At 44.1% G+C, this 57433-nt stretch overlaps 3 protein-coding genes across 3 annotated transcripts; all 3 read right to left on the minus strand.

The window, feature by feature from the left end:
• Positions 1–6232: 6232 nt before the first annotated feature.
• Positions 6233–23360, minus strand: LOC311125961 (major histocompatibility complex class I-related gene protein-like; the record flags this gene model as incomplete). The annotated part of the gene is made up of 3 exons (XM_084199985.1): positions 6233–7028; positions 11050–11267; positions 23303–23360. 3 exons carry the CDS (start codon positions 23358–23360, stop codon positions 6240–6242), a joined length of 1065 nt encoding a protein of 354 aa, XP_084056111.1. The 3' UTR covers positions 6233–6239.
• A 2905-nt stretch (positions 23361–26265) lies between these two features.
• LOC311125965 (major histocompatibility complex class I-related gene protein-like) lies at positions 26266–33716 on the minus strand (the record flags this gene model as incomplete). The annotated part of the gene is made up of 2 exons (XM_084199988.1): positions 26266–28805; positions 33712–33716. 2 exons carry the CDS (start codon positions 33714–33716, stop codon positions 27785–27787), a joined length of 1026 nt encoding a protein of 341 aa, XP_084056114.1. The 3' UTR covers positions 26266–27784.
• Positions 33717–39394: 5678 nt separating this feature from the next.
• On the minus strand, positions 39395–39577 carry LOC311125962 (cortexin domain-containing 1 protein-like; the record flags this gene model as incomplete). The annotated part of the gene is made up of 1 exon (XM_084199986.1): positions 39395–39577. One exon carries the CDS (start codon positions 39575–39577, stop codon positions 39395–39397), a length of 183 nt encoding a protein of 60 aa, XP_084056112.1.
• Positions 39578–57433: the final 17856 nt, after the last annotated feature.

The raw sequence follows: 57433 nt of genomic DNA on the forward strand, positions 1-57433 counted from the left end.
AGTTGGCAGGATTGAAACAAACCTAACCTTCATTTATAATGTGATGCAGTCACGACCACAAGTCTAACAAAACTCAGTTTTGGTAGAGACTGACTTTATGACCAAAATTATCCTATTTAAACTTTGTAGTCAATTTTGACAGTAGAATAAATGTTTCTGACTTATATCGATGCCACATAGGCCATTTTCTAAATTAGAAGTTTTTTAGGGGCAGTTGCTCTTTAAAGTTACTGTATACTGACACAACCAGGGCAACTCAACTGTAAAGAACATTTCAAGTGTCCACATAACAGCACAACATAACTCCAAACATGACAGATAAGAATCTACATAGCCCATAGGCTATATGAGAATAAAGAGACATGAGACAAACAAATTGACCTGTAGAATGGATGAAGTTATAAGACCTCGTCAGTTCTACCAGCTAATGTGAGATTTATAGATTACATAACAATTGAAGACACATAATTTAAGGGCCTCTGTATTTTCAATGTTTTGTTCACCTACAATCTAACCACAAAGCTGGCCATCTTTTCCCCTCTCTTTCTGGCTGCCCTCCCCCTTCCCTTCTAAGTTCAAGTTTGTTTATTTGTCATATACACATGATATACATGGAGTACACAGTGCAATGAAATGCTTACTTGCAGGTTAACCTTTCGACAATGCAACAACAATAGAAAAAGTAAGTAGCTAAATGAATAAAAATAGTCATCAAAATAAAAGCATAATGAAATAATTTCACCCTTTAAAGCTGCAATATGTGACTTTTTGGGCGACCAGACCAAATTCAGAACATACAAAAAACATGGATAGCATACGATCATAGATACAACTTGGCTACATACAGTCGTGGTCAAAAGTTTTGAGAATGACACAAGTATTGGTCTTCACAAAGTTCGCTGCTTCAGTGTTATGATATATTTTTGTCAGATGTTACTATGGTATACTGAAGTATAATTACAAGCATTCCATGAGTGTCAAAGGCTTTTATTGACAATTACATTAAGTTTATGCAACAAGTCAATATTTGCAGTGTTGACCCTTCTTTTTCAAGACCTCTGCAATCCGCCCTGGCATGCTGTCAATTAACTTCTGGGCCACATCCTGACTGATGGCAGCCCATTCTTGCATAATCAATGCTTGGAGTTTGTCAGAATTTGTGGGTTTTTGTTTGTCCACCCGCCTCTTGAGGATCGACCACAAGTTCTCAATGGGATTAAGGTCTGGGGAGTTTCCTGGCCATGGACCCAAAATGTTGATGTTTTGTTCCCCGAGCCACTTAGTTATCACTTTTGCCTTATTGCAAGGTGCTCCATCATGCTGGAAAAGGCATTGGTCGTCACCAAACTGTTCTTGGATGGTTGGGAGAAGTTGCTCTCGGAGGATGTGTTGGTACCATTCTTTATTCATGGCTGTGTTCTTAGGCAAAAATGTGAGTGAGCCCACTCCCTTGGCTGAGAAGCAACCCCACACATGAATGGTCTCAGGATGCTTTACTGTTGGCATGACACAGGACTGATGGTAGCGCTCACCTTGTCTTCTCCGGACAAGCTTTTTTCCGGATGCCCCAAACAATCGGAAAGGGGATTCATCAGAGAAAATTACTTTACCCCAGTCCTCAGCAGTCCAATCCCTGTACCTTTTGCAGAATATCAGTCTGTCCCGGATGTTTTTCCTGGAGAGAAGTGGCTTCTTTGCTGCCCTTCTTGACACCAGGCCATCCTCCAAAAGTCTTCGCTGTCACGCCCTGGCTCTGGGGACACTGTTATGTTGAGCCAGGGTGTGTAATTCTATGTTTGTATTTCTATGTTGGCCTGAGTGACTCCCAATCAGAGGCAACGAGTGTCAGCTGGTTGTCTCTGATTGGGAGCCATATTTAACTGTCTGTCTTTCACTTTGTGTTTGTGGTTTCTTGTTCCGTGTTGGTTGGTGTATGTAACCAGGGACGTCACGGTTTCGTTTTGTTGTTTTGATCGTGTGATCATTTATTAAATAAAGAAGATGTTTGCCTTCAACGCTGCGCCTTGGTCCTCCTCCGTAGACGAGCGTGACAGAAGAAACCACCAAGATGTGACCAAGCAGCGTGTCCAGGAGCCATCGCCAGGGAGATCTCTAACAGATCTCCTTCGCCTCCTCGACTGGGTCAAGCCGGATGAGGAGGAGAGGGGCTTGACATTGTGGCAGAAGGGCGAACGGCTGGCGAGGGACATGGAGACCTTGGCCACGGGTAGGAGTGAAGCCCATAATTTTTTTAGGGGGAGGCTAACGCCGTGGACGACGGGCCAGCAGGTGACCGCGGCAGAGCGGCCCAGCGGATTGGCAGAGGAGGCCGCCGGGTTACGGGGGCCACTGGTCAAAGAGGGGGTGGAAGATGTAGAGGCACGACGAGAGGTACTGGCGTGTGTTGCCAGTCCGGTCCGGCCTGTTCCTGATCCCCACGTAGGGCCAGTGGTGTGTGTTCCCAGTACGGTCCGGCCTGTTCCTGCCACTCGCACCAAGTCTACGGTGCGCATCGCCAGCTCGGCCCGGCCCATTCCTGCTCCCCTCACCAAGTCAGTGGTGCGTTTCGTCAGCCCTGTCCGGCCCGTTCCTGCTCTCCGCACCAAGTCTGTGGTGCGCGTCGCCAGCCCAGTCCGGCCCATTCCTGCTCCCCGCACCAAGTCTGTGGTGCGTTTCGTCAGCCCTGTCCGGCCCGTTCCTGCTCTCCGCACCAAGTCTGTGGTGCGCGTCGCCAGCCCAGTCCGGCCCATTCCTGCTCCCCGCACCAAGTCTGTGGTGCGTTTCGTCAGCCCTGTCCGGCCCGTTCCTGCTCCCCGCACCAAGTCAGTGGTGCGCGTCGTCAGCCCGGCACGGCCCGTTCCTGCTCCCCACACCAAGTCAGTGGTGAGCTTCGTCAGCCCGGTCCGGCCCGCTCCTGCTCCCCACACCAAGCCAGTGGTGTGCGTCGTCAGTCCGGCACGGCCCGTGTCTGTTCCACCGGTGGCGGGTCCGGCACCGGTCAGGTGCTGCGTCACGCCGGAGCTAGAGCAATCCACTCCACCAGTGTTCAGTTCAGCTCTGGTCAGCAGGGCCAGATCGGACCAGGGGTACTTTGGGGGGTTAGAGAAGGAGTGGGGATCATGCCCGGAGCCGGATCCGCCGCCTAGGCGGAGTGCCCACCCGGTCCCTCCCCTGTGGTATTTAGTTGGCGCGGTCGGAGTCCGCGCCTTTAGGGGGGGGTACTGTCACGCCCTGGCTCTGGGGACACTGTTATGTTGAGCCAGGGTGTGTAATTCTATGTTTGTATTTCTATGTTGGCCTGAGTGACTCCCAATCAGAGGCAACGAGTGTCAGCTGGTTGTCTCTGATTGGGAGCCATATTTAACTGTCTGTCTTTCACTTTGTGTTTGTGGTTTCTTGTTCCGTGTTGGTTGGTGTATGTAACCAGGGACGTCACGGTTTCGTTTTGTTGTTTTGATCGTGTGATCATTTATTAAATAAAGAAGATGTTTGCCTTCAACGCTGCGCCTTGGTTCTCCTCCGTAGACGAGCGTGACATTCGCCTCACTGTGCGTGCAGATGCACTCACACCTGCCTGCTGCCATTCCTGAGCAAGCTCTGCACTGGTGGTGCCCCAATTCCGCAGCTGAATCAACTTTAGGAGATGGTCCTGGCGCTTGCTGGACTTTCCTGGGCGCCCTGACGCCTTCTTCACAACAATTGAACCTCTCTCCTTGAAGTTCTTGATGATCCGATAAATGGTTGATTTAGGTGCAATCTTACTAGCAGCAATATCCTTGCCTGTGAAGCCTTTTTTGTGCAAAGCAATGATGACAGCATGTGTTTCCTTGCAGGTAACCATGGTTAACAGAGGAAGAACAATGATTTCAAGCACCACCCTCCTTTTAAAGCTTCCAGTCTGTTATTCTAACTCAATCAGCATGACAGAGTGATCTCCAGCCCTGTCCACGTCAACACTCTCACCTGTGTTAACGAGAGAATCACTGACATGAAATGCAGTGGAAATGTTTTTGGGGGATTAAGTTCATTTTCATGGCAAAGAGGGACTTTGCAATTAATTGCAATTAATCTGATCACTCTTCATGACATTCTGGAGTATATGCAAATTGCCAACATCAAAACTGATCTTTAAATTAAAGATCCAGGCAGCCTCTCGTTTTAACAATAAGTTGTCGAGGTCACCCCCTCTCCTAGGGAGGGTGACATGTTCGATGCCGATATAAAGTAGGGACGAAATCGAGTGGTTCGCTTCCAAAAAGTGGGCAGCGACTGGGTATGTCGAGTTTTTGCACCTAATGGTGCTACGATGCTCCGAGATTCATACTTTTAATTCGCGCTTTGTTTTACCCACATAATGTTTACCACAAGGACAAGTTATAAGATAAATAACTGCCTTAGTGGAGCACGTAATAACACCTTTGATTGGGATCTGTTTCCCTGTTTGGGGGTGTTTGAAGGATCTACATTTGTAAGTGCCATTGCATTGAGCGCAGCCGTTACACTTGTAGTTTCCATCCGGTAGAGGCGCAAATAGATGTTGTGCAGGGATATTTATGGGTGGTAAATCCGAGTTTACCAATTGATCTCTGAGGTTTCTGCCCCGCGAGAATACAACCAAGGGAGGGTCCGAAAACACATTACCAATACTGTCATCGGATCTTAGAATGCGCCAATGTGTGTGAACGATTCCCTTAATTTGTTCAGAGCACTTTGAATAGCGTGTAGTTAGAACGCAAGAAAGCTTATTTTTGCGAGACTGTCCCTGAAAGAGGTCAAGTCTCGATTTGTTTTGAATTTTCTCAATGGCAGTATTAATCTGACCATTTTTGTACCCCCTCTTTTTCCTACCTTTAGGATTTTGAATGGGAAAACACTGGAGTGTGCAGATATGGGGAACTTAATTGACTGAAGCCAGTGATTATAGCTGCATCCCAAATGGCACCCTTTATCTATGTAGGGCACTACTTTTGACCAGGGCTCGTAGTGCACTATGTAGGGATAGGGTGCCATTTGGAGCATAGGCTTTGTACAACTGCCCTTTATGTCAGTAATGAAATGTAAATAAGATATTGATGTTTGTTTTATATTTAAAATAGCAGCAAGACAGCAGGTTTAGGAATATCGCCAGTGGTTCTAGGATTTAGCTCAAAGGGCTAACACAGTATCGTGGTGCGCAGGAGACCTAGGTTTGAACCTAGCTGGTTTCATTAGGAAGCAGGTAACATGGAAGGATACTTATTTCTAAATGTGGAATGGAGACATTGGCTTTGCAGCCTTTTGATATACCATTCACTGTTCAATACAAAATAACAGTTAATTAAACTAGATCTTATATTCAAAAGCTATGTTTTATGTTGTGGTCCAGCCTTGAAGTGGAAATGTAGGCCTGAATATTTGACTGGGGAAAAGTAACACTAAACAAATAATGTTTAGAACAAGCGGTGTGCTACTGTAAAATAGAAAAGGACATTCATGGCACTGACTACAATCGAACAGATTCATTCTCTACTAAAGGCATTCTATGATAAAACTGTTTAATTGTTTATAATGCATACAACATTCATTTTAGTTGAATACTCATGCCAGTCTTAAACTGGAGTGAAATAGAGTGTCCGATTTCTCTCCCTTCCACAGTGATAAACAAGTTCCTGAGAGAAATTAAGGTATACTTGACATTGCTTTAATGAATGTCCTAATTAAAATGAATAAATGCATTGATCGAATAGGCTACATTTTATTGTCCGTAATAAAGGGTATTATTGTGCAGGTAGGATGAACATACATTACATACAATACAAAACAGAGACACTGTAAAGTAATTTCAATAATAAACAGACCTCATACACATGATCACATGATTCTCCTACTGGTTAAGATACTGGCTATCAGCTAATACAGCACATATATAGAGTGCATTGTACAATGAATGAATAGTCATGATTAGAAATTACATTACAGAAATAACTACCAGATTACCTTTTTTAATGCTCAGGTTGCCAAACCAGCCTATAAAATATATGAATTCAGATCTGTACTAATAATGCGCAGATATTTGTTATTGTCAACAGTCTCCCCAAACTGATCATTTACAGTCCTTTGTTGAGGGGAAGGGAAGATTGACCAACAATAACAGAATCTTTTGCACATTTTGTGTCTGCCCTCATAGGTGCTCTGGCAGTTATATTTTCATTGTGAATTGAGCTGAATTGACAAAGCTGCATCAGTGTCCCAAAAACATATTAGGTCTCAGAATCTGAAGAAATGTTAATTTCCTCTGGCACGTTTGCATCAAAGTTGGCAAGTTTAGACATGGAGGCAGTGCATCTCCACCTCCTTTTGACACAACTGAAAATGCCCAATAGAGTAACAATCAGCAGCATCACCAGTAGAGCTGAGAGGATGGATAGGTCTACTCTCTCTGCCCCAGACTCCCAACTGACATCCAGCTTGTTGTCCAGACTGAGGTGAGAGGCAGTACAGGTGTAGTTGTGTCTCTTCTTTAGCTCCTCAGTACTGACCTCCAGACTCTTCCTCAGCTGGTAGGTCCCATCTCCACTAGGCAGCACCTCCCCCCCTGCCAGCTCCTGTTCTGCCACTGGCTGGCCGTCTCTCAGCAGGGTCAGGTTGATGTGGCGGGGGTAGAAACCAAACGCCAGGCAGCTCACCTGGAGTCCTCCAGAAACCCCTTTCTTTATCAACCTGAGTCTGGGAGGCACTTTACGCATCACAAAGTGTTTGTCTCTTTTCAGGAATCTCTTAAGTGATTTGATGCAAATGGGAAAGTAAACATTCTCCCAAAGTGTACTTTTGTATACGTGTATCATCCCATCCCATCCTGGTAGTAGTTTATCAGCATTATATGTTGAATGTGTTATGTTGTAATATACCCCATAATCTTCATAAATGCCATTGAAAATGTTCTTAAATATGGCCACGGCCGGTTCACCATTGTCAAACATCTCACAGCCAGTCCATCTTTGCTGAACTTGAACACCTTCCGTGAGATTAAAGTGGTGATTTAGTTTGAGTTTGAGTTTATTTATTTTTTACAGAGACAGTGCACATTAATCAACGTTTCAGTAAAAGTGCCGGTTTTAGCCAGCCGGCTAATTTTCAACCGCAGTCCCTGGGCAGGTTATTAAAAACAATTACAATATAGACAATAACAACACATAGAACAAGACATAGCATACAGACATAGCAACATAGGACAAGCAAGACGTAGCGTACAGACAGAGCAACATATAACAAAAAGCAGCAAAACAAAATTCATAAAAGCAACAAAGTGTTTCCACACCTCACAAGTTACAGACAACAGACATGGAAAGCGGCAACACACAGCTAGGGACCATGTTCACAAATCTGATTGACCTTTAGCCATGTCTTCAAGCATTTTGTGAAAGTGTGATATGTGATGCAGTTGTGTGTGTCTGATGGCAGTGTATTCCAGACATGGGAAGCTCTCACAGAAAAAGCAGATTTACTAAAGGTGCTTTTCCTTAGGGGAACTACACAGTCACCTCTCATGGCAGACCTTGTGGATCTGCTGCCATATGTTTGGGTTTTCTGTTTAACAAAAATACTGAGTGGAGGGGGAGCCAAGCCATTTAGGATCTTGAATACAAGACATGCATCGGTGTATTGCACAAGATTTTCCCAACTCAGGAGCTCATGCTTTCTGAGGATGTGACAGTGATGATGGCTATTGGGCTTCCTATCAAGCACTTTGAGAGCCTGTTTGTAGACAGACTGAATAGGTCTTACTGTTGTACAGCAAGCTTGGGCCCAACTAGTCAAGCAGTATGTTAAGTGGGGGAGTATCATAGATTTGAAGTACAGTTTTGCTACCTCTGTAGTCAAACAATTTCGTATAAATCGGAAATTAGCTAGGTTGAATTTGGTTATTTGAATTACCTTTTTCACATGCTTTTTAAAAGAGAGGTTGGAATCAAGTATGATGCCAAGGTACTTAAAATCAGATACCCCCTGGAGCTTCTCCCCTGACACATAGACTTCTGGCTCAGTAGCATCTGTTGCCCTCTTTGTGAAGAACATGCAAACAGTTTTTTTCACATTGAGATGCAAACACGAGTCACTGAGCCATTTTGTAACCTGGACCATTACAGTAGTGAGTTCTTGTGCAGCTTGTTGTTTGCTCTTTGCATGCACATATATCACTGTATCATCTGCATACATTTGAACTTCAGACCCAGTACAGACAGAAGGCAGATCATTAATGTACAGGCTGAACAGGAGGGGCCCCAGTATTGACCCTTGGGGCACACCCACATCATAGCTAAGAGTGGGCGACAGCTCATTGCTCACTCTGACACACTGAGTTCTGCCTTCAAGGTATGATTTCATCCATCTCAAGGCATCGGGGGAAAAGTTGAACTTGGACAATTTTGTGATGAGAATCTCATGGTTAACAGTATCAAAAGCCTTCCTTAGGTCCAGAAACACAGCCCCAACAACGCCCCCTTTGTCCATCTTGGACTTCACATTTTCCAGAAAAAAGCAGTTGGCCATTTCTGTGGAGTGTTTCGCTCTGAAGCCAAACTGCATGGAATGTAATGTGAAGGGGCTGTTGTTGAGGTGGGCAATCAGTTGTTCTGCTACACACTTTTCAACAACCTTTGACACCACAGGTAGTATACTAATGGGCCTGTAGTTACTCACGTCAGCAGGGTCGCCAGATTTAAAGATGGCCGTTATTATGGCCGACTTCCATACCCTTGGAAACACCCCGAGACCAATAGATGTGTTGGTGACCTTAGTAATGGGGCCAATGAGTGACTCTTTGTAGTTTTTAAGAAAGGTAGAGTCCATCCCAAACACATCTTTGGCTTTAGAGTTCTTTAGTGAGCTAATCACCTTGTCTACCTTTGACTCAGAAACCTCCCTTATGATGAAGACAGGTTGAGCATCATTTACTAGCACTGAGCCCAAGAAACCAGTGGAGGGGTTCTGTGTCAGTACCCTGACAGAGTCAATAAAGTAGGAATTGAAGGCTATTGCTATTTCGACTGCATCCTGTGTTAGATTGTTATTCACCATGATTTCTAGTCTTTTTGCAGTGTTACTATGGTCTTTCCCTGTTAACTTTTTTAGATTCTCCCAGATCAGTTTAGAATTTCCATTTGCTTCACCAATTATGTTAATAAAAAAGTTTGCCTTGGCCTGTCTGATTTCTTTCATCACCTTATTTCTCAACATGGTAAACCTACGTCTGTCATGCTCTAATTTGGATCTTAGGGCTATTTTTAGATAATAATCTCGTTCTTTCATCAATTTCCAGATTTCTCCATTTAGCCAAGGAAGAGTGCTCTTTTGGCCAGGTTTGGATTTGATTTTCTTTAGGAAACCGTTTAATGTAGTCTGGATTGTGGATAGAAAAACTTGACTATCAGCTTCCACGTCTGCATAGGACAAGAGATCATTCCAGTTAATTCCCTTAATTGCATTTTCAAAATAGCTTAATTCACTCTTAGGTATTCTTAGTTGATCAGGCTTTCTAACAGTAGAGAGGTTAAACCTGCTCTTAGACAGCTTTCTGGCTATAAGTGTCAGATTATGATCAGATAGCCCAGTAACCATATTGAATGATTTAGTCACTCTCTCTGGTTTATTACTGAACACCAAATCAATCTGTGTTTTAGAGCAACAAGTCACCCTAGTTGGCCCTTTAACTAGCTGTGTAAGGTCAAAGGTATTAGTGATCCGTTTGAGGGTTTTCCTACAACACTTGTCTTCATAATTAATGTTAAAATCTCCCATTAAGATGACCTCTTTCCCAAAATCACATTCCCTAAGCATGTTATTAAACTGATCAAAAAACACACTTTTGGTGGAAGGTGGCCTATACATTCCAATGAGGGTAAAAGACATTTGGGGAGACAGTGTAATGTTCAGGCCAATACATTCTAGTTCATTATCACATGACCACTCAATTTGTTTACATCGGTTATGTTCTTTAATATAAATCATCACACCCCCTCCTCTTCCTTCAGTCCTGTCTCTCCTGAAAACATTGTAGCCAGGCACAATCAAAGCAGCAGATGGAGAGTTTCTATGGAGCCATGTCTCTGAGAGGCAGAGAAAGTCAAGGTTGGAGTCTGTGAGTAGATGTTGAATTTGATCACTTTTTGGAATGACACTACGAATGTTCAAGTGCCCCCCTAGTAGTCCCTTGGGCTTAGCTCGTGGGTCCCAGATGACTCGAGAGTGATTGACACATTGAAAAAAGTTAAATTTTCTGTGTTTTCTGACGGCTGGGTTTAGGCCGTTTTGTTTCGTTTTGATTAGGGGCAGTTCGGTAGCGCAATTAACAATCCCTCCCGCCTGCATTGGATGCTGGAAACTAATTAAAACAGCCCGCACACCAGAAGCAGAGTCAGGGACCGCACACAGCGACCCCGGTATGCCCGAAGAGTCAAAATCCATCCCGGAGCCGGGTGAGCCGAGAGAAACCACAGGACCATAGCACTCACCCACCTCCACAGCGGCGACGATCAGTGGACGAGGCCATCCACCACCCTCCACTCCGGTGCGTATCGCTGGCTCGGTGATGTTGGGCCCAGGATTGAGTTGCACATCCCCGGAGAGCAGGAGGGTAGTGAACAGGTAGTTTAACAGTTTCCGATAAATGTTGGACTTGTGTTTGTTGCGCCTAAGCGGTTCAGTAGAATAAGGAGCGAGGTAGACTTGGCCATTATTCAGAACATTATGGTATGCTGTGTACTGTCCGCTCCCGTGGAACGGTGAACCAATGTGTTTGTGTTTGGTGTTAATATTCTCCGGTAGTAGACTGATTGTGTCATCCCAGCAAGGACGCACTGAGATTATCAGTAGAGCAGCTACATAACTGACAATCATGGCAGAGTACTGGAGATAAAACACATAATTGCGCTTTAACTCTTTGCATGAGTTACTTAGCTGGGGTCGGCGTACACCTGATGGTTTAGATAAAATTACAGCATTCGAATGAGAAGCGGCACCTGCCGCACCACCCTGTCTTCCGTCCGCCATTTTGTCATTTTGTAGTTCAACTGATCTGTGTTTCATCCCCTGGTATATATCTTCAAATATAAAAGCTGCGTCCTGAGCTTCATCATCCTCGGTTTTGTCTTTGAATACAGTCTGTTTATCGTTGGAGTCATAGTAAGCCACTTGAACATCATCCAACATCACCACAACCATAAACTCAGGGAAAGGCGTTTCTCCGGTGATGTATGTTGCAAGTGCCCACAGAGAATGTGATCCTGGACCTGGGAGAGGAGTGATATTATACACAATTATGGACATTTTACATTTTATAACATAAAATGGAAATATAGATTTGCCAAATTGTTTAACCTGAGCATAACCCACTAATTAGCCTAATCTGTTATTTTTAAATTTTGTTGTGATGGAGGACTGAATGGGCTCATTGCTTCGAGTTGAAAAAATAAAAGCCCCACTCGTGGTCTTCTTAAATTAAACTAGTTTATGACCGTATGGAGCACAATACCTCAGGGGAGCTTAGAAGGGAGGAACTCAAACTTTTGATGAAGAAAAGATGAAAAGTTGAAAAGATGAAACTGCTTTTGTGACCTATTGAATTGATAAATGAGAGAGATATATGTTGACTGATTAAAATAAATAAAATAAAATGACGGATTAAAATAAAATACAAATGTTATTGAGCTATCTATATTTATTCCTGAGTTAATTCTTAGAGCGAATGTGACTGGAGTAATATTGAATGGTTGAAGTGACTCAGTGATTGCATAAACTGCTAAAATCTTTTTCTGTTTCTATGCTCTTTTGTCATATGAGAGGCGATAGGACGAGAGGAGAGAGAGAGGAGGGGCTGGCGTGTACGTCACGTGACAGAGGATCGAGTCAAAAGGTTTTGAGGCTGGTTCTGTTTACAAAATTTTCCCCTACAGGATATTTGATGTTATGACAATTTCACAGAGGCTTGGCAAAGACTGATCATTTGAATAAAATTTGCATTTTGGAGTCTCTGTGCATCACTTGGCTTGATTAGGGTTGTGTTGGAAATCAAGTACTGACATTATTCTGTAAAATTAAGATAATTAGGTGATTATAGAGCAAGGGGGTTTATGGGTATTGTAGTGATTGTAGGGTTAGAGGGCTTTGGTTTTAGGATTGCTGTGAAGGTGACTACTTGCATTTACTTTCCGGATGGGTTGTGGTAAGATAGCCACTAATTGATACATTGGTAAGATAGGATATAGAAATAAAAAATTGGTTTTAATTATTCATAATTTTTAATTGGTTTTTTAATTGATTTTTTATTTTAATTAAAAATATTTTTTGATAAAATTTTAAATATAATTTTTTAAATATTCATATTTTGATTGATTGATGTAAAAAAAAATGGGGTTGTTTAGTTTATATTAATAATTAAAGGGGGGAAGCCATAGGCTATATAGTCTAAAATAAAATAATTCACAATAAAGGAATATAAAAGAGTAGTTACAATGGGGAGAAAGGACAGCAAGGCTATGAAAGTCATTACACCGGTTGATATAGTTGAAAATAGTAATCCTTTAGTTAAGGGTATTGCGAGGTTATCTGGCAAATGGAACAAACGTTGGCCTGACATTGAACAACCATGGCCAGTGGAAGGGACTCTTAACCCTGACGTCATCAACATCATGAAGGTGCTTCTGTCAATTTACAAGGCAGATCAAAAGAAGGGGAAAAAAGGGAACGACGTAAAGAAAAGAGACAAAGGGAGCTGGGTGTTCTTAAGCTGTTTGAAGATGAAGGACAAAAACTGATGAAAGATACCAACGATAAGAGAAACAAAGGTATAGAGAAAATGCTAAAGGAAGAGAAGGCGACAGAAAAACTAAGGGCAGAAGTCAGTATACCTTTCTCACATACAGATTCAGCGAAAAGACCCCCACCTTATGAGAAGGAAGTAGAGCTTAGGGATGTTTATCCTCAGCTTCCAGTGATCCTCCAGCAGGGTGATTATTGCATCAGAGATGAAGATGAACGAACAATAGAGAGAGGACAAGCAGAAACGACCATAAAAATGCATCCAAACTCCAAAAGTAAAAAGAAAACGAGATGTCTGGAAACTAAGGGTGGAATGAGGTTAAGTAGGATGAAACTGGATGAGGACGATGATGATCAGAGTGATTCAGAGGAGATCATGGGTGGATATGATCCTGTGATCAAACGGAGGTTGGCCAGAACGGAGAGAAGGGGTGAGGAAGGTTTGAAGAAGAAGGATACAAGATATTCTAGTTCTGATGAAAGCAAAGATGAAGACAGCGATAAAGAGGAGACTAAAGGTGCTGTGTATTCAAAAGGAGTTTATCCTACAAGGACTGGCACAGAAGAAATAGAAGAAGATATAGACCGATGCTTTTCAGGCCTGGATAAAGCGAGGACTTTGGAAGAGGTAAAAGAGCTAGAGGAACAACTCAAGACGCTGAAGATACAGAGGGAGAAACTGCGGGAAAAAGAATCCAAAGAAGTTGAGGGAAAATATGCATTGAGGCCAAGGAAAGAGGCCACGAGTAAAATGATGCCAGTTATCATTCGAGGTCAAAACATAGAATATAAGCCGTTGCAAAATACCGATATGTCAAATATACTTGAGAAGCTGCCTATTCTTCAAGATGGGGCCTGTCCTTGGATTTCGAAATTGGAAGAAATTACGGTGGGAACACAGTCAGACATAGGAGACGTTAAGAGACTTTTGGCTAATCTCATTGGGATTCCAGATATGTAAGAAGTCTTTCAGAGAGCTGGACTCATTAGATATGTAGGGACTGCAGTGAACGATCCTGAATTGTTGGCTGCAAGTAGGAATCGTCTGTGGAGAGCATTGAAGGATACATTTCCAACAAATGTGCATCCTGATAATATTCTGATTGACCCACTAGGACAACAAGAAAATCCGAGAGCCTATGTGTCAAGAGTTCATCAAGTGTGGAGAAATATTACTGGAAATGATCCAGATGTGAGTCAAATTGAGCAGTCAATTTTGAGAGCTAAACTGCAAATGGGACTGCCCTCACCAGTAAGGAGCAAACTGGCAGAGGTGGTTGGACTTGGAAGCATGACAAAAGGCGTCTATACCGATCATATAGCCCATCAAGTGGATCTGTACGGGAAAAAGGAACACAACCAGAAAGAACAGGACGAAGAAACTCTCAGAAAACTCAATCAACTACAACTGGGGGAGAGTAAGAAGGAGAAGAAACAAGCTTTGGTTATGCAGAATCAGTGTGCACCAAATCAACAATCACTGCCACAGCTTCAACCAGAACAGTTCCAACCGCAATTGTACCAGCCACCAATGGCGGTACCAGTTGTTTCATATCCACAGCCAATTTCTGGACAGACACAGAATTGGAGAGGAAGAGGACGAGAAGGCTTCGAAGGAAGATGAAGATTTCAGCCACACTTCCAGCAACTTTCAGAAGAGTGTTATAATTGTGGACAGGTTGGTCACTTTACCTGTGACTGCAAGGCGCCAGGAGGAAACAACAGAGGAAATTTCTGAGGAAGATAAAGGAGCAAGTGAAGATCACCTGTTCTCTAGGTGAACCCTTCAAGGATTCTAGAGTGCCTAGAAGATACGAAGGGGGGTGTCAGCTGATAGCACCGATTTAGAGAAGAAGAGAAAATATCTAACAATTGAAGTAAAAACAAAGGACTAGGAGAGGTGAATAGTGGAAAAGCTTTTATCTGTGTTCAGCCTAAAGAGGTTAAACATCTCACTATGTAAAATTAACTAATTGGGATAGGATTTGAGGGAGTAAAACAGCTAATTACTCTTAAGGAACCAATTGAGCTCTGCTATAAAAAATCAAAGAGAAATTAAAATAGACATACTAATATTAGAACATATACCTATTGCATTGTTGGAAAGAGATGCATTGTGTAAATTGAACTGTACAATAAGATGTACACTAGACGACTGTCTGGTAGAGGATTTTTAAAAAAGTAGGGTTTTTGGGAATCATATTTACTTAAAAAGATAATATCATAGGAAGGATGATAATCTATTGTGTAAAGAAGTCAGAAGCAGGTGGGGACTTCCCAATCACATATTCTAAAAATTTGTGGTAAAGGATTTTGTGAATAAATCAGTGTAAAAAGGTTTTTAAAGGTTAGGAGAAAAGATTAGATTAAAAAAGTTAGGAGAACTAGGGTTGAAGGAACTCTAAGACAGTAAGCTAAGTTTCAATGTTAGTTAGTAGTAAGAGAGAGAGAACAGTGGTGAAGGGCATTTTAGAGTTTAGTGGGAAGATAGATATGGTAGGAGTTTAGATCTGTTAGGAGCAGATGCATTGAGAAAGTATGCGTTGCTGAATGATAAGAGAAGATTGAGGGTGATTGAGTATCTATATTTACAATTCCCAGCAGGAAGATCAAGGTAATTGTAGGTGTATTTTTTATAATCAAAAGTTTGAAAGTGAGGGTTTAGAGTAGGAAGAGAGAGTGAATGTAAGTTACATTTACGTCATTTGACACTAGTGGTGATAGATGGAAGTACAAGCAAAGAGTTCAAAGCTTTGGGGAAACTAGATGAAGTAACAATAAGGACATTAACACGTCAGTATATTAAAACAACAGTGAGAAGCAATTTAACTCTTTCAACATTGATAGTTATTAAAGCCATCAATATATCGCATTTGATTATAAGGGAACCAATAGCTCCAGCACCAATTTTAGGGGGAAAAAGACTGTTATTAGGGTTAGGATGGGGACGTTCCTCCCACATGGAGAGATAATTATGGAGAATAAGTATTGTTATCAGGACCAGAAGTAGAAGCTGTTGCACCTAGTCAAAGGAGGTATAGTTTGTACAACGATATGAAGTGGAAGAGGGTTATGAGTGATTGTTCATTTATTTTGCGTAATGTTACAGAGAAAGATCAGGGAGAATATATGTGTACTTATCTAGTGCAAGCATTAAAATTTGTTCCGGTTAAGAATTATTGGTTAAAAGGCTATGTAATTCGTAAAGTGACGCTTATAATGGAAGATTTGAAATCTGTTGAAGCTTCCACAGTCACCAAAGGAGTTCAGGAGAAGTATATTACAGTAGCCACTCCAACAGTAAATAATACACATAGGATATCGGTAGCTTTCCCACTAGAAGTAGTTAAGGGTGTTAATACATCAACTAAATCAACTACTTTAATGGTAACTTTGGAAAGGATTAATGGTACGACGGCAATAGCAAATGTAGGAAGTATGACACAGACATCAACAACAACTTTTCGGAAATTAAAGCAGGTAGCAAGAGTGACTCAGGGGTTTATGTTACGGATGGAGAGTGCTGTCAATGGTAGTAAGGATAGGGTTAAAATAGGAGAGCAGATAGTGGTAGAGAACAATATAGATTCATCTGAAATAGTGAAGGATACCATCATGGAGGTACAGGATGAGGTCTTTGATTTTAATGACAGACAAGGAGAGGTATCTGATCAGTACCGCTCGTTAGGGAAGAGAGAAACTAAATGCATATGGGTTTGATTCTTCTGTTGTGAAAATTAAAGATGGATGGGCAGGTAGGAATCTTTGGTTCCAGCAGCTAGATCATTCTGTAAGATCAGTGAGGAATCTTGAGGGTCCATGTCTGTTGAGAATTGCAGAACAGATAAAATTATGTCGTTGTCAAAACATTTGTTTAAGCCTAGGTTTAGGTGTTCTTGGTTAAATGAATTACCCTATGTGAATTTGTTAGATGGTAAGGAAAATCAGGTAACAGCGAACCCTGAAGCATTGGAGGTGAAAGCAGTGAGGGCTAAAATTTGTTTTTGTTCTAATAAAACATATGATGGAAAGGGTATGTTCATGGAAATATCAGATTGTGATGATTATATGATGACTTTGGAAAAGCATGAACATAAGGTTAGAGATGACAAATATAATGTAACTTTTTATGTACCAGTTAGTAAGAAGAGCAGGACTTTGATGGTGAAAGATCAGCTTTTGCCTGGCAATGTGACTATTGGGAATTTTAGAGATATTTGGAGGGTTTGTGGTGATAAAGCATATATATTCTTACCCTATGTATGGACAGGATGTTGTTACATGTCAACGTTGAAGCTTCCATATGAGGTTTTTACCATTAAAAGAGGGGTATCACCGGACACAGATAAATCTGAATCTAGGTTTGGAAGTAGGGTGAAAAGGGACATGGCGACATGTCATAGTCTTGAAGCCTATCATTGGAGGATAAGTCTAAGAGAGAAGGGGGGACTTTTTCCATGGTATGGTGTAACATTTTTGGCAGATCATATTGATAATATTAGCTATACTTTGATTCCAGATAGTTATAGATGCATTGAAGAATATAAGGGATGCGTTTGGTAGATCTGAAGGAGCTGGATGGTCAGTGAAGTCTTGGTTGCAAGATCAGTTAGGCCCAGTAGGAGCAGTGATGGATTAGATTTTAATGGCAGGTTTGATAGCACTGTGTGTGATGTTTGTAATTTGTTACTGACCTTTGAGAAAGCTATGATATTGAGATAGGTTGGAGTTGTGATGCCTGGAGACAACGCTCAGATGCCGTTGTTGACTGTTCCTGATCTGGATGAAGAGGGACAAGTGGGACTGGATGGAGTATTGATGATAAATATTCTTTTTGAATATTTGATCATTTTTCAATTTTTTGTTTCAATATTAGGGTGATTTTAGTATGATGTTATGAATCAAAGGGGGGGAAGTGTATGAATGAATCACATTATCCTATTTCATTATTCTATCATTTATATTGATTCATACATCATTTATATATCATTTTAAAATTCTTAGTTGATATTGATGTTTTAATTTGAAAGTGTTTGTTTTGCAAAAGATACTGTTTGGTCTTTTCTTTTCTTCCAGAAGCATTTGGGGGAATATGTAGAGATTGAAATACTCAAACAAGGACAATATGAAAGGAGAATGACTGGAGGAGATGGAACAAGGAAGGGGTGGAAAGGTTCCCATTCCATCATCAACAATGCATTGGAAGAGGAGCCTACGGGGGAGATGAAGTGTAGTGGACTACATTCCAGTGTCTGCAATGAAATATAGACATATTTGCATGGGTAATACATAATGTGTGTCATTTTCTTAGGTATTAATTTTTGTAGATGATATTTGATGTTATTGGATACTTATGGGGAACTTAGATGTTTTTGTTTATTTCGTGAATGCTTAGGGACAGGGAGTCTAGGCAGGGATAGAGGTCCACTATAGGGTCCGATGGGTTGACCAGCCTTAGAGTGGACATTTTTTGGATAGTATTTTGTTTGCAGGGGCTTACATGTGTATTTAATTGCATCATAGTTTCAAATGCATTGATAAAGATTTATGAATTCATCGGGAGTACCTAGGTGGTTGCCTGGGGCAGAGGAACCGTGAGAGAATTTTAGTGTCTTGATTGATGGATGGATATCTGAAAAGATGGCTGCCGGTGTCACGTTCGTCGAGGAGTGAAGGAGACCAAGGCGCAGCGAGTGAAAAGAACATGTTGACTTTATTACTTAAAGCAACCAAAAACAACAAACCAAAGCGACGAATGTGAAGTCCAATAGTGACAATGACTACACAGGAACAAGGAAACAAAAACCCACAAAACCAAGGAGAAACCACACAGTATAAATATGGCTCCCAATCAGAGATAACGAGCCGACAGCTGACACTCGTTACCTCCGATTGGGAGTCATATGACTAATCAAGCACAATAACCAAACATAGAAATCAACAACCTAGACACCCCAACATAGAAATACACCCAAACAAATGAAAATGAACAACCCTGGCTCAAATATCAAAGTCCATGGAGCCAGAGTGTCACAGTACCCCCCCCTAAAGGTGCGAACTCCGGGTGCACCAACATAAGGACTAGGGGAGGGTCTGGGTGGGCGTCTGTCCACGGTGGCGGCTCTGGCCCCGGTCGTGATCCCCACCCCACCACAGTCACAACCTGCTCCAGTAGCCTCCTCCCAATGACCACCCTCCAACTAACCCCACCTGGACTAAGGGGCAACACCGGACTAAGGGGCAGCACCAGACTAAGGGGCAGCACCGGGATAAGGGGCAGCACCGGGATAAGGGGCAGCACCGGGCTAAGGGGCAGCACCGGACTAAGGGGCAGCACCGGGCTAAGGGACAGTACCTGACTAAGGGGCAGCACCGGACTAAGGGGCAGCACCGGGCTAAGGGACAGTACCTGACTAAGGGGCAGCACCGGACTGAGGGGCAGCTCCGGACTGAATGGCGGATCCTGGCTGGCTGGCTGGCGGATCCGGGCTGGACGGCTCTGGCGGATCCTGGCTGGACGGCTCTGGCGGATCCTGGCTGGACGGCTCTGGCGGATCCTGGCTGGACGGCTCATGGCTGGCTGACGGATCTGGCTGCTCATGGCTGGCTGACGGATCTGGCTGCTCATGGCTGGCTGACGGATCTGGCTGTTCATGGCTGGCTGACGGATCTGGCTGCTCATGGCTGGCGGAAGGCTCTGGCTGATCCTGTCTGGCGGACGGCTCTGGCTGATCCTGTCTGGCGGAAGGCTCTGGCTGATCCTGTCTGGCGGAAGGCTCTGGCTGATCCTGTCTGGCGGAAGGCTCTGGCTGATCCTGTCTGGCGGAAGGCTCTGGCTGATCCTGTCTGGCGGAAGGCTCTGGCTGCTCCTGTCTGGCGGAGAGCTCTAGCGGCTCCGGTCTGGCGGACGGCTCTGAAGGCTCATGGCAGACGGGCGGCTTTGCAGGCTCAGTACAGACGGGCAGTTCAGACGGCGTTGGGCAGACGGACAGTTCAGACGGCGTTGGGCAGACGGGCAGTTCAGGCGCCGTTGGGCAGACGGGCAGTTCAGACGGCGTTGGGCAGACGGACAGTTCAGGCCCCGTTGGGCAGACGGCAGACTCTGGCCGTCTGAGGCGCACCGTAGGCCTGGTGCGTGGTGCCGGAACTGGAGGTACCGGGCTGAGGACACGCATCTCAGGGCTAGTGCGGGGAGAAGCAACAGGGCATGCTTGGCCCTGGGGACGCACCGTAGGCCTGATGCGTGGTGCCGGAACTGGAGGTACCGGGCTGAGGACACGCATCTCAGGGCTAGTGCGGGGAGAAGCAACAGGGCATGCTTGGCCCTGGGGACGCACCGTAGGCCTGATGCGTGGTGCCGGAACTGGAGGTACCGGGCTGAGGACACGCATCTCAGGGCTAGTGCGGGAAGCAGCAACAGGGCATGCTTGGCCCTGGGGACGCACATAAGGCCTAGTGCGGAGAGCAGGAACAGGCCGGGCTGGGCTGGCGACGCGCACCGTATCTCTGGTGCGAGAGGCCGGAACAGGCCGGGCCGGGCTGGCGAAGCGCACCGTATCCCTGGTGCGTGGAGTAGGAACAGGCCGGGCTGGGCTGGCGACGCGCACCGTATCCCTGGTGCGAGTGGCCGGAACAGGCCGGGCCGGGCTGGCGAAGCGCACCGTATCCCTGGTGCGTGGAGTAGGAACAGGCCGGGCTGAGCTGGCGACGCGCACCGTATCCCTGGTGCGAGTGGCCGGAACAGGCCGGGCCGGGCTGGCGAAGCGCACCGTATCCCTGGTGCGAGTGGCCGGAACAGGCCGGGCTGGGCTGGCGACGCGCACCGTAGGCTTCGTATGAGGCTCAGGAACAGGCCGGGCTGGGCTGGCGACGCGCACCGTATCCCTGGTGCGAGTGGCCGGAACAGGCCGGGCCGGGCTGGCGAAGCGCACCGTATCCCTGGTGCGTGGAGTAGGAACAGGCCGGGCTGGGCTGGCGACGCGCACCGTATCCCTGGTGCGAGTGGCCGGAACAGGCCGGGCTGGGCTGGCGACGCGCACCGTAGGCTTCGTATGAGGCTCAGGAACAGGCCGGGCTGGGCTGGCGACGCGCACCGTACACTTAGTGCGAGGGGCCGGAACAGGCCGTACCGTACTGGGGACACACACTACTGGCTGTACCTCGGGATTAGGAACGGGCCGGACCGGACTGGTTACACACCCCAGTACCTCTCGCCGTGCCTCTACACCTTCCTTCCCTGCCTTTCCCAGTCGCCCCCTTAACCTGGTAGCCTCCTGAATCCGTCCCTTCTCTGCCTCCGTCAGCCCCCTTAACCTGGTAGCCTTCTGAATCTGCCTTGTGGCAGCCTCCTGCTGCTCAGTCGCCCAAGCCATGTGCCCCCCCCCAAAAACTTTTTGGGGTTGCCTCTCGTCCTTCCGACGATGGCCCTGCCGATGCCGTTGCTCCTCTCGCCGTCGCCTCTCCACCGTCTCGTTCCATGGTCGGCGATCCATACCATCCAGGATCTCCTCCCAAGTCCAGGACCCTTTACCGTCCAACAGTTCCATCCATGTCCAGACCCTTTGCTCCTGGACGCGCTGCTTGGTCCTTTTATGGTGGGTTTTCCTGTCACGTTCGTCGAGGAGTGAAGGAGACCAAGGCGCAGCGAGTGAAAAGAACATGTTGACTTTATTACTTAAAGCAACCAAAAACAACAAACCAAAGCGACGAATGTGAAGTCCAATAGTGACAATGACTACACAGGAACAAGGAAACAAAAACCCACAAAACCAAGGAGAAACCACACAGTATAAATATGGCTCCCAATCAGAGATAACGAGCCGACAGCTGACACTCGTTACCTCCGATTGGGAGTCATATGACTAATCAAGCACAATAACCAAACATAGAAATACACCCAAACAAATGAAAATGAACAACCCTGGCTCAAATATCAAAGTCCATGGAGCCAGAGTGTCACAGCCGGACAGTTTTTCGCTCTTACACTCCATAAAGATTTGTTCATATTTCATAGTAATGTATTCACACTTCATAAACATTTATTCATATTTCATGGAAAGGTATTTACACTCTAGAGAAGAATGTTTTTTGGTTTAATGTTAAAGATACTCAATAAGATAAATTGTTACTTGTCATAATCCTGTTTTGTTTGTTTTCGAGACTTTTAGTTCGTCTCGAAGGGGGGAATGTAGTGTATTAGGATTATGTCTTTGTTAATGTTTTTCATGTGGAACTGAACGGATGTTTATCTTAGTTCAGAAGTAGCCATTTGTAGGGTGACGCCCCAGGGGAGACAGGTGATTGGACAGCAGAGAGAGCAACCCATATTTTTGCATTGTTTATAAGTATATGCTGGACGAAGAAGAGGTTAGAGCAGACATTACAATTCGAGGACACTGCTCTCCTGGTGATCTTGACACCTGTAACTCATGCTGAAAGCTTGTGATATGAATAAAACTTATGATCAAAGGTTCAGTATGAGCGGACTCCTTTGTTTGACAGCAATGAGCACCAGCAGCGACAAGATACACGACATTAGCCTGCTAATTCTGCCCCTCTCTGTTTTCCACCTGTCCAGCTGTCCTCATACATACACACAAACACAATCCTCCCATCCCGTCTCCTCTCGGAGTGTGTGTGCAGGAATGTGAATTTTTAATGACACCTTCTGAACACAGTTTACAATCCAAACAAACTTGGATAAGAGGCTAAATAAGATGTGGACCACTTTGCCAAGAAAATGACTGACTGTTGCCTTTAAATCAATGAAACAGGAAAAGGAAGGGAAAGTTTTGGGGCAACTCTTGACTTGAATCGACTTGTGGAAAATATCAGTTTCCCAGCAATACAGCTGGCCAAATATTAACCACTGCCGAAGAAGTGTGAAATTTATCCACACTGCCTGATAATGTTTTTGCACAGATCTACAGTATAGTATCTGTCGAGTCATATGGTACATCACATTAGATGTTCTCTAGTATCTGTACAGTCACATGGTCCATCACATTAGATGTTCTCTAGTATCTGTACAGTCATATGGTCCATCACATTAGATATTCTATAGTATCTGTCCAGTCATATGGTCCATCACATTAGATGTTCTCTAGTATCTATTTGACTTTGTCAAAGCAACAAAATAGCTAGGGCTTTACAATGATGGTAAAAATTGGGAGACATTTTGGGATTAAGTGGGTTGAAATCTTCCTAGAAGTGACACATTGTTGACGGAGGGACATGTCAAAATGCTGAATTTTAGCACATTAGCTAGCCATTATTTATATAAAAAAATCTGATTTATTGAATTCTCCACCTGAAGAACCCAATTATGTTTTTTCCCCTACATCCAATCTTTTTTTCTGACTGTCCACACGCAGTTTTACATGTGACCCAAATCAGATTTACGCATTTACACTGATGTAGCCTCTGAAGTAGCACACAGATGCAATGCTCATTTATAACATAACAAATCATTAAATGAGTTTGATAGAAAGTAAATAGTCCATCTTACCTGCGTTGACATTGGTGTAAAAGGAAAGAAAGAACAAGAAGACAGACAGTTTGTCCATGATTTTGAGTGTTCACTATTTTCCAATAGCCTCGTGTAGCAGGTTTCTAGCTCTCAAGTGAAGTGACAGACTTTTCTTTTCACTTATCAAAACAAGGTCTTTTAATGTTTTTGAACGAGTCAAACAAGTGGAGTTGGGAATTCAAAACAAAGAAAACTGAGGGTGGAATGAGGAATAGAGGGTGAGTCATGTTGCATGTTGCGCGCACAGCCAAACACCAGACATATGACACTCTAAATGAATTACAAAAATCGTTCAGTGAAATCCTTAGACCTGAATGTGTGTGTGTGATCATGTTCATTTTCTGTCTGTCTGTCTGTCTGTGATACACATTTGTGCTAGAGTGTGCAGCATGTGTGCGGCTTGGTTCACTTGTGCGTGTTTATGTGTGCATTAGCCTGCTAATTCTGCCCCTCTCTGTTTTCCACCTGTCCAGCTGTCCTCATACATACACACAAACACAATCCTCCCATCCCGTCTCCTCTCGGAGTGTGTGTGCAGGAATGTGAATTTTTAATGACACCTTCTGAACACAGTTTACAATCCAAACAAACTTGTATAAGAGGCTAAATAAGATGTGGACCACGTTGCTTATGTTTAGTTCCTATAACTGTTCAACTCTAGACTTTTATAATAGAATTCTGAATGACTAACTAAGGAGTGCCTTATTCTTATATTTTTATTTCAGGATGTGGAGTGGTAGAAAACACAGTTTAGCAGAGTTAGTGTTGCAAAATTCCAATAACTATCACAGAATTCCCAGGTTTTCCTAGGTATTCCCTCCTGATTCCGTAAACCTCCAACCTGGATTACTGGAAAACCTGGGAACTTTGGGAAAGTTACCAGGATGTTTCAACCCTAAGCAGAGCCAAGACAAGATAATATAAATCATTTCAATGCCAGGGAAACTATTATCTGACTGCAGCAGAAGCCTTGTTTATCATTCCAAAGTATTGTTGCAAGATGCAGTGTTATATTCCATAATGTTGTAACTATGTGGTTTGGGACCTGAAATTTAAAAAACAATTACTTTTTAAACCCTCCTGTGTCTGTGTTTTGGTTTCGTCCTATTGACTTACTGGGTGACATCTTTATGTAGTTCTAATCTGTGCAAAAGTACTGTAAAATGCATTATAATCTGGCAGTATAATTTAATTTGACACTTTTCTTGAACAATGTGCGTTATAAAAAGGTGATTATTTAACTAGAGTTTAATCAGCTGAGCGATGCATAAATAGTGGCCTTTTTATTTTGCACATTGCTGAAGAAGTGTGAAATTAAACCACACTGCCTGATAATGTTTTTGCACAGATCTACAGTATAGTATCTGTCCAGTCATATGGTCCATCACATTAGATATTCTCTAGTATCTGTCCAGTCATATGGTCCATCACATTAGATGTTCTCTAGTATCTGTCCAGTCATATGGTCCATCACATTAGATGTTCTATAGTATCTGTCCAGTCATATGGTCCATCACATTAGATGTTCTATAGCATCTGTCCAGTCATATGGTCCATCACATTAGATGTTCTATAGTATCTGTCCAGTCATATGGTACATCACATTAGATGTTCTCTAGTATCTGTCCAGTCATATGGTACATCACATTAGATGTTCTATAGCATCTGTCCAGTCATATGGTCCATCACATTAGATGTTCTATAGTATCTGTCCAGTCATATGGTCCATCACATTAGATGTTGTCTAGTATCTGTCCAGTCATATGGTCCATCACATTAGATGTTGTCTAGTATCTGTCCAGTCATATGGTCCATCACATTAGATGTTGTCTAGTATCTGTCCAGTCATATAGTCCATCACATTAGATGTTCTCTAGTATCTGTCCAGTCATATGGTCCATCACATTAGATGTTGTCTAGTATCTGTCCAGTCATATGGTCCATCACATTAGATGTTGTCTAGTATCTGTCCAGTCATATGGTCCATCACATTAGATGTTCTCTAGTAATTGTCCAGTCATATGGTCCATCACATTAGATGTTCTCTAGTATCTGTCCAGTCATATGGTCCATCACATTAGATGTTCTCTAGTATCTGTCCAGTCATATGGTCCATCACATTAGATGTTCTCTAGTATCTGTCCAGTCATATGGTCCATCACATTAGATGTTCTCTAGTATCTATTTGATTTTGTCAAAGCAACAAAATAGCTAGGGCTTTACAATGATGGTAAAAATTGGGAAACATTTTGGGATTAAGTGGGTTGATATCTTCCTAGAGGTGACACATTGTTGACGGAGGGACATGTCAAAATGCTGAATTTTAGCACTTTAGCAAGTCATTATTTATATAACAAAATCGGATTTATTGAATTCTCCACCTGAAGAACCCAATTCTGTTTTTTCCCCTACATCCAATCTTTTTTTTTTTACTGTCCACATGCAGTTTTACATGTGACCCATATCAGATTTATTCATTCACACTGATGTAGCCTCTGAAGTAGCACACAGATGCAATGCTCATTTCCTGTCACTGTTCCTTAACATTTTGGGGGTGGCTGTCATGGTAATGGCAGGTCATGTGTAAACACTTCAGAGCCCAAAAAAATCTGATTTGAGCGTCCAGACTGGTCACATGTGGAGCCGAATTAGCTAACTTCCTACATTTCAACGCATTTTGTCATGGTTCGGAGAGAAAAATCAACAGTTTTATAATGCTATTCTACACATTTTGTCATGAGGCTAAAAAATTGACATTTACAATGCTAATTTCCTGCAATTCTACACTTTTTGCTATCACATGATATCTGGGGGCCCCGACCACCAAGTCTGTCCGTCCCTGCTTGTGTGTGTGACTGTGTGGCTGTGTGTGTGTCAGATATGGACATTGTTGGTTATTTTGTGCCCCAGTGCAATTTCAGGAAGGATGAACGACAACCAGGCAAGGTTCACAATGAACAATACTTTATTTGGAAAAGGGTGGACAGCACTAACTCTTGACTCATTTCAGATTGACAAATTATATTTCTCTTTATTAGGCATTAGTCTACAAGACAAATACAATTCAGCCTTTTTTCTTCCTTTAGGTAAAACACTGGAGCGTGCAGACCTGGGGAACTTAATTGACTTAAGCCAGTAAATATGGCTACATCCCAAATGGCACCCTATTCCCTACATAGTGCACTACTTTTAACCAGGGCCCATAGTGCACTATGGAGGGAATAGGGTGCTATTTGGAACACTGCCTTTGTACACACTCTTTATGTCAGTAATGAAATGTAGATAAGATATTGATGTTTGTTTTATTTGTAAAATAGCAGCAAGACAGCAGGTTTAGGAATGTCGCCAGTGGTTCTAGGATTTAGCTCAGAGGGCTAACACAGTATTGTGGTGCGCAGGAGAACTAGGTTAGAACCTAGCTGGTTTCATTAGGAAGCAGGTAACATGGAAGGATACTTATTTCTAAATGTGGAATGGAGACATTGGCTTTGCAGCCTTTTGATATACCATTCAGTGTTCAATACAAAATAACAGTTAATTAAACTAGATCTTATATTCAAAAGCTATGTTTTATGTTGTGGTCCAGCCTTGAAGTGGAAATGTAGGCCTGAATATTTGACTGGGGAAAAGTAACACTAAACAAATTATATTTAGAACGAGCGGTGTGCTACTGTAAAATAGAAAAGGACTTTTCATGGCACTGACTACAATCGAACAGATTCATTCTCTACTAAAGGCATTCTATGATAAAACTGTTTAATTGTTTATAATGCATACAGCATTCACTTTAGTTGAATACTCATGCCAGTCTTAAACTGGAGTGAAATAGAGTGTCAGATTTCTCTCCCTTCCACAGTGATAAACAAGTTCCTGAGAGAAATTAAGGTATACTTGACATTGCTTTAATTAATGTCGTAGTTAAAATTAATCGATGCATTAATCGATTAGGCTACATTTTATTGTCTGTAATAAAGGGTATTATTGTGCAGGTAGGATGAACATACACTACATACAATACAAAACAGATACACTGTAAAGTAATTCCAATAATAAACAGACCTCATACACATGATCACATGATTCTCCTTCTGGTTAAGATACTGGCTATCAGCTAATACAGCACATATATAGAGTGCATTGTACAATGAATGAATAGTCATGATTAGAAATTACATTACAGAAATAACTACCAGATTACCTTTTTTAATGCTCAGGTTGCCAAACCAGCCTATAAAATATATGAATTCAGATCTGTACTAATAATGCGCAGATATTTGTTATTGTCAACAGTCTACCCAAACTGATCCGTTACAGTCCTTTGTTGAGGGGAAGGGAAGATTGACTGACAATAACAGAATATTTTGCACATTTTGTGTCTGCCCTCATAGGTGCTCTGGCAGTTATATTTTCATTGTGAATTGAGCTGAATTGACAAAGTTGCATCAGTGTCCCAAAAATATATTAGGACTCAGAATCTGAAGAAAGGTTAATTTCCTCTGACACTTTTTCATCAACATTGGCAAGTTTACACTGGGAGGCAGTGCATCTCCACCTCCTTTTGACGCAAATGAAAATGCCCAACAGAATAACTATCAGAACCATTACCAGTAGAGCTGAGAGGGTGGATAGGTGTACTCTCTCTGCCCCAGACTCCCAACTGACATCCAGCTTGTTGTCCAGACTGAGGTGAGAGGCAGTACAGGTGTAGTTGTGTCTCTTCTTTAGCTCCTCAGTACTGACCTCCAGACTCTTCCTCAGCTGGTAGGTCCCATCTCCACTAGGCAGCACCTCCCCCCCTGTCAGCTCCTGTTCTGCCACTGGCTGGCCGTCTCTCAGCAGGGTCAGGTTGATGTGGCGGGGGTAGAAACCAAACGCCAGGCAGCTCACCTGGAGCCCTCCAGAAACCTCTTTCTTTATCAACCTGAGTCTGGGAGGTACTTTACGCATCACAAAGTTCTTCTCTCTCTTCAGGATTGTCTTCAGTGTTCTGATGCAAATGGGAAGCCAAGCATTCTCAAATAGTACTCTTTCATATGCTTGCCTCATCCCATAATATCCTGGTAGTAGTTTCCCAGCATCGTATGTCAAATGTGTAATGTTGAAATATGCTGCATAATCTGTATAAATGGCATTAAAAATCTCCTTAAACATGAACATGGCCGGTTCACCATTGTCCAACATCTCACAGCCAGTCATTCTTTGCTGAACTTGAACACCTTCTGTGAGGTTTAAGTGGTGCTTTAGGTTAAATGATCTCTCTTTCATGTGGTGGTACATAATTCCAAATACATAAGCTCCGTCCTGAACTTCGTTATCATGTATTTTGTTAGGGGTGTTATGTACCCAGTAGATAAAGTGTTTCATGTTGGAGTCATAGTAAGCCACTTGAACGTCATCCAACATCACCACAACCGTAAACTCAGGGAAAGGCGTCTCTCCGCTTATAGAGTATATGTTCCAAGTGCCCACAGAGAATGTGATCCTGAACCAGGGAGAGGAGTGATATTATACAGTTATGGAAAATGACATTTCATAACATAAAAAATCATTAATTGAGTTTGAGAGAAAGTCCATCTTACCTGCATTGACAATGTTGTAAAACGATTGAACAAACAAAAAGACAGACAGTTTGTCCATGATTTAGAAAGTGTAGCGTCGAGTAGCAGGTTTCTAAGCTCTCAAGTGAGTCTAACAGACTTCCCCTTTCAATTAGCTTTGAAACAAAATATACTACGCAGTTGGCTATGTAGCTTTTTGCGCGACCTGACCAAATTCAAGTAGAAATTTGAGTTATAGATCTGTCATTCTCATTGAAAGCAAGTCTAAGAAGCCAGTGTCTAAGAAGCCATCTAATATGGCCAGTGGCTCTAGGCTTTAGCTCAGAGGGCTAACACAGTATTGTGGTGCGCAGTAGACCTAGTTTGTCCATGATTTAGAACGTGTTTTCCAGCAGCTTCATGTAGCAGGTTTCTAGCTCTCAAGTGAGTCTGACAGACTTTAGCTGATTAAAAACCAGGTAGGATAATTTAATGTTGTTGAAAGAGTCAAAACAAGTAGAGGTGGGAATTTTATTTCAAGCCTTTTAACACTGAGGGTGGAATGAGAACAGAGGGTGGGTGAATCATGTTGCATGTTGCATGTTGCATGTGCAGCCAAACACCAGTCAGATGACACAAAAAAACATTCAATGGAATAGGCGTCTCCATGCCTCCCAGCCGAAACAGTTCGGAAGAGTTTGTGAAGACATTATGATGACATTTTGTGACGTTTATGTTCGTTTTGGACTTCGCTAAGAGTTTTTCGGTTGTTCGGGCACACAACATTTTTTCTCGAGGCGAGCCGAAATCGGTAGCTGAAGTCTGCGCCCCTTCGTCGTTGATTGGTCAACAAATTAATGAAAGATTTCTTGAGTTATTTTGAGGAAGTGTGAACTGTCTATGGCGTCTCAAAATGGACAAAAGTACTATTGCTGCTTTTTTCTCGTGTTTTAAGCGAAGGTCTTTTAAAGCAGGCCCCCGTCCAGCATTGGGGAACATCCCACGCCAATATGCTAGATGTAGTTTGAGGAGAGAAGAGTTGGAGAGACTTTCACTTTGTCTTGAGCTATTTTTATAACCTACCTTTTAGGAGTGGGACGATTTTCAGACAGAGACATATGGGTGATCAATATTTATTTCTAGGCAATGTAAAAAAAAACTATAGCCTAATCATATTTAGGAAGTAGATTTCCTTGGAAAGATAACTGCCCCGTGCTTCTCTGCCCATGCATAGAGTATAGACTACTCTATTTAATTGAGACAACATCTCGCAGGTATGGCTACTGAACTTGAAGCAGCAAGAAGGATGACAGTGACACTTGGTACATTTTTCATATAGTACACTGCTCAAAAAAATAAAGGGAACACTTAAACAACACAATGTAACTCCAAGTCAATCACATTTCTGTGAAATCAAACTGTCCACTTAGGAAGCAACACTGATTGACAATACATTTCACATGCTGTTGTGCAAATGGAATAGACAACAGGTGGAAATTATAGGCAATTAGCAAGACACCCCCAATAAAGGAGTGGTTCTGCAGGTGGTGACCACAGACCACTTCTCAGTTCCTATGCTTCCTGGCTGATGTTTTGGTCACTTTTGAATGCTGGCGGTGCTTTCACTCTAGTGGTAGCATGAGACAGAGTCTACAACCCACACAAGTGGCTCAGGTAGTGCAGCTCATCCAGGATGGCACATCAATGCGAGCTGTGGCAAGAAGGTTTGCTGTATCTGTCAGCGTAGTGTCCAGAGCATGGAGGCGCTACCAGGAGACAGGCCAGTACATCAGGAGACGTGGAGGAGGCCGTAGGAGGGTAACAACCCAGCAGCAGGACTGCTACCTCCACCTTTGTGCAAGGAGGAGCAGGAGGAGCACTGCCAGAGCCCTGCAAAATGACCTCCAGCAGGCCACAAATGTGCATGTGTCTGCTCAAACGGTCAGAAACAGACTCCATGAGGGCCCGACCTCCACAGGTGGGGGTTGTGCTTACAGCCCAACACCGTGCAGGACGTTTGGCATTTGCCAGAGAACACCAAGATTGGCAAATTCGCCACTGGCGCCCTGTGCTCTTCACAGATGCATGCAGGTTCACACTGACCACATGTGACAGACGTGACAGAGTCTGGAGACGCTGTGGAGAATGTTCTGCTGCCTGCAACATCCTCCAGCATGACCGGTTTGGCGGTGGGTCAGTCATGGTGTGGGGTGGCATTACTTTGGGGGTCCGCACAGCCCTCCATGTGCTCGCCAGAGGTAGCCTTACTGCCATTAGGTACCGAGATGAGATCCTCAGACCCCTTGTGAGACCATATGCTGGTGCGGTTGGCCCTGGGTTCCTCCTAATGCAAGACAATGCTAGACCTCATGTGGCTGGAGTGTGTCAGCAGTTCCTGCAAGAGGAAGGCATTGATGCTATGGACTGGCCCGCCCGTTCCCCAGACCTGAATCCAATTGAGCACATCTGGGACATCATGTCTCGCTCCATCCACCAACGCCACGTTGCACCACAGACTGTCCAGGAGTTGGTGGATGCTTTAGTCCAGGTCTGGGAGGAGATCCCTCAGGAGACCATCCACCACCTCATCAGGAGCATGCCCAGGCGTTGTAGGGAGGTCATACAGGCACGTGGAGGCCACACACACTACTGAGCCTCATTTTTACTTGTTTTAAGGACATTACATCAAAGTTGGATCAGCCTGTAGTGTAGTTTTCCACTTTAATTTTGAGGGTGACTCCAAATCCAGACCTCCATGGGTTGATACATTTGATTTCCATTGATAATTTTTGTGTGATTTTGTTGTCAGCACATTCAACTATGTATAGAAAAAAGTATTTAATAAGATTATTTCATTCATTCAGATCTAGGATGTGTTATTTTAGTGTTCCCTTTATTTTTTTGAGCAGTGTATATAGCCTACGTTTTAGGAGGACGATTTGCAGGCAGAGACAAATAAATTGTCAATTTTCGCTCACCATTGTTTTGTTTTTTTGTCATTTAGCAGACGCTCTTATCAAGAGTGACTGGAGTGCACACATTATTATTGTTTTATATATTTTTTTCATACTGGCCCCCCTTGGGAATCGAACCCACAACCTTGGCGTTGCAAACGCCATGCTCTACCAACTGAGCTACATCCCTGCCGGCCAAGTTAATTTCATATTTAAGTATTCTCCGCCGATGTAGGCAGCCTCCTCTATTTCAAGGAGACAACACATACTAGGAGCACTTGAACTCGCACGCCCAGCTAGGAGTGGAGAGAGGCTACTGAATTTGAAGCAGCGAATTCTGTGTGAATAATGCGAAACATATGTGCTTTTAATACAATATGTAGGCTAACGCATACAAACAGAAAGACGACTTTTCCAAATAATCTGCGGGACAACAACAAAAGTCGTCTGTCTGACTGCCTGCTCCGGCCCACAGCATGAAAAATGCAGACCGCGCTGCAATGATCTCTGTCGGGACCGTGGGCATCCCGCGGGAATGCAGCCCTCGATTTTAAAGCCCAAATCAAACGAAAAGTTACTTTTTTTACGCGCGTGAACGCATGGTGGTGATTGAGAGAAAACAGACGGGCTGGAAGCATCAACAGCGTCATAGCGCGTCAAATTAGAAAGCAAGGCTATTAGAAAGCAAGTCTACTCAAAGCAATGCTGTGTAAAAGGTGCCCGAAAATAGACTGATGTTATGTTAAATGGACTGTTGTGTTAAAATAGACTGTTGCATTGTTATGTCTGGAATTGTGATATGTATAGTTAAAAAGTGTCTATTTAGTGTTGATAAGTTTAACTGCCAGTGCCAATAATACATACTATTTGAAAACATGTATGCTGGCTCCCATAGGAAAATCTCTGAAGCTGGAGACTCTTATCTCCCTCACTAACTTTAAGCATCAGTTGTCAGAGCACCTTACCGATCACTGCACCTGTACACAGCCCATCTGAAATTAGCCCACCCAACTACCTCATCCCTATATTGTTATTTATTTTGCTCTTTTGCACCCCAGTATCTCTATTTGCACATAATCTCTTGCACATCTAGCATTCCAGTGTTAATACTAATTGTAATTATTTTGCACTATAGCCTATTTATTGCCTTACCTCCACAACTTGCTACATTTGCACACACTGTATATATATTTTCTGTTGTATTTTTTTGACTTTATGTTTTTTACCCCATATGTAACTCTGTGTTGTTGTTTTTATCGCACTGCTTTGCTTTATCTTGGCCAGGTCGCAGTTGTAAATGAGAACTTGTTCTCAACTGGCTTACCTGGTTAAATAAAGGTGAAATAAAAAAATAAAAAAATAGGACATATAAAGTTAGTTAACAGGAACACACAACAATAATTCACAAGGACTACATAGCGAACATAACAAATACAACTGTTTATTATGGATTCTCATGAAAATTAAGATGGTATATGCTACCCTGTGTATGTGAATTGACGCGCTCTACTCTCCCACACAAATGTTGATGACGCTGTCTCTCTGTGTGGTTTCATCTTAAGGGAGTATGCAAGCAGACGTTCTGTTCACACTCATTCAGTTCACCTAGCCGAGTACTGTAGCATGCTGATGCTGACCTGAATATGTGTGTGTGTGTGTGTTCATGTTCATGTCTGTTTGTCTGTCTGTCTGTCTGTCTGTCTGTCTGTCTGTCTGTCTGTCTGTCTGTCTGTCTGTCTGTCTGTCTGTCTGTCTGTCTGTCTGTCTGTCTGTCTGTCTGTCTGTGACAAATATTTGTGCTAGTGTCTGTGTGCATGCAGCATGTGTCCATTTGTGCATTTGTATGTGGGACCAATATCTTTTAGGCTTATTCAGTGTGTAATTGCAGTGGACTTACCCCATTCGGACACTTTGTAGCTGTTGAAGGAACACTTGGATGTCCCCTGGATGTCCCCTGGATGTCCCCTGGATGTCCCCTGGATGTCCCCTGACACCACCACAATGTTTGAGAGAGGCTGATATTGTAGAAATTGTGTTTTTATCGTGACTAATAACTGTTAGGCATATTCAATGTGTAATAGCAGTGGAATGACCTAATTTACACACTTAGGACACTTTGGAGAGGTTGAGGGGACACTTGGAGATGTCCCGTGACCGCACCTGACACCCCTTATTACACGTCTGTAAAGTTCTAGCTGTTATGTCTATCAATCCCAATCAATCTACATTTCTGCCATTACATTTAAGAGGTACATTTAAGAGGTTAAATCAAAGAAACAGGATAAGGAAGGCAACGTTTTGGGGCCACTCTTGACTTGAATAGACTTCTGGAAAAGAGTAGTTACCCAGCAATACTTCTGGCCAAATATGAACCACCATTAGGCAATGTATTCACTCTGACTCAGCCGGAACATGCTTTGGAATGGAAACTTTGACCCATTTAGTTTCGGCTGTTTGTACTTTTGGATGGATATTACAGTAGCCACCTTTTGTTTTAAAATGGCAGGGTGACATTAAATTATGTATGAATTATATTGCCATACAAAGTTTTAAAACAGCAGCTGTTCATATAAAAGCTCTTTGTCTGGGCCTCCCGAGTGGCGTCACTACAGACCCGGGTTCGATCCCGGGCTGTATCACAGCCAGCCGTGATCGGGAGTCCCATAGGGCGGCTCACAATTGGCCCAGTGTCGTCCGGGTTAGGGGAGGGTTAGGCCGGGTGGGCTTTACTTGGCTCATCATGCTCTAGCGACTCCTTGTGGTGGGCCGGGTTCCTGCAGGCTGACCGCAGTAGTCAGTTGAACAGTGTTTACTGACACATTGATGCGGCTGGCTTCCAGGTTAAGCAGGCGAGTATTAAGAAGCACGGTTTGGCGGGTCATGTTTCGGAGGACGCATGACTTGACCTTCGCCTCCCACACCTGTTGGGGAGTTGCAGCGATGAGACAAGATCGAAATTGTGGGTAAAAAATGAACTCTGTCTGTTTAAAAGTACAACCAAATACAGTATATTGTAGGTCTTGCTTATGTTTAGTTCTTATAACTGTTTAACCCTAGACTTTTATAATATCATTCTAAAAGACTAACTAAGGAGTGCCTTATTCTTGTATTTTTTTTTCAGGATGTGGAGTGGTAGTAGACAGTCTAGCAGAGTTAGGGTTGCAAAATTCCACTAACTTTCCCAGAATTCCTAGGTTTTCTCTCCTGATTGCAGAAATCTTCCAACATGGATTTCTGGAAAACCTGGGAATTTTGGGAAGGTTCCCAGAATTTTGCAACCCTAAGCCGAGCCAAGCCAAGCTAATAAAAACAATTTCAATGTCAGGGAAACTCTTCTCTGACTGTAGCAGAAGCCTAGTGGCGGGTTCAAGTGGAGTCATTTCCCTGGGCGGCTGAACCGACACGCTCCTGTTTAGGAGCCATTTAATTAGCTAAACTTATTCCTCATTCCTCCTTGCTTGGAAAACCACAGGGATTTCAAACGTCAGATCTCTCCTCCTTCCCCCAGCCATTTGATAGGATTTGATTTTGTCTTTGTTTTTGAGGGCAATTTCACACCCGAGTGTGAGATATGGGGGAGATAGGAGGGAGATTCAGCCCTAAGGCGATGGTGTCTGTGTGTGTGTCGTGAAATGTCACTAGTTTGCCTTCGTATAAAAGGGGATCGCGCATAGTGTGTGCTAGATTGAAGGCTCATGAGATTTGATAGGCAAGCATTGCTTAACATTCAGCTGGCGGGTGTGACTGTATGTGTGTGTGTGTGTGTGTGTCAAGTTTCAAGTTATATTGTCACGTGCACAAATACAGTGAAATGCCTTTCTTGCGAGCTCTATTGGCCATATATCACAAACCCCTGAGGTGCCTCATTGTTATAATAAAGTGTTTACCAATGTAATTAGAGCAGTAAAAATAACTGTTTTGTCATACCCGTGGTATACGGGCTGATATACCACTGCTGTCAGCCAATCAGCATTCAGGGCTCAAACCACCCAGTTTATAAAATAAAGTAAAGTAGAACAAAAACACATGAGTAAGGAAGAAAGCTACTGTATATACAGGGTCAGTTCCAGGGTCAGTGGCTATATACAGGGTCAGTTCCAGGGTCAGTAGCTATATACAGGGTCAGTTCCAGGGTCAGTGGCTATATACAGGGTCAGTTCCAGGGTCAGTAGCTATATACAGGGTCTGTTCCAGGGTCAGTGGCTATATACAGGGTCAGTTCCAGGGTCAGTGGCTATATACAGGGTCAGTTCCAGGGTCAGTAGCTATATACAGGGTCAGTTCCAGGGTCAGTGGCTATATACAGGGTCAGTTCCAGGGTCAGTAGCTATATACAGGGTCAGTTCCAGGGTCAGTGGCTATATACAGGGTCAGTTCCAGGGTCAGTAGCTATATACAGGGTCAGTTCCAGGGTCAGTAGCTATATACAGGGTCAGTTCCAGGGTCAGTGGCTATATACAGGGTCAGTTCCAGGGTCAGTGGCTATATACAGGGTCAGTTCCAGGGTCAGTGGCTATATACAGGGTCAGTTCCAGGGTCAGTAGCTATATACAGGGTCAGTTCCAGGGTCAGTAGCTATATACAGTGTCAGTTCCAGGGTCAGTGGCTATATACAGGGTCAGTTCCAGGGTCAGTGGCTATATACAGGGTCAGTTCCAGGGTCAGTGGCTATATACAGGGTCAGTTCCAGGGTCAGTAGCTATATACAGGGTCAGTTCCAGGGTCAGTAGCTATATACAGGGTCAGTTCCAGGGTCAGTAGCTATATACAGGGTCAGTTCCAGGGTCAGTAGCTATATACAGGGTCAGTTCCAGGGTCAGTAGCTATATACAGGGTCAGTTCCAGGGTCAGTGGCTATATACAGGGTCAGTTCCAGGGTCAGTGGCTATATACAGGGTCAGTTCCAGGGTCAGTGGCTATATACAGGGTCAGTTCCAGGGTCAGTAGCTATATACAGGGACAGTTCCAGGGTCAGTGGCTATATACAGGGTCAGTTCCAGGGTCAGTGGCTATATACAGGGTCAGTTCCAGGGTCATATTTACAATGTGCAGGTATACTAGAGTGGTAGGGGTAGATACTGTATGTATAGGGGTAAGCCTATATGATGATTGTATGTGAGTGTTATGTGTGTGTGTGTGTGTGCGTGTGTGTGCTGGAGTGTGAGTGTGTGTGAGTAAGTGTGTAGAGTCCTGTGAGTGTGCATAGAGTCAGTGCAAAAATAAGATAAAAGGGTCAATGCTGATAGTCCACGTAGCCATTTTATTAGATATTTAGCAGTCTTACCTACAGAAGGGGAGGAGAGGAGGAGGGGAGGAGAGGAGGGGAGGAGAAGGGAGAGTCAAAGGAGGAGGAGGAAGGTGTGAAATGTCCATTCATACCCTCAGCAGACTGTAAGCATCAGACATGATGATGGAGTAACACACACCTGCTGAATGTTATGAATGTTGTCCTTGTGCCCCTGAAACATGAGAACAACTCCGACCTTTACCACACAGTGAGTGTCAGAGCTGGAGGCCTCATTCTGCTGTGGAGAGAAACAGGGTTAGAAAAACAGAGGGAGAGAGGAAGGGAGAGAGGGAGGGAGGGAGGGGAAACTGAGAGAGACAGAAAAGGGAGATATATTCATCATAAAAAGGAGTTAGACCCATCTACATGACAGCCTGTCTCCCTGAGAAACATTTATTTCCTCAAACTTTGTTTTATTCTAATGTAACCTGATTAGCATAATGCTAATACGCATTAGCTGGTCTGTTTGCAGACAGTGGACCTAACCTTGAAACCTCAAGATTGTGAAGAGTTTACATCAAGCCTTCGTCCCAAATGGCACCATATTCTCTTTTTAGTACACTTGACCATAGGGCTCTTATAAAAGTAGTGCACTATATAGGGAATAGGGTGCCATTTGGGACGCATACCAAGAGTGTGGTGAGTTGGACTCAAGCTGTAACACAGACTTCAAAATGGTAGCTGCACACCAACTATTTCTAAGTCTTCTATATGAAATAGGGGTTGATGAGAATGGCCCTTAGGGAACTTAGAGAGTTACCCATGGGTGACCACTGAGCTAAATCTTATCAGGCTTTCCACATGACCCAATTACGTGTCGGAGATCATGCAAGATTAGACTCCGTTAGGTTTTCATTTACAGATAATTACAATCTCACACAAAGACAACTCGCTCCTCCAAAAGAGGGTTTTTGTAATTCATTATCATCTTTATTATAGACAGGCTAAATGTAGCACAATCTGGGTTTATATCAAATCGTCACCTGCATCTAATTTGCCGGTTAATGCTTGTCAATAATCTGCTAAAATCCAAACCGACCGTAGTCCCTAACCCCTCTACCCCCCTATGCACCGATGAAAGTATCGGACAGGTTAAATCATGTATAATGGTGATTGCATTGCTTCATCTTGCCTTTTGATAGGCTAGGAGGAATATTCACCCTATTGCTCACACCTATCCATAGAATAGAGGGGAGGGGTTGATTTGGAATTCAGCCAAGCTTGGCTATTCTGTGGTGTCAGCTGAGGCACTTCATAACATGCAAGTCAGACAATCGTTTCACAATTAATACATGCACTGGCTATAGACATAAGTCAACATAACAGAACATAGAAATACTAGACCAACATATCCGTTTTGTGCTCAATCTAATGGGCAGACAGCAGCCACAAATAAGGATGATTTATGAATGGAAGAGGACAAGGCTGGGGATGAGAGTTCATTGCCATAAGCGAAGTGCCTGCTCTGCAGTTTGGTGGGGAGTGTATTGTGTGTGTATGTGTAGACTGTAACAGATGACATTATTTCCCCACTGCTTTGTCATACTGTTGCCTGACACACATTTTCAGACATGACACATGGATAAAGTTGCTCTGAGCCTTATTAGTCGATAAGCACAAAAACACAGGCCCTGTTTCATTAGCAATACTATTATGTAGCCAAAGTCATTGTAAATGTTCCTTATAAAATGTACAAAACTTGAGATGCTTTTGTAAGATCAATAAGAATTAACAGAAAAAAAGTCCTAATAAACTAAATAAAGTATTCCTCTTCATGACCAGTCTTGCCTAGTATGTACCGGAAGCAGTTTGCAGGGTGAAGGTGTAGACTCAGACTGTAACGTGTCCAGATCATGGTTGATTGTCACCCAGTCCACTGCAGTACTTCTCAAGTACTGACTGATACCAGACAATGGATGTGTTGACAGGCAGCGTTACTATTTGGGACCATAACTCTCCTCTCCTCTCCTCTCCTCTCCTCTCCTCTCCTCTCCTCTCCTCTCCTCTCCTCTCCTCTCCTCTCCTCTCCTCTCCTCTCCTCTCCTCTCCTCTCCTCTCCTCTCCTCTCCTCTCCTCTCCTCTCCTCTCTGGTCAAGCTCTCCTCTCTTCTCCTCTCCTCTCCTCTCTGGTCAAGCTCTCCTCTCTTCTCCTCTCCTCTCCTCTCTTCTCCTCTCCTTTCCTGTGTGTGTGTGTGTGTTTACCCACGCTTGCGTTCATGTGCATGTCCCTGCATGCCTGTGCGTCTGCACCCTCACACACATGCCTATATGTGTAACAGCACAGCTGGTTCCCACTAGTCATCCAGGTGCTGCTCCTCCCAGGTGGAGGTGGGTATAGCGCTGTAGGGGTCCATGATGACCCGGGCACAGCGGATGATCATGGCCACCAGGAGAAGGCAGAGGAAGGCCACACAGGCCAGCGTCATGCCCTGGTCCACATCCACAAACTCTGGGTCGGGAGTGGCCCCCTCCTCCATGGCTGCTGCTGCTGTTGTTGGGTCTCTATGTTGTCACTGTCCTCCACCACACACACACAGACCGCTACCATCCTGAGAATGGTTCTGGGGGGAGGGGGAAGAGAGGAGGCAGGAGGAGGGAAGAGAGGAGGCAGGAGGGTAGAAACCGGGAGGAGGCAGGAGGCAGGAGTGTGAAAAGAGAAAGACAGAACAGAGGGGAAAAAGAGTGAATATGGTAAAGACATTCCCAGCTACTTCTAGCCAGTCAGTCAGCTTTACATTGTTTTCACAGTAAATGCTAACAGGAAGTTGCTGCCTTAAGGAAAGTACCTAATATACAAATAACCCACATCCAAATCACTGTTTTATTCAATACTACTCAGCAGTAGGTGTGTGTGTGTGTGTGTGTGTGTGTGTGCGTGTGTGTGTGTGTGCGCATAAATGCGTCTGTGAAGTAGTGTGTCCAGTTGTGTGTGTCTGTGTCTGTGTGTGTGCATACGCGCAAATGTTTGTCTGTGTGTGTAGTGTGTAGTGTGTGTGTGTGAATCAGCATGTACATGAGCTCTCAGAGGGCACACCACTCAAGCGCACTATTAAACAAGGAGCTGATCAATTCCCCAAGGCTCTGTCCACTACACGCTGAACTTTGAGCAGACACATGCAGGACCAGGGACGTTTCAGGATCAAGTTCTATATTATCTTTTTGTTTAGGACAACCGCTATGATGAGTGTTGAAAGTCCCTAATTTATTCAGGACTATATGGGCAATTGTGCCCTGTTCTAGAGCTGTATATACAGTGTCCATATTAGGACAGCCTCAGTCTCTGCAGGAGTTATTTTATAGACACAGTAGTATACCCTAATTCTACTAGCCAGAAAACCCATTTAGAGTTACAGGTCCTAAATCAGTACATGTCTTTTCAAGAAAATAAATCCCACCACCAGAATGAGTGATACTGCCTTGCCAGTTTTACACAGGGAAATATAAAGTTTAGAGGACAGCGTGCAAAGTACAGTAATGAATTATGGCTGTGTTTATATTTATTGGGCATAACGGAGCCGCTTAGTCGATGTCTGATGTTATAAAGGATTAGGGCATCCGTCACTTTTAGTGTCCAAGCAGGAAATAGAAACTGGGTCTCATGAAATTCTCATTAGTGGTACTACACTACTGCTCTGTAATGAATGCTGTCCACCAGGCCCATTCACAACTGATAGATAAACAAACAAACAAATAAACAAACATCCTTATGGACAGTAATAAAGACAGCACAATAACGCTTTTAATAACGTCCTTCAATTAATCGTTTGGAGAACAGACTAATAGTTTATACATTATTTATTAGAGAACATTATTATAAAGTATTACCGAGTATTCAACACGTCTGTATAATGTAGTGTAGGTCAGGATACAACTACTGTACACTGAAGCAAAATATAAACACAACATGTAAAGTGTTGGTCCCATGTTTCATGAGCTGAAAGAAAAGATCACAGAAATGTTCCACACGCACAAAAAGCTTATTTCTCTCAAATGTTGTGCACAAATTTGTTTCCATCCTTGTTAGTGACTATTTTTCTCATTTGCCAAGATAATCCATCCACCTGACAGTTGTGGCATATCAAGAAGCTGATTAAACAGCATGATCATTACACAGGTGCATAGATTGTCCACCAGAGCTGTTGCCAGAGAATTGAATGTTAATTTCTCTACCATAGAGAATTTGGCAGTACGTCCAACCGGCCTCACAACCGCAGACCACGTGTAACCACGTCAGCCCAGGACCTCCTCATCCGGATTCTTCACCTGCATCTGAGACCAGCCACCCGGACAGCTGATGAATCTGTGGGTTTGCACAACCAAATAATTTCTGCACAAACTGTCAGAAACTGCCTCAGGGAAGCTCATCTGCGTGCACGTCGTCCTCACTAGGGTCTTGACCTGACTGCAGTTCGGCGTCATAACCGACTTCAGTGGGCAAATGCTCACCTTCGATGGCCACTGGCACGCTGGAGAAGTGTGCGCTTCACGGATTAATCCCGGTTTCAACTGTGCTGGGCAGATGGCAGACAGCGTGTATGGCGTCGTGTGGGCGAGCGGTTTGCTGATGTCAACGTTGTGAACAGAATGCCCCGTGGTGGCGGTGGGGTTATTGGCAGGCATAAGCTACGGACAACAAACACAATTGCATTTTATTGATGGCAATTTGAATGCACAGAGACACCGTGATGAGATCCTGAGGCCTATTGTCGTGCCATTCATCATGCTTTGAATTGACGTGAATGGCAGCGTGTTCCAGTTCCCGCCAATATCCAGCAACTTCACACAGCCATTGAAGAGGAGTGGGACAACATTCCACAGGCTACAATCAACTGATCAACTCTATGTGAAGGAGATGTGCCATGCTGCATGAGGCAAATGGTGGTCACACCAGATACTGACTGGTTTTCTGATGCACGCCCCTACCTTTTTTTAAAGGTATCTGTGACCAACAGATGCATATCTGCATTCACAGTCATGTGAAATCGATAGATTAGGGTCTAATGAATTTATTTCAATTGACTGATTTCCTTATTTGAACTGTAACTCAGTAAAATCTTTGAAATTGTTGCATGTTGCGTTTATATTTTTGTTCAGTGTAAATATACATTCATTACAGGAAATATTAAACTGCATAAAACAATGCAATCAACAAATAATTACTTTGTGAAAAAATAAAAGCCTGGTCAATGCAAAACGTTGAAGTTTTTATATCGTTACACCTTTAGTATTCTCATCATACAAAGGCTATAAAACATTATTAAACTAAGACAAAGCATTAAAAAAGTAACTTTGTGAAAAAGCAGGTTCTGAGTCATCCTGACCAGAGGTCTATAAATCCATCTACTGCGGAAATTAGATAAGGAACGCAACCCTGAATTAAGCTATAAAGAAGGGATTGAAAGACAGAGGCCACATTTTCACCTCTGCTGTTCTTCACATACTTCCCAGACTTTTTTTTGCTTGTTTACCTTTTTTCATGTGATTTCTTCGGCCACTGTCCTTAAAACGTGAAGCTATTCTCACTTTGGCTCTACTGCTTCCATAATGTCATCCAATGGATTTGTCATGTTCAGTTTTTTTAAATATAAAAAACATTGACATCCGAGACCTGTATTATATTAGTCCTCTAGTACAGTATATACAGTAGCCTACAGTAGGTGTTCATTGTGTTCAGCTATACAGGTGTAGGATCTTCATTTGATCACTCTTTTGCTGCTGAGACTTTTCCTGCACTGCAGAAAATGCAGATGAGCTTTGTGATTTACATACATTTACAGAAAACCCACACTAAAACATGGTTATATTAACAGTATTGCACTTTTCATGTAGTCTAATTTGGTCCAGCTAATAGCCTTTATGGAATAAATGTTCAAATCCTGTTGCTGCTGTATTATTTTGCTGATACAATACTGGTCAAATTAAGCTCGTACACCTGTATATCAGTACAATTCAGCTTCTGAATAACACTATGTTGACACTGGGTGGGGTAAAGACAGGATAGTATTTTAGTTATGGCAAACCCTCTGTATACTACACACTCTGCCAAGAGACCTAGTCCTTAATGGCACAAGAGATTGTGCTTGCCCTGTAAACACCCTCATCAATCGCTGATTTTATTAACTCCCAAAGATGCATACATGTAGAGTATGTGCTACGTGTGCAAATTTGAGTTTTATCACAAATAATAATGATACAGCAATATCTGTTCATTCGGAAAGGGCTTTTCAAACCAACTAAACTACACTAACTTACTAAAACACAATGATGTATACTAAGAGCTTTGCAGCAAAACAATCTACCTGTATCATGGTCTATGTGGTGAGCCAGTGCCACAGTCTGTCTGCCAGTGCTCAGTGTCAGTGTGTGTGTGCTTGAATGAGCGGTGTGTCTGCAGTAAGAGCTCAGACTAACCCAGTCTGGGAGCAACAGTTAGGCTTCATCCCAAATGGCATCCTATTCCCTATATAGTGCACTACTTTTGACCAGGATCCATAGGGTGCCGCTTTAGACCCAGCCTCAGTGTTGTCGAGTAGCAGGATGTTCCTGACTAATCCAGTCTGGTATAGCAGGATGTTCCTGACTAATCCAGTCTGGTATAGCAGGATGTTCCTGACTAATCCAGTCTGGTATAGCAGGATGTTCCTGACTAATCCAGTCTGGTATAGCAGGATGTTCCTGACTAACCCAGTCTGGTATAGCAGGATGTTCCTGACTAACCCAGTCTGGTATAGCAACAGTGTTCCTGACTAACCCAGTCTGGTATAGCAACAGTGTTCCTGACTAATCCAGTCTGGTATAGCAGCAGTGTTCCTGACTAATCCAGTCTGGTATAGCAGGATGTTCCTGACTAACCTAGTCTGGTATAGCAGGATGTTCCTGACTAACCCAGTCTGGTATAGCAGGATGTTCCTGACTAACCTAGTCTGGTATAGCAGCAGTGTTCCTGACTAATCCAGTCTGGTATAGCAGGATGTTCCTGACTAACCTAGTCTGGTATAGCAGGATGTTCCTGACTAACCCAGTCTGGTATAGCAGGATGTTCCTGACTAACCTAGTCTGGTATAGCAGGATGTTCCTGACTAACCCAGTCTGGTATAGCAGTAGTGTTCCTGACTAATCCAGTCTGGTATAGCAGCAGTGTTCCTGACTAATCCAGTCTGGTATAGCAACAGTGTTCCTGACTAATCCAGTCTGGTATAGCAGCAGTGTTCCTGACTAATCCAGTCTGGTATAGCAGGATGTTCCTGACTAATCCAGTCTGGTATAGCAACAGTGTTCCTGACTAACCCAGTCTGGTATAGCAGGATGTTCCTGACTAATCCAGTCTGGTATAGCAACAGTGTTCCTGACTAACCCAGTCCGGTATAGCAGGATGTTCCTGACTAATCCAGTCTGGTATAGCAGGATGTTCCCGACTAACCCAGTCTGGTATAGCAACAGTGTTCCTGACTAACCCAGTCTGGTATAGCAGGATGTTCCTGACTAATCCAGGCTGGTATAGCAGGATGTTCCCGACTAACCCAGTCTGGTATAGCAACAGTGTTCCTGACTAACCCAGTCTGGTATAGCAGGATGTTCCTGACTAATCCAGTCTGGTATAGCAACAGTGTTCCTGACTAACCCAGTCCGGTATAGCAGGATGTTCCTGACTAATCCAGTCTGGTATAGCAGGATGTTCCCGACTAACCCAGTCTGGTATAGCAACAGTGTTCCTGACTAACCCAGTCTGGTATAGCAGGATGTTCCTGACTAACCCAGTCTGGTATAGCAACAGTGTTCCTGACTAACCCAGTCTGGTATAGCAGGATGTTCCTGACTAATCCAGTCTGGTATAGCAGGATGTTCCCGACTAACCCAGTCTGGTATAGCAGGATGTTCCTGACTAACCCAGTCTGGTATAGCAACAGTGTTCCTGACTAACCCAGTCTGGTATAGCAGCAGCATTCCTGACTAACCTAGTCTGGTATAGCAACAGTGTTCCTGATTAACCAAGTCTGGTATAGCAACAGTGTTCCTGACTAACCCAGTCTCGTATAGCAACAGTGTTCCTGACTAATCCAGTCTGGTATAGCAGGATGTTCCTGACTAATCCAGTCTGGTATAGCAGGATGTTCCTGACTAACCTAGTCTGGTATAGCAGGATGTTCCTGACTAACCCAGTCTGGTATAGCAGGATGTTCCTGACTAACCCAGTCTGGTATAGCAGGATGTTCCTGACTAACCCAGTCTGGTATAGCAGCAGCATTCCTGACTAACCTACTCTGGTATAGCAACAGTGTTCCTGACTAACCCAGTCTGGTATAGCAGCAGCATTCCTGACTAACCTAGTCTGGTATAGCAACAGTGTTCCTAATTAACCAAGTCTGGTATAGCAACAGTGTTCCTGATTAATCCAGTCTGGTACAGCAGCAGTGTTCCTGACTAACCCAGTCTGGTATAGCAGGATGTTCCTGACTAATCCAGTCTGGTATAACAGCAGCGTTCCTGACTAATCCAGTCTGGTATAGCAGGATGTTCCTGACTAACCCAGTCTGGTATAGCAGGATGTTCCTGACTAACCCAGTCTGGTATAGCAACAGTGTTCCTTACTAACCCAGTCTGGTATAGCAACAGTGTTCCTGACTAACCCAGTCTGGTATAGCAGGATGTTCCTGACTAATCCAGTCTGGTATAGCAGCAGCGTTCCTGACTAATCCAGTCTGGTATAGCAGGATGTTCCTGACTAATCCAGTCTGGTATAGCAGCAGCGTTCCTGACTAACCTAGTCTGGTATAGCAACAGTGTTCCTGACTAATCCAGTCTGGTATAGCAACAGTGTTCCTGACTAATCCAGTCTGGTATAGCAGCAGTGTTCCTGACTAATCCAGTCTGGTATAGCAGGATGTTCCTGACTAACCTAGTCTGGTATAGCAGCAGTGTTCCTGACTAACCCAGTCTGGTATAGCAGAATGTTCCTGACTAACCCAGTCTGGTATAGCAGGATGTTCCTGAAGGATTACTTATACTATTCCAGGTATTCCTTAAAGAGGTAGGATTTCAAGTGTCTCCGGAAGGTGGTCAGTGACTCCGCTGTCCTGGCGTAGTGGGGGAGCTTAATCCACCATTGGGGTGCCAGAGCAGCGAATAGCTTTGACTGGGTGATGTACGATCTGGCTGACTGGAGCTGACTGGCCTGATTGGACTGAAAGCCCAGGTCAGGCTGCACAGTGAAACTCTCAATGGCTTTTACAGGAGACACCTGAGTATGAGCAAGAGTTTCTCTTTCTGTCTTCCTCATTTCTTCACCTCTCTCTCTTTATCCCTCTCTAGATCTATCAGTCTCTCTCTCCAGTCTCTTTCTCTCTCTGTAAACTACAGACCTAAACCACATGTCAGTCTGTCTCAGTGGCTTTAACACATACAAGCCTCCACTGGTTCTTACAGTCCAACTGCTATTCAGACAGAGGCCTGTTGCAGTCCTTTACCCTTTAGCAGAAACCATCTTCTACTAGCACACATTTTCCCTTGACAGGTGCACTGTACTGTGTACTGTTGTGTACCTTATTGACCCAGCAGTTTTGTCCTTCTGAGAGAGCGAGAGACAGAGTGACAGAGACCCGGCCAGAGGGGAAAGGAGAAAATAATCAGCTTTAATAATGCATCTCTCCCTTTCCCATCCATCAGCTGGCTTTCAAAGAGCCTCTTTGATTCTGCACCTGAGGGACCAAGGTAAAAGTTAAGAGGGAACCTGTGTCAGCACTTTTGGGATTACCGTACATACATCACCCTAATAATAAGGTGTTTTCTTACAAAGACACGTTTTTCTCGCTGCTGTTTGCCCTTATGAAAGGTTGGTTATTGCTCTCTCCATCTCTCTCTCTCTTTCTGTGTCTCTCAGATTTCCTATTTCTGTACTTCTTTTCTCTCTCTGTCTCCCTTTCTCATTCCCTCTCTCTCTCTCCACCCCACCTCTCTCTCGTGCTCTCTCTCTCTCACTTTCTCTCTTCCCCCGCCCCACCTCTCTCTCTCTCTACCCCCACCTCACCTCTCTCGTGCGCTCTCTCTCTCTCTCACTTTCTCTCTTCCCCCGCCCCATCTCTCTCTCCCTCTCTCTCTCTCTCTCTCTCTACCCCCGCCCCACCTCTCTCTCTTTCTCTCTACCCCCGCCCCACCTCTCTCTCTCTCTCTCTCTCTCTCTCTCTCTCTCTCTCTCTCTCTCTTCTTCTTCCCCCGCCCCACCTCTCTAACTCTCTTTCTCTCTACCCCGCCCCACGTCTCTCTCTCTCTCTCTCTCTCTCTCTATCTCTCTCTTTCTCTCTTCCCCCGCCCCACCTCTCTAACTCTCTTTCTCTCTACCCCCGCCCCACCTCTCTCTCTCTCTCTCTCTCTCTCTCCCTCTCTCTCTCTCTCTCTCTTTCTCTCTCTCTCTCTTTCTCTCTACCCCTGCCCCACCCCCCCCTCTCTCTCTACCCCACCTCTCTCTCTCTCTCTCTCTCTCTCTCTGTAAATATTACACTCAAGAATAAAGACATTTCAAATGTCATATTATGTTCAAATAGTTAAAGTACAAAAGGGAAAATAAATAAACATAAATATGGGTTGTATTTACAATGGTGTTTGTTCTTCACTGGTTGCTCTTTTCTTGTGGCAACAGGTCACAAATATTGCTGCTGTGATGGCAGATTGTGGCATTTCACCCAAATGATATGGGAGTTTATCAATAATAATAATAATAATAAGCCACTTAGCAGACGCTTTTATCCAAAGCGACTTACAGTCATGCGTGCATACATTTTTGTGTATGGGTGGTCCCGGGGAATCGAACCCACTACCTTGGCGTTACAAGCGCCGTGCTCTACCAGCTGAGCTACAGAGGACCACATTAAAATTAGGTTTGTTTTCAAATTCTTTGTGGATCTGTGTAAGCTGAGGGAAATATGTGTCTCTAATATAGTCATACATTTGGCAGGAGGTTAGGAAGTGCAGCTCAGTTTCCACCTAATTTTGTGGGCAGTGTGCACATAGCCTGTCTTCTCTTCATAGCCAGGTCTGCCTACGGCGGCCATTCTCAATAGCAAGGCTATGCTCACTGAGTCTGTACATAGTCAAAGCTTTCCTTAAGTTTGGGTCAGGTATTCTCTCTCTGTTTAGGGCCAAATAGCGTTCTAGTTTGCTCTGTTTTTTTGTTAATTTTTTACAATGTGTCAAGTAATTCTCTTTTTGTTTTATCATGATTTGGTTGGGTCTGATTGTGTTGCTGTCCTGGGGCTCTGTGGGGTCTGTTTGTGTTTGTGAACAGAGCCCCAGGTCCAGCTTGCTTAGGGGACTCTTCTGCAGGTTCATCTCTCTGTAGGTGATGGCTTTGTTATGGAAGGTTTGGGAATCACTCCCTTTTAGGGGGTTGTAGAATTTAACGGCTCTTTTCTGGATTTTGATAATTAGGTGGTATCAGCCTAATTCTGCTCTGCAGGCATTATTTGGTGTTTTACGTTGTACACTGAGGATATATTTACAGAATTCTGCAAGCAGGGTCTCAATTTGGTGTTTGTCCCATTTTGTGAATTGTTGGTTGGTGAGCGGACCCCAGACCTCACAACCATAAAGGACAATGGGTTCTATAACTGATTCAAGTATTTTTAGCCAGATCCTAATTGATATGTTGAATTTTATGTTCCTTTTGATGGCATAGAAGGCCCTTCTTGCCTTGTCTCTCAGATCGTTCACAGCTTTGTGGAAGTTACCTGTGGCGCTGATGTTTAGGCCGAGGTATGTATCGTTTTTTGTGTGCTCTAGGGCAACGGTGTCTAGATGGAATTTGTTTTTTTGATCCTGCAACAGGACCTTTTTTGGAACACCATTATTTTTGTCTTACTGAGATTTACTGTCAGGGCCCAGGTCTGACAGAATCTGTGCAGAAGATCTAGGTCCTGCTGTAGGCCCTCCTTGGTTGATGACAGAAGCACCAGATCATCAGCAAACAGCAGACATTTGACTTCAGATTCTAGTAGGTTGAGGCCGGGTGCGGCAGACTGTTCTAGTGCCCTTGCCAATTCGTTGACATATATGTTGAAGAGGGTGGGGCTTAAGCTGCATCCCTGTCTCACCCCAAGGCCATGTGGAAAGAAATGTGTGTTCTTTGACAATTTTTACCGCACACTTGTTGTTTGTGTACATGGATTTTATAATGTCGCATGTTTTTCCCCCAACACCACTTTCCATCAATTTGTATAGCAGACCCTCATGCCAAATTGAGTCAAAAACGTTTTTGAAGTCAACAAAGCATGAGAAGACTTTGGCTTTGTTTTGGTTTGTTTGGTTGTCAATTAGGGTGTGCAGGGAGAATACGTGGTCTGTCGTACGGTAATTTGGTAAAAAGCCAATTTGACATTTGCTCAGTACAATGTTTTCACTGAGGAAATGTACTAGTCTGCTGTTAATGATAATGCAGAGGATTTTCCTAAGGTTGCTGTTGACGCATATCCCATAGAAGTTATTGGGGTCAAATTTGTCTCCACTTTTGTGGATTGGGGTGATCAGTCCTCCATATTGGGGAAGATGCCAGAGCTAAGGATGGTGTTAAAGAGTTTAAGTATAGCCAATTGGAATTTACGGTCTGTATATTTCATCATTTCATTGAGGATACCATCAACCCCACAGGCCTTTTTGGGTTGGAGGGTTTGTATTTTGTCCTGTAGTTCATTCAATGTAATTGGAGAATCCAGTGGGTTCTGGTAGTCTTCAATAGTTCATTCTAAGATTTGTATTTGATCATGTATATGTTTTTGCTATTCGTTCTTTGTTATAGGGCCAAAAAGATTGGAGAAGTGGATTACCCATAAATCTCAGTTTTGGATAGATAACTCTTTGTGTTGTTTGTTTAGTGTTTTCCAATTTTCCCAGAAGTGGTTAAAGTCTATGGATTCTTCAATTACATTGAGCTGATTTCTGACGTACTGTTCCTTATTTTTCCGTAGTGTATTTCTGTATTGTTTTCGTGATTCACCATAGTGAAGGCGTAGGCTCAGGTTTTCTGTTTTGGTTGGATAGGTTTCTCAATTTCTTGCTTAGGTTTTTGCATTCTTCATCAAACCATTTGTTATTGTTGTAAAAAAAAATCGGTTTTCTGTTTGAAATTGTAAGATTTGATAGGGAAGCTGAGAGGTCAAATATACTGTTTAGGTTTTCTACTGCCAAGTTTACACATTCACTACTACAGTGAAAAGTTTTGTCCAGGAAGTTGTCTAAAAGGGATTACTTTCACACTTTCACACTACTTTCCTTCCATCTATAGCATATCTTAATATTATTCAGTTCCTTTGGCTTTGATGCCTCATGATTGAGTATTGCTCTGTACAAGTAGACTGTGATTTTGCTGGGATCTGATAGGGGTGTCAGTGGGCTGACTGTGAACGCTCTGAGAGACTCTGGGTTGAGGTTAGTGATAAAGTAGTCTACATTACTACTGCCAAGAGATGAGCTATAGGTGTACCTACTGTAGGAGTCTCCGCGAAGCCTACCATTGACTGTGTACATACCCAGCATGCGACAGAGCTGCAGGAGTTGTGACACGTTTTTGTTGGTTATGTTGTCATAGTTGTGCCTAGGGGGGCATATGGGGGAGGGAATGCTGTCACCTCCAGGTAGGTGTTTGTCCCCCTGTGTGATGAGGGTGTCAGGTTCTCGTCCAGTTCTGGCATTTAGTACATGTCCCTGAGCCTGGAAATGATTGATTTCCCCCTCCAGGATGGAGAAGCTGTCTTCATTAAAGTATGGGGATTCTGGTGGGGGGGGGGGGGGGGGGGGATATAGGTAGCACACAGGAGGACATTTTTCTCTGTTGAGATCATTCCCTTTTGAATTTCTAGCCAAATGTAAAATGTTCCTGTTTTGATTAATTTAATAGAGTGAATTAGGTCTGCTCTATATCAAATTAGCATACCCCCAGAGTCCCTTCCCTGTTTCACACCTGGTAGTTTGGTGGATGGGACTACCAGCTCTCTCTAACCTAGAGGGCAACCAGTGGGTCCATCTCCTCTATACCATGTTTCTTGTAGGATGACAATGTCTGTATTTCCGATTTCTTTGGTGAAGTCCAGGTTCCTGCTCTTTAGGCCAAAGGCAGATGACCTTTAGGCCTTGGATATTCCAGGATGAAATAGTGAAGGCTTTGTGTTCCATAAAGTGTCTAATGTTGTTGGTCGTGTGGTTTGGCCTCAGGCCAGTAATTGTGAGCAGAGCCTGCTGAGCATTTGGTACATGCCATTGGCTTGGGCTAGTGTAATAGTTGGGGTTGGGCCTGTTTGCCTGCTCACGGCCTGGGCGTATGTGTGACTTTCATGTTGAAGCCCTCTTTGCAGGAGTGGGTGGCATGGGGTGGGCAGGAGGGGCATAGGTCTGATCTGAGGGGGCCTAATTGGGGTGGTGGGCATGGTTGACTTGGGGGGGGGGGTGTTAATTGGTGGGGGTGGGGGTGTAGATGTGGCTGATGGTGCTGTGGTCTGGATGTAGGTCCTCTCGGCGTGGGTCTATGTGTAGGTCCGGGGGGGGGGGGTCCCGCAGGTCTGGGAGAGTGTCTCGCTGGTCTGGGCGGGGTGTCTGTTGATCTGTTGATCCTGTGTGAGGTGTTCGGGCTGTGGTTGAGGGTGAGGTCCTTTAGGGTCCGGGCAAATGTGGGCACTGCTGCTATGTATAGGTGGACCTGGTCGTAAAGGCTGTCCATGTCCAGGGTGGAGTGGTGGGCCAGGTAAATATTTGGTTTTGAGGCACAGTCACGGGAAATACTTGCGTTTACCTGTTGTATGGTAGCAGGGTGGAAGTATTTTTGTGATAGCAGGGTTGAGATAACCACTTGTGCATTGGGGAAAGTAGAAGAAGCTTTTTCAATCCCTCCCTTGAGTGCTGTGGCCACCCTTTCCTGCTGTGCTCTCAGGTCGTTTGTGCCTGTGTGTATTATTATGTGGCTGGGTGACCCTAGTTGATCCTCAGACAGAAGGTTAGGACACCAGGCTATCAGGGTGGCTGACAGTGGGGGTGCTCAGAGGGGGTGGGATCCCACCCTGATAGCCCTCCTGACAACCACCCCACACCCACTGAGGACATACACAAGCCACAGATTGTACTTCTTATGGACTCAAATGGGAAATATATACAAGAAAATAAACTCTGGTGTCCTAACCTTCTGGGTTGTTCATTTGTCTGTCCTGCTGTGATGTCGAGGTTATGGTCAGGGTCTGGGGTGGACTGTTCTGCTGTGGTGTCGAGACTTTGGTCAGGTTCTGAGGTGGGCTGTTCTGCTGGCTTCTCTGCGGGGGTGGCCAGCTCTCTAATGGGTTATTCTCTGTCACACGCCATTCCCTTCACCCTCTCCTCCAGCACTTTGATCCTCTCCTCTAGTGCTATGTTCTTCTCCTGCTCCTGCTCTTTCTCCTGTTGATGTTGTCTCACCACAGCCCAGAGTGCAGGTATGTCTCTCTCCACCTCCAGGACCTCTCTGGGTCTGGTTGAGGGGGTGTTGTTGAGCTGGACAATTTTTTGTGCTGACTGGAGTGTGTTCACCTGCTATTCCAGCTCCACCTGCTTTACCTCCAGCTGCGTGAATGTATCCTTCATTTCAATGAGGGAGTAGTACTCTGTGCTGGAAGGTTGACCTTCCGCTTGGGGTTGCTCGTCTGTGGGGTTGTATAATGAAGAGGTCTGGTCTGACACGCTTGGGGTGGGGGTATCTTTCTCAAGAGAGAGCTTATCCTGCTGAGCTATCTCTTTGATTATGTGAAAGTCCATCTGAAACTGTTTGGGTTTGCCCTGTACCATTACTGTTCCAGACTTACACAGGTTGACATTGGCTGACTCAGAGTCCTCATTGTCTAGTATCCTGAGTTTCCACCCATCGCTAACATCGTTCTGTCCTAGCAAGCTTGGCAGCCTTAACTTAGCATTCAGTCTTTATAAAGTAAAATATATCATTGTAATGTATTTTTCTTCTTGGCTTTAAAAGTAGCTTCAGACTAAACGTTACTCACTCAGTGCCAGGTTGGATGGTGTTTTCAGGTTTCTGTTTGCCAGAGCATTTGCTGTATAGCTTGGAAATAAGAGTCTTTGGTAGTAATCAAATAAAATGTATTTGTCACATGCGCCGTATTTGTCAATACAACCAAATAGGAATCCTTCCACGTAATTTTGTCCTGTCTGTCTGCCTGCCTCTTTCTCTCTGTGTTTGTCGACCTCTCTTTCTCTCTTTCTCTCTCTCTCTGTGTCTGTCGGCCTCTCTTTCTCTCTCGCGCTCTCTCTCTCTGTGTCTGTCTGTCTGTCTGTCCCCTCTCTCTCTATCCCTGACCCACCTCTCTCTCTCTCTCTGTCTGTCTGTCTGGCTGTCTGTCTGTCTGTCTGTCCCCTCTCTTTCTCTACCCCTGCCCCACCTCTCTCTCTCTCTTTCTCTCTCTCTCAACGACTCATGCAACTGTAACCTTGGTAACTCCATTAGCAATTTAATGGAGAATTACAGCTGACTCCGTCAACCAAAGCCTTTTCCGACAAAACAGCCACCTTTCATCTGCGAATTAACTCAGCCAGCACCGAGGCAACATGTACAACCATACAGCTTTGATATATCCATCTGTTTATGCAAATATACAGAGAGAGAGAGAGGGGTGGGGGGGGGTGAGACAGAGAGCGAGAGGGGGAGGGGGAGGGGGAGGGGGGGTGAGAGAGAGAGAGGGGGGGGGTGAGAGAGAGAAGGGGGGGAGAGAGAGAGATAAAGAGGGGGAGGGGTGGGGGGTGAGAGATAGAGATAGAGAGGGGGAGGGGTGGGGTGAGACAGAGAGAGAGGGAGAGAAAAGACAGTGCCAGACCCATCAAACATCTCCTTCAGTTTGTCATTGTAAAGAAAAACACGCTCCATTTCTGAATGATACAGGTTTCTCTTTTCCTTGAGTTCAGAGGTCATTTGATTGCATTGCCTGGCCTTTGATGGACTGTAGTTTGATAGATTATATCAGAAAGTGTTTTGTAGGATATCTAAGTGGGGGCAAGACAATACACAATGTACTGAATATAGCTCAGTATAATTAATGATATTCTAAGGTCTTAGCACCCACCCCCACCACCCTCTGCCTTCTCAGTGGAAACTGCCCCCACCTTCTGCATACAAATCAACCAGATTACTTGTGTTACCTGAAGCAAGGTAGAATAAATGTTTTTAATGTTAAAACAACCCACTTATTCCAGGTTGTCTCTAGCATACAAATTCACTTGAAAACCTCCAAAAGTGATTTATATTATTGTCTTGAGCCTACAGCATACATACCGTACCTAAAGGAAAAACTCTGGACCCTTGGTAAAGGCTAGAACTACTATAGTAGAGTTTTACTAAATAAGATCATAAGGTCAATAAACTAGTATAGTAGAGCTTTTACTAAGATCATACCATCAGGGAAAACTCCCTAGATTTAGGCTATAGCTAAGGCCCAGAGTAGAAAAAATGAAAAAAATGAAAAACTCCTGGCCCCAAGGATACAGTAGCCAGAAAGAATAGCCAGAGTCAAGTCTGACATCAAAGTGCATTGGTGCCTTTCTAATAGCATACTGTGATCAATGATAATGGCTGCTATATGGGCTGCTAATTAGAATGGTGAAAAGGCTTCATATTGCAGTGATTCTGCTTAAACCACTAGGCAGGGCCATATGGGGACCCAGCCATTAGTAAGTAAACACACACACACACACACAAACATGCATTTGCACGCACGCACAGATGTGCACATGCAAGCACGCAGGCAAGCACACACACACTCGAACATGCATGTGCACGCATGCGCGCACACACACAAACACCATCTCACCATCTCTCACTGTACCTTGCATTGGAGGTGCTGTATTTATGCATGAGGGGGTCTGGGAAGCATTACCCCCATACAGAGAGGGAGAAGTGGAGAGAAGGAAGGGGGGGGGGGAAGAGAGACAAAGAAACTGAGACAGAGTGGGATAGAGAGAGAGAGAGAGACACAGAGAGAGAGAGAGAGCGAGAGAGAGACAGAGAGAAAGAGAGTACAGAGACAGAGAGAAAGAGAGTAGAGAGTACAGAGAGACAGCGAGACAGAGAGTACAGAGAGACAGAGAGTACAGAGAGACAGAGAGTACAGAGACAGAGAGACAAAGAGTACAGAGAGACAGAGAGTACAGAGAGTACAGAGAGACAGAGAGGACAGAGAGACAGAGAGACAGAGAGACAGAGAGAGAGAGACAGAGAGACAAAGAAACTGAGACAGAGTGGGATAGAGAGAGAGACAGGGAGACAGGGAGAGAGAGAGAGAGAGAGAGAGAGAGAGAGAGAGAGAGAGACAGAGAGTACAGAGAGACAGAGAGACAGAGAGTACAGAGAGACAGAGAGTACAGAGACAGAGAGTACAGAGAGACAGAGAGTACAGAGACAGAGAGACAGAGAGCACAGAGAGCACAGAGAGACAGAGAGACAGAGAGTACAGAGACAGAGAGTACAGAGAGTACAGAGACAGAGAGAACGAGAGTACAGAGACAGAGAGACAGAGAGTACAGAGACAGAGAGACAGAGAGACAGAGAGTACAGAGACAGAGAGACAGAGAGACAAAGAGACAAAGAGACAGAGAGACAGAGAGACAGAGAGTACAGAGACAGAGAGACAGAGTACAGAGAGACAGAGAGACAGAGAGACATAGAGTACAGAGAGACAGAGACAGAGACAGAGAGACAGAGAGACAGAGACAGAGAGACAGAGAGACAGAGAGACAGAGAGACAGAGAGTACAGAGAGAGAGAGAGACAGAGAGACAGAGAGACAGAGAGACAGAGAGAGAGACAGAGAGACATAGAGACAGAGAGACAGAGAGACAGAGAGACAGAGAGTACAGAAAGTACAGAGACAGAGAGACAGAGAGACAGAGAGTACAAAGACAGAGAGACAGAGAGACAGAGAGAGAGACAGAGAGACATAGAGACAGAGAGACAGAGAGACAGAGAGACAGAAAGACAGAGAGTACAGAAAGTACAGAGACAGAGAGACAGAGAGACAGAGAGTACAAAGACAGAGAGACAGAGAGAGAGAGACAGAGAGACAGAGAGTACAGAGACAGAGCGACAGAGAGTACAAAGACAGAGAGACAGAGAGAGAGAGATAGAGAGACAGAGAGTGGTACAGATGGAAAGCAGAAGAGACTCTGTGGAAGTAGATAAATGGCTTATGTCTAAATTATTTCAGCTGTAATACAGTTTGACACACACACCTCTCATAATGATCTGCTATGATTAACAAGCTGCAATCATGGGAAGAGCTTAAGTCAATCCCCAGTCAGTCATTCACACACACACACACACACACGCACACACACACACACACACACACACACACACACACACACACACACACACACACACACACACACACACACACACACACACACACACACACACACACACACACACACACACACACACACACACACACACACACACACACACACACACACACACACACACACACACACACTGATAACCTCTCCCCTGTGTGAGCCCTGGGCAGAAGTGTCAGTCAGTTAGTCAGTCAGGGATAAGAAGGCAGGAGAGAAAGGGCTGAATCAGAGGCTGTGTCCCAAATGGCAGCCTATTGCCTATATAGTACACTACTTTTGACCAAAGCCCTATGGGCCCTGTTCAAAAGTAGTGTACTATATAGGGAATAGCCTAATGGGCCCTGGTCAACAATAGTGCACTATACAGAGAGACAGAGAGTACAGAGAGTGGGGAGAACAAGTATTTGATACACTGCCGATTTTGCAGGTTTTCTTACTTACAAAGCATGTAGAGGTCTGTAATTTCTATCATAGGTACACTTCAACTGTGAGAGACGGAATCTAAAACAAAAATCCAGAAAATCACATTGTATGATTTTTAAGTAATTAATTTGCATTTTATTGCATGACATAAGTATTTGATACATCAGAAAAGCAGAACTGAATATTTGGTACAGAAACCTTTCTTTGCAATTACAGAGATCATACGTTTCCCGTAGGTCTTGACCAGGTTTGCACACACTGCAGCAGGGATTTTGGCCCACTCCTCCATACAGACCTTCTCCAGATCCTTCAGGTTTCGGGGCTGTCGCTGGGCAATATGGACTTTCAGCTCCCTCCAAAGATGTTCTATTGGGTTCAGGTCTGGTGACTGGCTAGGCCACTCCAGGACCTTGAGATGCTTCTTACGGAGCCACTCCTTAGTTGCCCTGGCTGTGTGTTTCGGGTCGTTGTCATGCTGGAAGACCCAGCCACGACCCATCTTCAATGCTCTTACTGAGGGAAGGAGGTTGTTGGCCAAGATCTCGTGATACA

The sequence above is a fragment of the Coregonus lavaretus genome, assembly GCF_964263955.1.
Source record: "Coregonus lavaretus genome assembly, contig: HAP1_SCAFFOLD_631, whole genome shotgun sequence".
NCBI classification, from domain to species: domain Eukaryota; kingdom Metazoa; phylum Chordata; class Actinopteri; order Salmoniformes; family Salmonidae; genus Coregonus; species Coregonus lavaretus.